The sequence below is a fragment of the Alosa pseudoharengus genome, unplaced genomic scaffold (assembly GCF_046254945.1).
Source record: "Alosa pseudoharengus isolate Yale_2024_CS ecotype anadromous, Long Island Sound unplaced genomic scaffold, YU_APseudo_1.1 YU_APseudo_1.1_scf_22, whole genome shotgun sequence".
Taxonomy (NCBI): domain Eukaryota; kingdom Metazoa; phylum Chordata; class Actinopteri; order Clupeiformes; family Clupeidae; genus Alosa; species Alosa pseudoharengus.
In genome coordinates, this window is record NW_027468680.1 from 31,275,170 (window position 1) to 31,347,258 (window position 72,089).

At 44.1% G+C, this 72,089-nt stretch overlaps 3 protein-coding genes across 3 annotated transcripts in view; 2 read left to right on the forward strand and 1 right to left on the reverse strand.

The window, feature by feature from the left end:
* ppp1r14d (protein phosphatase 1 regulatory inhibitor subunit 14D) overlaps window positions 1-6,345 on the reverse strand; it is a 7,795-nt gene extending 1,450 nt beyond the window's left edge. The window contains exons 1-2 of the mRNA XM_076300042.1: window positions 5,987-6,345; window positions 458-538 (exon numbers count right to left, since the gene is read on the reverse strand). Of these exons, the coding sequence (XP_076156157.1) occupies window positions 458-538; window positions 5,987-6,160 (255 nt within the window). The 5' untranslated portion in view covers window positions 6,161-6,345. The remainder of the gene's footprint in view (window positions 1-457; window positions 539-5,986) is intronic.
* Window positions 6,346-10,417: 4,072 nt separating this feature from the next.
* spint1a (serine peptidase inhibitor, Kunitz type 1 a) lies at window positions 10,418-45,137 on the forward strand. Its single transcript, XM_076299717.1, has 11 exons — window positions 10,418-10,600; window positions 10,923-11,374; window positions 12,042-12,202; window positions 12,651-12,792; window positions 30,916-31,086; window positions 32,578-32,643; window positions 33,284-33,415; window positions 33,811-33,861; window positions 43,083-43,253; window positions 43,713-43,772; window positions 44,278-45,137. Exons 2-11 carry the CDS (start codon window positions 10,969-10,971, stop codon window positions 44,463-44,465), a joined length of 1,548 nt encoding a protein of 515 aa, XP_076155832.1. The 5' UTR covers window positions 10,418-10,600; window positions 10,923-10,968; the 3' UTR covers window positions 44,466-45,137.
* Window positions 45,138-47,561: 2,424 nt separating this feature from the next.
* The window catches only part of LOC143139129 (pleckstrin homology domain-containing family G member 3-like), a 54,709-nt gene continuing 30,181 nt past the window's right edge, over window positions 47,562-72,089 (forward strand). The window contains exons 1-2 of the mRNA XM_076299718.1: window positions 47,562-47,741; window positions 60,816-60,886. Coding sequence (XP_076155833.1) covers window positions 60,838-60,886 — 49 coding nt within the window. The 5' untranslated portion in view covers window positions 47,562-47,741; window positions 60,816-60,837. The remainder of the gene's footprint in view (window positions 47,742-60,815; window positions 60,887-72,089) is intronic.

Below are 72,089 nucleotides of genomic sequence, written 5' to 3' on the forward strand. Positions count from 1 at the left end.
AATATGATGTGCAAGATCTTAAGCTTTAACGTTGGTGGATCAATTCAATCCTCCCACAGCCAATGCAATAGCTTTAAGTCCTGCATGAGACATGAGTATTGTTGTTACATTATGACAAGGACACAATAACATGACGTGTGACCAGACAGGGATGTAGAAAAAAAGATTCAAGGAAGAGGTGAATCTGTGAGGGTGTGTTTGGGGGGAATCTCTCAGGAAGACTGAATGGCAGTGGCACTTTTTTGCAGTAGGAGCACTCAAATATCGATTACTGCTGTCAGTGTGATGCATCGCTCCCCAGCACTTCACTCGATTGGTCGGGTGGCCTTGCCATGATTCATTCATCGTGTCGCACATCCATAGAGGCAGCTCTCTCTCTCACACACACAAACAAACACACACACACACACACTAGAGTGTGTGGTGGTGACGGGATACGAGTATCAAGGTGACTCACCTGTAGCCGTGATCTCTGCTCTGCATCAGGAAGCTCGAGGAGCTCATCAATGTCGATTTCCAGTTCAGGAATCTCCTCTTCCTACACACACACACACACACACACACACACACACACACACACACACACACACACACACACACACACACACATACACAGCAACAAGGGGGATCAACTCAACATGCCCACTCCATACTAAACAGACATTTTTGATATTTGTCTACCTGTCATATTTCTTTTGCTCAATTTAGGTTTAGCTCAAACTGCAGTTCATGCCAATACTAATATGTAATATGCAAAAAGGTGTGCCAAAGCTAGAAAATCAAATGAACAATAAGGGGAAACATAGTTGAATAGTATCAACTTCCTCATCACTCTCACAATCTGTGTCCATTTTCCTCTCTCTCCATCTCTCTACAATTCATTAGCATTGCTCACATCCATCGCCACTTCCTAATGTTTTACAAAATATACTTCATGTAACATTTGTGTCTGTCTCTGTCTCAAGACATCCATGAAAGTTCTCTGGGTAATCAAGCCTGGCAGGAAAGAGCAACATCTCAGTGATGACTCACCTCATCTGCCTCCCTCTCCCTCATTAAGGAGACAGAGTGAGAGAGTCACACAGCAGCTCCAGCTGCACATTTGGATGTGTTGGCCTCCTGTGGTAATGATAGTGATCGTTTTTCTGTGATAGAAATCTCTGGATGGATTTAACTAGAGTATGTGTCATCTCATCTGTCCACTCTTTCTTGCCCTGATATGATTTGTATACTTCATGGGGCAATTTGTGTGTGCAACCTCTTAAGGGGTTAGTAGAGCAAAATGAAATGTCAAACTTGGCCTTGCGTGACCTCCAAGTGAATGACTAAACGGCTTCTATATTCACCTACCATCTGATCACCTGGGAACGCTGCAAAACTGTGTTAAGAAAATCCAATGCAAAGCCAGCCCTTCAAGGCGTTAATGAGTAACCATCTACAACTAGCAATAATAACAGTCCTCTAGCAAATCAGTGCTGCACTCCTCTCCTCAGCTCCTCAGCAGAGCTGCTATGCACAGAGACTGATGTGGCCGATGGAGGAGAAATATCCTGGCTGTGGTTTTAGTGAGATTTTAATGGTTGATTTCCTCCTTGCTGAGGGCTGCAGGCTGCAGTGCAAGTGTTGATGAGCAGTGTCACTGTCAGCACAGGGCTATTTTTAGCCAACTCATTTTGGGAGAGTGTTTTTTTCCCACTCGGTGGGTTTTTAATGCTGGCTGGAGAAAAAAAAAGAATCTGTCAGGCCCAGACATACATCAGTGTCTCTTTTGTCCTCCTTTAGTGGCAGAGGTGACAGGAGTCTAATCAGCTACGCTGACAACTGACAGGGAGTATGCACAGATGTGTTTCTCTCTCTCTCTCCTGCTTTCTCTAGTTTTCTCTCTCTCTCTTTCATCTTCACTCTGTTTCTCTCTCTCTCTCTCTCTCTCTCTGTCTGTCTCTGTCTCTCAGCGGTGTTGGGTCTCTGAGCCCCTTCACTGATGAGTGATCATTTGTGGCGCAGTGGCCTGCATCTCTCGCCCGCTGAGACTAAGAGATTTATCTCTGGGGGAGGAAACAGTCGCTGATGCACCAAATCCACCCTCTTACGTCCACATCTCCTCCCCAAACAAGTAGCACACTATTAGAGCTGTCCATCCACCTGTGTGTTTGTCTCAGTCTCCCTCACCCACGCCCTCTCTCTCCCTCTATCTACTGTATCTATCTATCTATCTATCTATCTATCTATCTATATATATATATGTATGAAGGAAGAGAAAACTATATACTACTACTATGATATTTAAAGTGATAGATGATATGCATAACCCAATTCAAAAACATGTACTCAAATGAGGACATTTTTTTCCAAGTATTTTTTCCAACTTGACTTTGAAATAAGATATCCCCCACTGCATGAATATCTGAGCAACACGGGGAGCAAAATAATGTTTCAGATCTACACTGCTGCAAGAATATTTCAAGAATGCTGTAAGAACAGCCCAACCCCATTATGGAAAATAATACTGGGAATGTAGTTTCCTCAAAGCAATATATATTCATTTTTTATCACTCTAGAGTGATATTCTGGTGTAGAGTCTATAGGTTATAACTTGAAAAATCACTGAATGGTGTGAGGAAGATGATTGTTCTTTGTCTTCTATATTGTACTAGTGGGCCTGTGGGTCAGGCAGACAGTATTATTGTTTGATGGGGAGCAGGGATGTGTGGTCAGGACAGGATCCCTGCTCAGTGTCAGCACAGAGAACGTGGGAAGTCGGACAAAGGCCGCTCGCTCACTCACTCACTCGTGTGTGTCCACCACTAATCAGATTTCCCTCTCCTCGCTTCCTGCACTGCGCTGCTGAAGCGCCTACTCATCCAATCGTAACAAGGCAAGAGGTGACAGGCCGACCTCCCTAATGTTGTTCTAACCCCATGGATGTGTAGGAATGTGCGTGCTTATGGCTAAGCGTTCACACTGTGTACGTGCTCTGAGCCCTTCACAGACCCTGGAGGGCCTTTGGATCTACCTCATCCACATCTCCCCATGGATGTCTATGCAGAGATGGACTCCCACATCTCAGAAGCTTTGACCAAGGCACATAAGTACTTTCATATTTCTGTGCTCAGTAATATGTGAATCGGTTGGTATAGTATTATAGACCTGTGCCTCATACACTGATATTGTTAACAATGAAGAGGAAGGTGAGATGTCAGGTTTTGGGGATAGAGGGAACTCATTCCGACCCAGCATCAGCATGGCCCTGCTGCATACATATGAATTAGAAATGGAGCTAAATTATTAAGCACTTGACACAGGGGGCTGGCTGCACCTGCTTCCACACGGAAGAGTCAGGATACCCACAGCGTAACCTTTCCTGCGCCGCCTATGCAACATTTATGGCCTTTGCCCAACACGTGGTGGTGGTGCTGCTGCTGAGTCCTGGTCCACTCCTACAGTAAGTAGGCATTTGCCCCCGCACCCCAACACACAGGACAACTCCTGTTAGTTTGATTTTCATAATTTGGGCTCTCTTAATGGACATGGTGGTTTTGATATCCCCAGATAATGAGAAATATTTCATTTGCAAGCATGTTAACTCATATGTATGGATCTGCACTTCTGTACAATTAAGCCTAATATATTTCCTCTTTATCATTATGTCTACAGTATGTCCATTAAAATGCAATCAGCCTTAGTCTAGATGTGTGGCTGATTGACCAGCATCAGTATGTGGTCAGCTTGTGTGCATACACTCAAGGAGAAACTCAACAAAGACTCTGTTGTACCCCCAGCAAACAAGACACAGTTTGTCTGAAACAAAGGCTTTTCTAAATCAGTGTCCTGGCTTACATGCCATTTTATTTAAGTTTCAAATAGAAGAATAAATTATCAAATAAATAAATAAATAAGTGTTTAAATAAATATCCTGTTGTTTTGCTGTTGCTCACATTATCATACCACAACCTCGGTACAAGTCTTCAAAAGTCACCTTACATAATATTTTTTTCTTATTATTAAACATATTAAGTAAGTAACAAAAGTAAGATGTGTGCTGTTCTGAATTGGGTGCCCCATTCCCTTGCTGGGTGTGGAAAACAAGGGCTTTCACAGCAATCAAGTAATCTGATAGCTGAGTATCATAAAGTCATCACAAGATCATATATTACCTCATATTCCACGACTGTCATTGGCCAGTCCTGTGGGGAATCTTGTCAAGACTAACCCAAGAATTCAATTTGCTGTTGTACCAATGTAACAGTCTAATTTGAACTAATTTAAACAAATCTATTTCTCTTTATGTCTTGACACAGTGCATATAATTGTGGTATACTAAAGACTGTAGGTCTAACTGTAAGTCTACCAAACGGCCAACCAAGAAAAGTAAATCACTAGAGAGTCCAATTAGAGCTGACCATGAACTGACCTCAGCCCACACTTCCCCACTACAGTCATCTTTGATTCAAAACCAGTTCATGTCACACTTGACTTGTCCATGATATGGCCAGGCTCAGAGGGGAGAAGGTCATCTCTCTCCAGGTCTGTGTCATCGGGTTCTTGCTGTTTGAACACATGCCTTTTATTCCTGCTCTGGAATCCTGTTGCCATGACATCCCCAGAGATGGCTCAGTGCATCAATAGAGCTCATACACCTCACCCCCCACCCCCACCCAAGTCACCAACACACACACACACACACACACACACACACACACACACACACACACACACACACACACACACACACACACACACACACACACACACACACACACACACACACACACACACACACACACACACACACACACACACACACACACACACACACATAACCCTTCCTGATATAATTGGATTTCCCATGGTCGGATAAGAACACAGGGACAACACAAGCGAGGCGCTTGCCAGCTAAACCTCGTGGTCATCCCTTAAGTCGCCCGGCGTCCAAAATCAATCAGTTGGCCTTAGAAGTCAGAGGGTGCAGCCCTGGCTGGAGGCAATCACTCAGACAGCCACCCTGCGGGGCCCCTAAACCTCTCAAGTTCTTAGATGTGCTCAGACAACAAACTGTAGGGAGAGCAAAGATTTACGATCTGTCTGAACACCCCCCCCCGCCCTCTCACAGCAGGAGATATATTTACATCTTTTGCATAAAGAGGCTTTCTGAGGTTGCTTGTTTGGGGTGGGGTGGTGGGGTTCTCTGTGAATTGCAATTGAGGGAATCCACTCCTCCATGTGGTCCTGATAAGGCACAGAGAGAGTAGTGTTGTGAACAGTGCCTTCTGCATACAGGACATGCTGTCATTGTTTTCTGGCTACTTTCTTATGCAAGATTCAATTAACAATCCTACACTGAAAACGTCCCATTCAAATACCAGCCCCTCTCATATGGGAATTATTAATGTTGGGAAAGTCCTTTCATTTCAAATAATGATCAATAATCTGGACCACAGATTCCCGGCAGTTTCTTATCTTATCGCCCACGAGGTCCCAACGACGCCCCAGAGCAAAATACAGCGCAGATACCGTGACCAGGGCTGAGCAGTACAAACACCCCTGAGAAACAGAGACGGGCGTGAGACGCTCCATAAAAAACAAGAGCTGCACAAGGCAGTTAAACACAGAGCAAGCCCAGACGTGCGGCTGCTCTCCCACCCCTCTACCCATGAACAGCTCTCTCTAGTCTGCTCTGCTGCTTTCCCCCTCGCGTGTGAAGCATGCACTCGGCACACACTAGAGACACACACACTAGAGAACAGCGAAGAGACACACGCACTAGAGAACAGCGAAGAGACAGATGTTGTTATCCACCTGCTGTGAGCCCACACCGTTACATGTGTGTACATGTATGTGTGTGTGTCAGTGTGTGTGTGTGTGTGAGTCTGTGTGTGTGCATATGTGTGTGTGTGTGTGTGTGTGTGCATGTATGTGTGTGTGTGTGTGCACATGAGAAGGAGAGGAGACAGAGAGGGAGAGATGATGCGTGCATGTCTCCGCTTACCTCACAGTCGAACAGCAGGTGCAGCTGGCCGTCAATCCACTCCTCAATGTCCAGCCTGCGCTGTAGGTCCTTGCGGTTGTATTTGACCGTCAGCTTTCCCAGTTTACGGTGAGGGGGCTCTTCCTCTTTGGTCTGGAACATCACCCTGGTCTGGGTGCCGGCCTCCGACGCCATGCCTGCCACGGCCGCGGTGAAGCACTGGAGCAATCCCGGATGGCCGTGTCTCTCCGTCTCACGCTCGCTCTCTCTCTGTTTGTCTCCCTCCCTCTCTCTCTTTCTCTCTCTCTCTATCTCCGTGGTAAGTCTGTTCCTCCCTCCCTCCCTGTCTGAGTATCTCTGTCTCCCTCCCTCTGCCTCTATCAGCTGCTGTTCCAGTCTGAAGGTCCCTCTCTATCTCTCTCTCTCTCTTTTGCTTGCTCCCTCCCCCTCTCTCTCTCTCTTTTTTTCTCTCTCTCTCTCCTCCCCCTCTATCTCTCTCCTGTTCACTCCCTCCTCTGTGGTAGCTTGCTCACTACCAGCATTCTGGGAAGGATTGCAATAAAAATTGCTTTTTTGTTGTGTGCGTGAGTGTTTGAGCGGATTTCTTTGATCAGTCTAAAGCAAAACAAACACATTGTTTACCCATTGCTTTTCCCTGTAATCTGTCCTGAAAAAAAATAAATAAATCAAATCAACCAGGTATGCACTGTAAGTATAAAAAAAACTATGGGATTAGGATTTTATTTATCGGATCACAAGACACTGAGGAGCTAGTTTCAACATAGTCGAGCACCTTTTCCTTCCTAATGGAGTTTTCTGTTGTACGTTGTATCCCATGCCAGGAAACAGCTGAGAGTAATGGATGGTATCGACCCCAGATTCTCTAATTAAGAGTGAGACTAGAGTAATAGCATATATGCTGAGGATTGGAACCAGGCATATTAATTTGATATGCTGACTTTGCCAAACATTGCCTCAGATTGAAGCTCTGTTGTTGCCAAAGTATTTATTATGCTGTTGTCATTATTCTCCCTGCTCAGATAATCCTGCTCTAAGAACAGTGCTATACTTCTCTGTAGTAGTCTGAATGAGGGGATTAGTACTTATAGAACAGATGATTAATCTGAACTGCTGAGAAGAAGAGCCTGATGCTTGTTGGTGAGGTGACTAGGAGAAAGGTGTGGTTTTGATTTCATGTCTACAAACTGGCCCAGGCTCATTCCAGTCTGAACAGCCAATTAAACCAGAAACCAGAATTGTCTGTCTTTGTGATGCAGGAAGCCTTTGCATAGACATGTTGGCTTCCTGCAGAAACCTGAAAGCCACCACACATTGGGGAACCCTCTGATACTTGTAGTATTGATCTGCTGCATCTGCTTTGACTCTCTGATTAGTCATCATCCATCACGATGTACTTCGCCGTGAGTACATGAGACACCAAGCGTGTCCTTTATAAGCCGCCATTATCAGGTGTGCGTTTAATAAGCCTTGAAGCTAAATTGGCAGCCTGGGTTACATGTCAATAAAAGATGGATGAGAAAAGGTGCACAACCAGTTACTGCTATTAACACTCAGGGGGTGAAAAACATGACAAAGACTTCAGATAGGACAAATGAATGGTACCGTTTCACCCAAACATCACTACGAGCAACATAAAATACAATAATGTCCAAAGCGTGTGGCAAACTATTACTAGCCAGAAGAGTGTCTTACAAGGGTAAGCCATGGAGTTTCCAGGGATCCAGTTACTGATCATAACAATGGCTTCCCTTCTCTTTTTGTGTGTGTTTTGGCAGAGTGTGTCAATCACCTACAGCCCTGTCCGCTGGGTAGCTGATGCACCGTCTGTTAGCAGTGCTGAATTATTAAGCACCTTGGCAGCTCACCTTTCTCAGACAACAAATTCATTCTGCCCGGCCCCTTACGATCAGTTCTACTCCATCTGTTTCCGTGAATGGGCCCAGTTTGTGTATATCCATCATTATGTTCATTTACATAATTATGCAAATTAGGATAGAGTGGAAATTCTCCTGTAGATGCACTGGCAGAGCAAGGTAACAGGTCATCGGCTCATGTGTCTCGATCAGCATATCGGCTCTAACTTAAATGTGCCATGCTGTTGTTTTTTTGGAAATTGTTGGTGAGTAATATGAAGGTAGGCCTGGAATTGGAATAGGAGTGTGTCCTGTCAGGATTTCTAATTCACTTCTCCAGTACTGTGTATTGATGAAATATACAGTTAGTTGTTTTTAGAATTGCACATTGCAAACTTTGAGTCAAGGGTAACCCCATGCTTTACAGATACAGACACATTTAGCATACTTATGGATGTGCTACTTTTTTCACTTTAACAGTGTGAAGATAGAAATCTTGAATGAAGTGAACTGCCTCAGTGCATGGGTGCAGCAACAAACATGACTGTGTCACAGAATATTCTTCTTCTGCAGTGATGAAGATGTATAGGCCTATGTTTATGTTTATGATATTTAGCAGACACTTTTGTCCAAAGCGACTTACAAAATATAACAATTCAATAGTAACAATACAAAATGAACAAAACACAGTTTTAAAAATTAGACTACATTAAGTAAAATAATAATAATAATAACAATAATTTCAATGCAATATGATAATGATCTCTGATATGTTTGCTTGTCTAAAAAACATAGAGCTATATATACCAATCCACTCATATATGCTGCAACCTTTTTGTATTGTACAACACATGTTTTTTTAAATTAATTTAGTCTAGTCTTTATGTAGGTCATTTTGTCTTGTTCTCCACCTTCTCAATTAAGTATAGTAACCTTGGGTGAATTAATTGCACATATCAAAATATAATCAAACATGAATAGAATAAAAGTTAAAATTGTCTACATTGGCTACATTTACTTTTAATGATTTAGAAATACAATATGGAACAAGGTTTTCAGGAGCAGGCCTAATACTCTTTTGGTTTAATTGGTTATTATTGAGCTCCAGTAACCGCTGTATCCTACTGAAATAGACAAGAGGTTCAAAGTCTCCATTTCTTAAAACTGTGTAGTTCACTCAAACATCATACCTTCATTAATTACATACATGAGAGGGTGTGTAGTGTATAGTCAAACTAGTCTTTGCAAACATTTGGTTGTCTGGAGCACGGGAAATTCAAGGGAAATTCAGCCCTTAAACTATCCACAGGCAACTCTCAATTTATGCCCCCCTCTACTGTGAACGACAGTGCCATCTTGTGGTTGATATTAAATCAAAAAGCACATTGCTGCTTGAGGTTTATTTTTGAATGAATAAAGAATGTTGGGTCTTGGGTCATAGACTCCCTTACAAAAAAGAACTATAGTAATACTATAAGATCTATAGTAGTCCTATAGTAGTGATGCTTCTATTTTGTAATACCTTGAATACCTTGAATCTTGAATTTCCCCTGGGGATCAATAAAGTATCTATCTATCTATCTATCTATCTGTCTATCTATCTATCTGCGTCCCAAAATACATTATATATACAGTGCTGTACATAGGTTAAGACACCCATGCTAAAGTTGACTAAAAAGAGGAATAAAAAATATTTTGGAAATGGATCTGGAGCAGCCGGTTAGCCTACTGGTTAGAGTTTTGGACTTAGTGTGTGCTTCACCTCACTGTGTGTTCACTGTGCTCAGTGTGTTTCACTAATTCACAGATTGGGATAAATGCAGAGACCAAATTTCCCTCACGGGATCAAAAGAGTATATATACTTATACTTATACTTAATGTCTTAATTAAAAGGAAAAATCCAACCTATTTTCTTGCCATGGTTTTATTTCAGCCTTATAGCTGGTTTGATTTGCATTGAGAGATGATCTTATGGAAAGTACCCCATGCCAATCTCTAGGTATGGTGAAGGGTATGTGATGATGTGGGGCTATTTTTTTTATTTATTTTATGATTCATTCAAAAAGAAAATTGGTTCGAAAATTGGTTTATTCCTCTTTTTAGTCAACTTTAGTGTGGGTGTCTTAATTTATGAACACCACTGTATATACAGTACTAGTACACACACACACATTTTATTGGAATATATATATATATTCCAATAAAATGTTTTTTCATAAGTCTGCAAATCAGGTAGTTCCATTAGATGAGTGTTGGTTGTTTAACTGGTATAATAGAAATGACTGTGTTACTTTACCCATCAACTATGTGTGGATATATTTGTGGATGTCTTTCTCTGAGAGGCTTAATCTGGGTTGCTCTGTTCCCTTTTAAAAACAAGGTAGGCTAGGCTTATCAATGTAGTAGGCATATGGCATAGTAGGCCTATGGCACATTTGTTGTAGTGATTCCATATTTTCCTTTTTTTTCATAAGCCAAAGATGGCAAAGATAAGAAAAAATTCCATAGAAACTACGTCCCAAGTGCAACAGCCATGGTCGTATATCACAGTGGGCGTGGTCGAATAGAATTTCACTTCCTGGATATCACAGGTATCCGGACACACCTGTACCTATACACAAGAGCGTAGTAGTCGCAATCAGTCGTTTTACCTTGGTTTACCTTTTATTTCGAATTCGGGCAATTTTGGTGGATTTCATACACATTTAGCAGATGCGAATCCCCAGAACGCGTGAGACTTGAACAAGTTTGATTTAAATGGTAAGAGTGAAATGTCTTTTCTTTCGTCTCTGGCAATCGGTAGCCTATCCCATTTTCACACTCAGCGCCATAGTGCTGCGGAAATAGATCTAGACGGCTACTTCACATCCTCATTTAGGCTACACTTTATTTTAAGCAGATTGACTTTCAGGAATTATTATTAGGCTAGGCCTATGTTATTATTATGCCCTATAAGGGAAATAGCTAGGCGTAGGCCTACTGAAAAGTATGGATAACAGACAATCGATACAGATTAATGTTGATATTGAATGTCCACTCACTCATTTAGCTTTATAAAGTTGCGTGTGTTCGGTTTTCACAGGTCCTCATCTGAGAAGTATTTGATCAAAGAACTGTCTATAAGAAGGATGACACTTTCCCGGATAGAACTCTTGTTCAACACCGTGGTGTTGCTTCAGGTATTTACGGGGAGCACAAAGGCCCAATCATCCGGTGAACAATGTCTGACGACGTTCAAGCAAGGGAAGAAAGATTTTGTCCTGGACACCGAGGAATCTCTGAAAGATGGCGCGACATTCATCTCATCTCCGCCTGTGACGATCGTTAATGACTGCATAGTGTCCTGCTGCAAACACCGATACTGCAACCTGGCTTTGGTGGAGAACGGCGACACAGAAGGATCAATCAAGACATGTTATCTGTTCAATTGTTTGTACAAACAGAAGAAGGTTTGTCGATTTTGGAGGAAGGAAGGATTCAATAATTATGTTTTAACCTCAGTCTTCGGGAATTACCTGGATGATCCAAATCCAGGTAAGAGCACAACACTATTGTATCTTGCAAATAGCCTGTTTGTGTGTGTTAGTGTTAGTGTGTCTGTGTCTGAGCATGTGTTTAACAGACAGTCAAATTCAGCATACATTCAAATAGGCAAACACTGATAGTTGAGTAGCCTATAGCCTGATGATTTGTCTCCCTGTTTGGTTTGTCTCTCTAATTTGTCTCCCTGTTTAATGTTTGGAGTTCTCAGAGGCCTGCATAGTGGCCTTGGTAAGGCTTCACAACAAAACATTATCAGACATGTCCTCACACGAACAACCTCCTCAAGTAACCCCTTCGCATATAAGGTTTCGTTTGTAGGCTACTTCAGTTTTCCCACTTTGAGTTCCTTACGGGACTTTGACCACTGCAGTGCCCATTTTTTCCAGCGATTGAAGTGTCCTCCTCAACAGTGTCTATTGAGCATGATCTATTCTTAACAAATCTGAGCCATGCTTTTTCCGTATTAGTGTTGATCTGCTTTGTGGTGAAGGTGAAGTATGTCACTAGAAATCTGGCAGTTCTCATAAGATGAGTGTTGGCTTGGTATCACAAAAAATGATGCAACTTTCCCTATCAGCAATGAATCTCTGAACATATTTGTATCGGTGCCATATTTCCTGTCACACAACTGAGATCACATTATTTTATCACACCTCAGAAGATGAGGATGACCACCCCCCGATTGCCAACGGTGGCCAGGACCGAGTCATCCAGCCTCAAGAAACAGTGACCCTCGATGGCTTTCAGAGCAAAGACGACAAAAAAATTGTCAGTTACCAGTGGCGTATGGTATCAGGACAACCATCTGCTGTTATAGAGGTGCGTGAGTTCATTAAGAAGACCTGGGTAAACCCCTAAACACAGTCACAGATTTGGTCTTTTCCACATCCATTATACTTTTGTGTTTTGTGTGATGATGAACTTTATCAAAAATCTTTGGTATTACAAAAGGATGGAGGGGTTTGTTAGTGTGTTTAGGGACCATCGAACCTAGTGACACTTTCACTGTATTTGAATAGGAAATTCCATTGAGAGATAATCCAATGTTTTGCACAGGTTACATGAAATTTAAAAAAATAAATAAAAATAAAGGAAAAATAGATTGTAGATGTCAAACGTTAACATTTAGCGTTATTGTTTAATCTTCTGAATCAAATATTGGTTTATTTAAAGCAGTGACCGTACTGAGAAATCTGTGTAAACCTTAGTTAATGTGGTGGTCAAAAAAATTGAAGTGAGGCATAATCCACTTTTCATATCTCCACAGAAAACAAACTTTGAGGATCAAGTGAGTGTGTCCAACCTGTCCTCTGGTGTGTACAAGTTCCAGCTGACGGTCACAGATTCTATCGGCCAGTCCGACTCTACTCAAGTCACCGTCCTAGTGCTTACCCTTGAACAGTCCAACCGTAAGTCCACTGTGCTCGCAATTGCTTTAAAGAAATGCATTTGTACATTTGCTACATAATGAGACACTGCACTTAATATAAACAATGCTTTGACAGTAACTACCATCAAAAGGGGGAAACAATCCCAAAATGAAAAGGAAAATGTCAAATGAAATCACTATATTTACCTATAGCATGGAATGTTTTGCATGTTTATTACTGTGCATGAAAATGCACTGTACTGTTCTTCCTAGGCTTCTTTTTCTTATTATTCTGCTGACCACTTTTCCCGTAAGCTACACCCTAGCAACCATCTTAATTATTGTAGCAACAACCTAGTATCACCACTATAATGTCATCCTAGCAACTACCATAGCAACCAACATGACTACCCTAACAACCATCATAGCAATCACTTTATTTAACATAGCAACCGCCATGTCTACCTAGCAACACCATAGTAACCATCTCTGCATACTTTATGGTATTTTACACTACCGTTTTTGCATTTTCATGGCAATGGTAATTCCCTTGGAATTTCATCTCTAGTTTAAAAAAGTCTAGTTAAATAGGTGGACTACAAGGACTTACTACCCAAAAGCCTAAGTTAGGTTAGAAGTTGTTAAAGGGACTGTGATTTCCAGTCAACTGGTCTGTGAGTCTGGTCCTGTAAGTGCTGATGACAACAGACCAACTGTTTCCTTCTCCATTTATGGAAGTAATGTTACTTCAGAAGACTTTTTGGTTTTGCTTAACATTGATACTGCCATACAATAGTGTGATTTCATTTTTTATAAACATAGTTTAAACATGCTAAAAACGTAGTTGCAAATGTGTTTTCTTTTGAAAAATGCTGTCCACTTTCCGTTTTGGCTTTGATCATCCTGTCCAAATAACTTGTTTGGGCTGGACTTCTGTTCTCTAGATAAAATCTGCTTACCATATTCTAGCAATGTTCTCAAGACTGTGTTGTTAGAACGTCCTTATTTCTGACGTCAATTCATGCATGATTTTTAAATCTGGGATGCAGACAGCCTATTATTGCCACAATATATTTCACTTCTTGTAGGTGTGAATATGAATGGACTTAGTTGTTATTAACAATTGCTTTGTCGTTGTAATTACAATTACTTTGTCGTGTGTATTCAAACACACGCAGGGATTAAGATGTCTCTGTGAATAAGTAAGAAGACCATTTTCGGTAGAACTCCTTCACCCCTCCCCTCCCGTCTCAGAACTGGTTTGGTGAGTTTGTAGGCAGTTTCACATACAAGGTAAACCACTGATACCCTTGATGGGTAACATTGTCGTCACTCACTAGGTCATGAAACCCTCTCTGGTTGGCCTTTTTGTGTACACGTCTTCACAGACATGCACATTGCTCAGGCCTACCTCATTTCCTCAATGCCAAAATTCATGTGAAGGTTTTTCAGCTATCTCTGTGCTATAACACAACCACAAAGAAAGAAACAGCTGTCTGGTTTAGTCAGTTAATCTTCTCCTGTGGTATTGGTGGGAATGTATTGCAGTGCCAAGGCACGCTCCCATAACGCCAGACAGAAAAGCGTGTTCTTAATACCAATGAAGCTCTGTGTAAACGGAACGGCACTTTCAACAGTTTAAGGCGGACTGGTTAGACAGAGGATGTTCGTTATTTTAAAACAGTCACAGTGCCTTGGAAAAGTATTCACCCCATGCTAAATCATCTTTTTGGAAATTGATCTAATTAAAAAAAATGAGAAAATCCAACCTTTAAGGACACCAATTTTATTTGCATATGAATAATGTATAGTAAATAAATCAATGTTCTTCGTTAAAATGCAGGGTGCAGTATTCACCCCCTATGTTGAATTCCTATAAAGGCAAGCAGATTTTTATTTTTAAAGGCCGGTTATTTAATGGATCCAGGATACTATGCATCCTGATAAAGTTCCCTTGGCCTTTGGAATTAAAATAGCCCTACATCATCACATACCCTTCACCATACCTAGAGATTGGCATGGTGTTATTTCAGTTAGCCTATTAGCTGGTTTGATTTGCATTAAGCTCAAGCCTAACATGCAGCCGCCCTACTGCATAGACCCTATTCCTACCAGCCTACTCCAAGACCGCTCCCACCATCACACCAGCAATCACACGTGTAATTAACACTTCTCTGGCTTCTAGTACATTCCCAACTGCTTTTAAACTGGTTCAGGTAACTCCTTTGCTTAAAAACTATCGTCCTGTCTCACTCCTACCTTTTCTCTCTGAGGCTATAGAAAGGGCAGCCTCCAAACAAATCACAGAATGTCGCTCACAGAACAACCTCCTTGATCCCAACCAGTCTGGGTTAAAAAGTGGCCAATCCACTGAAATGGCTCTGTTGTCTGTGACTGAAGCCTTAAAATCTGCCAGAGCAGCTACTCAGTCCTCAGTCTTCATCTTGCTTGACCTATCAGCTGCTTTTGAGACAGTCAACCACCGCATCCTATCCATACTCTCAAACATGGGAATTACAGGCAAAGTGCTCTCCTGGTTTGAATCCTACTTCACCGGGCGTTCGTTCAATGTGTCATGGCTAGGAGACAAGTCTGCATCTCATAGCCTTGCCATAGGAGTGCCCCAAGGCTCAGTGCTGGGGACCCTACCTCATTGGGCCCAATCATCCACTCACATGCCTTCTCATATCACTGCTACGCAGATGATGCATAACTTTATCCTTCCCATCTGATGCCACAGTATCGGCACGGATCTCGAACTGTTTCTCTGGTGTATCTGCTTGGATGAAACATCACTTCCAGCTAAACCTGTCTAAGACTGAACTACTGGTCTTCCCAGCCAAACAAACTATACATCACATCAACATCAAAACTGACACCCTCTCTCTTGCACCTACCAAGGCGACAAGAAACTTAGGGGTCATGATGGACCAACTAACCTTAGTCTGGACCAAACATTGAAAAAAGGCCTCAGAAAAGAGGCAGTAGGCATTTTTGAGGAAAAGTTGTTGGATGAAGTGTAACAGATGCGTAATGAAGCATCAATTGCATTTTTGAGGAAAAATTGTTATACAGCATTTTTAGACAGTTCAAAGAGTCCTAAATACAAATCCACCATATAAAAAAATTTTTAGGTCACAAGTTTCTCAGAATTTTCCTTCAAAAATGGATGCCTTGCTCTCAGGCGAGAAAATACTGGTAGATAGGGTAAAAATGTAAACCTTGATGGATCACCACAAAACTTTCCCAGTTTGTCACGTACATTAAGACAAGTATTACAAGTTTTCTGTAATGTAATGTTTTAAATATGCAAATGAGGCTTAATCTACTGAAATATGCGCTAATATGCACAAATTTCCAAACTTGATACACATTGGGTGAAGCATCAATTGCATTTTTGAGGAAAAATTGTTATACAGCATTTTTAGTTCAAAGGGTCCTAAATACAAATCCACCGTATAACATTTTTTTTAGGTCCCCAGTTTCTCGGAATTTTCATTTAAAAATGGATGCCTTGCTCTCAGACGAGAAAATACTGGTAGATAGGGAAAAAAATGTAACTTCTATGTATCACCACAAAACTTTCCCAGTTGGTGTCTTACATTAAGATAAGTATTTTTTGTGTTACAAGTTTTCTGAAATGTAATGTTTAAATTACACATTTCCAAACTTAGGCTAGGGGTACTACTATGATCACATCAAAATGGCTAGTTTTAAAATACTAAGGCGGCTTGACACAACTTGACACTTTGCTTGTACTATTATCAGGCTTCCTACATATGAACTCGAGCATTGATAACATTGTTTGTTGCAAAGAGTTTTGCTTTAAAGACGTTTTTGTTAGCACAGGACCTACATCGCCTTGTCTTCCGGTTGTTGCCATAGATAAGGTCCAGTGTTGTTATTTTAAGGAAACTTCTTCTAGGCTACACAAACAATATTCCCAATGCTCGAGTTTATGTGTAGAGACCCTGGTGATACTACGAGCAAAGTTTCATGTTGTGTCGAGCCTTCTTAGTGTTTTAAAAATAGCTATTTTGATGCTATTATAGCAGTGCCCCTAGCGCTCCCATTCAATCCCATTCTCTTTCAGGGACAAACTTAAAGGAACACGCCACCCAAAATCAGTAGTGATATATGTTCTTACCGTAACTTTCACGAGTTGAGTCGTACCTATCCCGCGTCGGTAGGTGCACTCAAACGCTCTGTCGCGCGGCGCGAATGTGTTAGCATGTTGCTATGCTAGCGGGCTCTGCCGTGGCCGTAGAGAGAGGCACATAGCAGTATTCAAACACCTCCACGTTTTACCTACTTAAATACAGTTGCAGGAGTAGTTGATGAAAAATGTTAGGGCACACAACATGAAACGTGACGATTTTCCAAGCGAATAAACATGAGAACTACAATGTGTGGCGCAATAGCACTTGGGAGTACTTCGACCTAGCGTGGTAATATTATTAACACCTAATTGTAGATCCTATCCACCACAGAGTTTAGAATCCATGCTGGATCGACCCTCAGCCTCTCCCTCCCCTCTGAGCGAGAGAGGCACACACACTAGAGGTGGTGGCTGGTTGTTTTAATGTAGGCTATATGGGTGATGCAGCGCTGCTGACGTGAGGCTAGAAAGCCCTTGCCTGTTCTAGAAAGACTGATCTAATGCAGCAAATATATTAAAAGGCAAAAGTCGTACATTGGCTAGGCCTATCCCCAGAATATCAGCAGCAAACTCAGTCTCTGTCTACGTTCTGAACATCTCGCACTGCCATCGCCCGATGTCATTTCTTAGTCATATCACTCTCTGTCTCTCTTTTAAATGCCTATTCCCTGAATGGTAGGCTACAATTATGTGTTTTATATATAGGCTAATATCTAAACAAAATAACCCAGGCAGTCTCATCTAGGATATAACACAGGTTGAAGTTGGTTCTATTTAGGGAGGTGAACATCTGTAGATGACTCAGAAATGACATCGGAAGACAAGGAGTGAATATGGCAAGAGGCAAGCCGAAGTCTGCTGACAAGGGCCCGACGGTAATTGTAAAGCAATTTACAAAAGATTCACTGAACAAAAATGCTGATGTGGTACATGAAAATGTAGCTAAAAATGTGGAGAATGCAATGCAATCAAGCATTTTGGACGATATATTGTCACAAGCTGGCAGAATAGGCAACAGGCCGATGTGCGTTTTATTTGGAGACTGTTTTGCGCGACAGAGACTGAGTTTGCTGCTGATATTCTGGGGATAGGCCTAGCCAATGTACGACTTTTGCCTTTTAATATATTTGCTGCATTAGATCAGTCTTTCTAGAACAGGCAAGGGCTTTCTAGCCTCACGTCAGCAGCGCTGCATCACCCATATAGCCTACATTAAAACAACCAGCCACCACCTCTAGTGTGTGTGCCTCTCTCGCTCAGAGGGGAGGGAGAGGCTGAGAGTCGATCCAGCATGGATTCTAAACTCTGTGGTGGATAGGATCTACAATTAGGTGTTAATAATATTACCACGCTAGGTCGAAGTACTCCCAAGTGCTATTGCGCCACACATCGTAGTTCTCATGTTTATTCGCTTGGAAAATCGTCACGTTTCATGTTGTGTGCCCTAACATTTTTCATCAACTACTTGTGCAACTGTATTTAAGTAGGTAAAACGTGGAGGTGTTTGAATACTGCTATGTGCCTCTCTCTACGGCCACGGCAGAGCCCGCTAGCATAGCAACATGCTAACACATTCGCGCCACGCGACAGAGCGTTTGAGTGCACCTACCGACGCGGGAGAGGTACGACTCAACTCGTGAAAGTTACGGTAAGAACATATATCACTACTGATTTTGGGTGGCATGTTCCTTTAAAAAGAACAATTATTTAGCGTTTGCGTCTTTGTTTGAAGTTAAGAAGTCAGATCCAAAAACTGGAAAGGTGAAAACTGTCAAGGCAGACCGAAACATTCTGCAATGCCTCATTGCTGCATATGATGCAGGGCGCCCAGTCAATCTTGACAGCATTATGATGCATGAACTATTTGTTGTGCCCTTGTCTCTGGCAGATGTAAATGGACAGCTTCGTTCAGGTTCAAAGGCAGTGTTTACTAAGATTCTAGCTGCTGGCATTCCATGTCCCAACCACCTTGATAACAGAGACCTTTGGGATGAACCAATAGACCATCATTGATGGTCAAGCTCTGGACATTGCCATTGGAAATCCACAAGCAGCAAAGAGTTTTGGGGACCTTGCTGACGTTTTTGTGGAATCTGTTCTCAGAAGTGGAGCACAATTCCAGCGAATTGATGTTTTGTTTGATCACTACCACACACATTCTATCAAAAGTGGAACACGAAAGCGCCGTGGAAGAGGCTTGGTGGCAATCAGAAGACCAATTGAGAGCAGAGATTTGCCTCTTCCTGCAAAGTGGGAGAACTTTATTGCTCATGCAGACAACAAGGCTGATCTTGCACACTTTTTATCCCAACAGCTGATTGTTGGAGCTCCAGCAAATAAGATCATAGTTGCTGCAGGTGGCTTCAGTGATGAATAGAGAGTTGAAGCCTCTAATTCAGTGTTTCTCAAACTTTTTTTCTGGGGACCCACTTTTTTCTTTCATTCCCCACTTTGATCAAGGGGGCATTCTCGAGCCCCACCTGTCCCTCATCGCTCTAAGAAAGTGGTAGGTCAAGCTTAAAATTGTCAAATTTATTGAAATAATGGATAATTCTAAATATATCCTCTTTAACAGAGTTAAAATCAGCTGGTGCTGCAGATGATAAATACATAACACACATATTCATGTGATGTAGGCCTAGTGTTTAATACATGGGATCACAAGAGTGCCTCCCAATCAGATGTTTCAGCGATTTCACTCAGAAATCTCAAAGGTATAATACTGTCGCGATCGAGGCACCTGTCCCATACTCAAGTTTTTTTGGTGAATGCAGTAATCTTATTTGCTAGGTGAGGTAGGTGCTTGTCTTTGCCTTGTAACTGGACATTTAAGCTAAGCATTTAAGCATTAAGACAGCTAAGATATATCAAATATATCGCTAAGATAGGCCAGCTTCGCCAAGAAATGTTCATTAGTGAACGTGCTTGCAGATTCAAACATGCGCTCTTCCTCCAAGAAGAGGCGACTCGGAGCTCAAACACGCGCAACAGCACTTTACCTCGGGAAAGCCACCTTGCCTCGCTGTGAAACAGTACAGCCTTTTGGTCAGCTACCATCTCTTCGCAAAGTGCGGAGAATAGACGCGCTTTTAAGGGCTGGGTTTTGATGAAATTCACCACTCTCACAACAACGTTCAAAATCTCATGTAGGTCGGGACTAACTAAGCTGCCTTGACACGAGCGCTTCCCTGTGAATAACAGTGCGTCCATTGCGCATCGGGTGCTACCTGGGCCCAGGCTACAGATAAAAAAATAAATTAAAAAAACTACTGTTTTGCAAGTCAGTTCGCGCCCCACCGGGCATGTCTCCGCGACCCAGTAGTGGGTCGCGACCCACAGTTTGAGAAATGCTGCTCTAATTCAACCTTTAACACTGACTGCTTGGAAGCCAAGCATGAAGAAGCAGACATAAGAATTGTTCTTCACTGCATTAGAAGCAACGCATCAAACATTGTTGTCTCAGCGAGAGGCACCGACATCTTGGTACTGCCGATTGCCCATTTCCACATGATGTCATGCCAAAAGATCTGGATGAAGGCACGTACAGCAAAGGACAGAAAGTACATTCCACTTCATGCCATAGTGGAACATTTGCAGATGAAACCACAGGTCCTCGATCTGCTTCCAGGTTTTCATGCGCTGACTGGAAGTGACTCAACTTCGTACATTGCTGGACGCACAAAAAAGTCATGTTGGGATGTATTTGTACAGCATAATCATCTGTTAAAGGGGCTTGGTGAAGGTCCTGATCTTAGTGAACTCACCATTCAGAATGTAGAACGTTTTTTCTGCAAACTGTATGGAGCAATGAATATTGACAACATCAGTGATGTTCGAGTAAGCATGTTTGTGAAGGGCATGACAATAGAAAAACTGCCACCCACCAGAGATTCTCTCTACTTCCACATTCAGCGTTCTCACTTCCAGGGTTTGGTCTGGCAGCAGGCCCACATGCAGCAGCCAATTCTGCCACCCCCTGAGACCATGGGATGGAAAATGGAGGAAAGTTCACTTGTTCCTCAACTCATGTCACTACCTCCGGTTCCGGATGCTTGTGAGGAGTTTATCTCCTGTGGTTGCACCAAAGACTGCAAGTCAGCTAGATGCAGTTGTAAGCCTAACCCATGTACTGCTGCTTGCAAACGCAGAATGTCATGTGATACTTGTATGAATCAATAATAAGTAAAAATAACATTTCAGAAAACTGAGTTTTATGGTGATATCTATGTTTTTTTTTCCCCCATTCATACGGTGGTGTTTTGAAAGTGTCTGAGACGCATATTGTTTCAGTACAAAATATTAAGAACTGGTACCCTAATGAATATGTTATATAGTGGATTTATATTCAGGAGACATTGAACCTTCAAAATATCATGTATAACAACTTTTCCCCTCAAATGGCTTCATCCAATGTGTACGTGTCAAATTTGGAAATTTGTGCATATTAGCGCATATTTCAGTAGATTAAGCCTCATTTGCATATTTAAACATTACATTTCAGAAAACTTGTAATACAAAATATACTTGTCTTAATGTAAGTGAGAAACTGGGAAAGTTTTGTGGTGATACATAAAAGTTTAAAATTTTACCCTATCTACCAGCATTTTTCTCACCTGAGTGCAAGGCATCTATTTTTGAATGAAAATTCCGAGAAACTGTGGACCTAAAAAAACATGTTATATGGTGGATTTGTATTAAGGACAATTTGAACTATCTAAAAATGCTGTATAACAACTTTTCCTCAAAAATGCCTACATGGTTACAGAATCCTGAAATCGTTAGGTTACTTAACGTAACCCAGGGGGCGTATTACAGAAACTTCCTAACTCGAAAATCCTATCTTATCTGTTTGGTAACTACGGTAACAAGGGTTAGGATCGGATTTAGGAAAAAAAGTCATTACAGAACGGCCGATCCTAAAGTCAGTTTCTTATCTTAACTCCAGATAGGAAATGTGTATTACAGAAATATCCTAAGTTACCAAAATCCTAAATAAACTGTCCTAACTTTAGGATGACCCATCAGCTCTCCTAACTGTCAAATTACTGTTACAAATAAGCGAGATGGCAGCTCTTTTGTTACATGTAGCGCAGGTACTGTCTGTATAAATCGTCTTGTAAATAAACTAGCAGGGCTTTTTCAAAGTTCACAATGTCTCGTTTTAAATGTCAAGGCCCTCGGAAGTCTAACAATGAAGTATGGAGCTACTTTGAGACTCGTAAATGGTGTAAAACAGTGATTTATTTGCATGGCTAGGCGGATAACTAGCGCCCGACTTATGAGTGCAGGGGACAAGCCGAGATGAGCTAGACATACGTTCACACTCGGTATCATGTTTCAACACACTTTAGGTCAATACCACACCGGAATTCTCCTTTAACAGAGGTGGCAAAAGCCATTGGTGGATTAGCGCGAAGTTAGATCAAGTTTCCAACGGGTAATGAACTCCACATTGAATTATTATTATGATAGCTGCTAGTTGTGAAGTGAGGTGATCCAACAACAAGTTTCATCTGTTGCTAAGTAACAGACATAAAAGCTGAACGTCGATGCTAGATCGCCTACTTAGGATATCTTAACTTGAGATAAGATAGGATATGTTTCTGTAATACCAAATTGAGAAAAATCCTATCTTACACTTCTCCTATCTTAACTTAGGACTTAAGATAGGAAGTTTCTGTAATACGGCCCCTGGTTCTTTGATAACAGAGTGAGGTGTTTCACTATGGGAATCGCTTCGGTCGTGACCATCTACGGAAGCTCCAATGACATCACGTCTGTCAGTGACAGACAGGTCGACCTAAAACTGGGCTCCGCCCCTCTGCCCTTAAATACTGGTCGGCCTCCCTGCTCAGGCGTTCAGAACGGTTTCTTCCCGTCCTTCTGCAAGGAGGGGAGTGTTGGTGAAACACCTCACTCTGTTATCAAAGAACCAGGGTTACGTTAAGTAACCTAACGTTCTTTTTCTAACTTCGTTTCGGTGTTTCACTATGGGAGATATAGCCAACTCCCGGATTGCACAGTCACCTACCAATGACTTAGGCCCAGGCCCCTACATCGAGACCGAGTCTCCTGTTCCCAGCACAGAGTGAGCTAGGGATGGACCCGACACATCCAGCCTGCACAACCGCACAAAAGTGTTCCCTGAGGCCCAACTGGCCGCTGCACAGAGGTCCTGTACCGAAACACCTCTAAACAGGGCCCAGGATGTAGCCATGCCTCTAGTAGAGTGAGCTCTCAAGCCCTCCGGCGGCTGCGAGCCCTTGCTCCTGTAAGCCACTGCAATAGCTTCTATAATCCAGCGAGAAAGCCTCTGTCGAGCAAAAGATTTCCCTCTGTGAGAGGTAGCCCATGACACAAAAAGTTGGTCATGTCTCCTAAACTCTGCAGTCCTCTGTATATAGTGATGAAGTGCTCTGACAGGGCACAAACAGTTCAACCTTTGGTCCTCCACTGAGGAAAAAGGTGGGGGGTGGAAGGCCGTCAGTTCTATAGTTTGACACCTATAGGCCGCGTCCACCACCTTAGGTACAAACGCCGGGTTGGGGCGTAGGCGCACCCTGGTGTAGTCTTGATCGAACTGTAAACACGCAGGGCGGATGGAGAGAGCCTGCAAATCACTCACTCTCTTTGCTGTGGTCAGAGCCAAGGGCAAAGCTGTCTTCAAAGACAGGAACTTTAACCCTATTCCCTCTAATGGTTCAAATGGATGATGACAGAGAGAGTCCAAAACCAAGTCCCAGCGAGGGACCAGAGGCCTGGAGACCGGGCATAGGCGACGAACCCCCTTCATGAACCGACAGACTAGGGGGTGCTGACCTGCAGGTTTGTCCCCAAAACCCACATGACAAGCTGAGATGGCCGCTAAATAGACCTTGATAGTTGAAAACGCCTTGCCTCTATCCAACAGGTCTTGTAGAAAGCAGAGGAGTTCTATCACTGAGCATTGAAAGGAAATTATGTTCTTTCCAGCACACCACTCTTCAAAAACGCGCCATTTATGACCATATAATACACGCATAGAGCCGGCTCGGGCACTCTGAATCGTGTCAATGACTGTCTGGGGTAGGCCTGCAGCATTTAAATTCCACCGCTCACAGGCCAGGCCCAGAGAGCCATCCTGTCTGGGTGGGGATGGTAGATTTCCCCTCTCGCCTGTGACAACAGGTCCCTCCGTATTGGGAGGGGCCACGGCTGGCCCTTCAGCAGCTGCACTATTTCTGCCACCCAATGTTTGGATGGCCAAAGTGGAGCAATTAGGATCAGTGACAGGCCCTGTTCCCTCACCCTGGCTAGAGTGGGGGAGATTAAGCTTAGGGTGGGAATGCGTATAGTAGGGCGCTTGGCCACGGGTGGGCTAATGCATCCACACCCAGCGGTGCATTTACGTCTGTTAGGGAGAAGTAAAGAGGACACTGAGCGTTTTCCTGCGAGGCGAAGAGATCTACGGTGGCTCTCCCGTACCTCCGCCACAACTGAGCCACTACTTGTGGATGGAGTTTCCAATCCCCGTATAGGGGATTTCCCCGTGACATGAGATCTGCCCCCTTGTTCAAGACCCCCGGTACGTGTGTCGCGCGGACTGAGAGAAACTGGGGGCTGCACCACAGGAGTAGTCTCCTTGCCAGCTTGTGTAGTTTCAAGGAGCGGGTGCCGCCTTGGCGATTGATATAGGCCACGACTGTGGAGTTGTCTGTTTTCACTAACACATGCTGGCCCTTTAGAATTCCGTTGAAGTGTCTCAGAGCTAAGAACACTGCAAGGAGTTCTAAATAATTTATGTGTTCCTTTTTCAGCTGGGGGGACCAAACGCCATTTACAGCTCTGCCCCCCAGCGTCGCACCCCAGCCTAGTAGAGAGGCGTCTGTCGCTAACGTCATTCTCGTGGACACGCCCCCCAGAGGAATCCCCGTCCTCAAAACTGAGGGATTTCTCCTGTAGCGGAGGGCTATTATGCGCGCCGCTGGCACTCTCACCAATCGTTTGAGGTGCCGCGAGCATAAGCGGAGAGACGAGACCCATCGTTGAAAGTCCCTCATCATTAAAAGTCCCCATTTCACTACTGAGATTGCAGACGCCATGAGGCCTAACAAACTCAGGCACAGTCTGAATGAGACCGTCCGTTGTGGTTTGAAGTGGTTCAAACACTGGGTGAAAGACGCGATTCTCGCGTCCGAGAGTCTGATTCGATAGTATAGGGAGTCTATGTGTAGCCCCAGGTAATCTGTGCATTGTGAGGGCTCTAATCGACTCTTTTTCCAGTTGATATTGAGACCTAAATTCCTCAGGTGATCTAACACTATTTTGGAATCTATGAGGGCTTGGTCTCTCGAGTGGGCGCAAAGCAGAAAATCGTCTAAATAAGAGAGAATTCTGATGCCCTTGTTCCTTAACGGGGCTAGCGCAGCTTCCATACATTTGCTGAAACAGCGGGGCGCTAATGCTAACCCAAGTCCCAGTTAGGAACTCGTAGGCTTTGCCCTCGAAGGCGAACCTCAGAAATGTTCTGTGTGCGGGGAACACATCGATATGATAGAACGCGTCCGCCGCGTCTATCGTCACGAACCAATCGTGGGGGCTGATTGATTGACATAACACTTTGTGTGATAGCATCCTGAACATGTATTTTCGTAGGTGCTTGTTTAACACACGGAGATCCAAGATGGGCCGGAGAGCCGAGCTCCCTTTCTTTGGAATGACGAAGTACCGGGAGTAAAAACCCTGCTTGCTCTCCTCCTCCGGTACAGCTCTGATTGCTCGTTTGTTTAGAAGAGATACGATCTCTCCCTTAAAACACGAGCTGAATCCCCTTTGGCCACTGAAACTAATACTCCGTGGAACCTGGGAGGTCTCATGGCAAATTGTAGCCTGTAACCTCGAGTTATCATGGCTAAAACCCACTGGCTTGTTGTGTTGTTGTGCCACTGTTCTGCTCTGGCCGAGAACGAGCCTCTCGTGATGCATATTGATGACGTCACGTCCACCGCGTGAAATTCTACGTGAAGGGGGTTCACCGCGGTGTTCATTGCCTGAGAGGGAGCGTGAGCTCCCTCTGGTGGCTGAGGGCAGGGAAAACACTGGTTTGAGTGTGTTTTGAGACCAACAGAGAAAATTGCCCTTGGCCCAAGGCCTGGCTGCGATTGGGGAAACTTTATTTTTGAAACAAGTGTTTGGTGACACTGACATTCTTGAGACAAAGGCCCCAACATCTCCTCTCTGGGAACTAAAGGGAGAGAGAGGGTGGCTACTCTGAGCGAACAGGCGGGGCTTTGTGACTCCCCCAGCTTTCTCCTCTTTCTGGAGAGCGGGGGGAGTTGGGGAGGGGCAGCTGAGGTCAGGCTGACCGCTTCTTTTTGTTCTCAGTGGGTTGTGGTGGACGGTTTTTGGCCGCCACCGCCGCGAAGGAAGGCTTTCCCCACGAACCAGTGTTGGCCCTAGGCCGCTGGTTCGACTGCTGAGCTGGAGGGGCTGGTCGTTGTGGTCTGGCACCTCCCTGTTTAGCTCTCGCCACCGCTGCTGAGAAGCCAGGCTGAGTCGCCTGGGGGGGGCGTGGCGTCGGTTTTCGAGGCAGGCAGAGGTTGAATGCCTCGTCCTCCTGTTTCCTGAGGGAGCTTGTCTCCCTCATTCTCTCCAGCGCCGGACCAAACAGACCCTTGGTGGGGTCATAGGCCGCATCCATGATCTCCGACTTCTGGGCATCGCTGAGGCCTGAGAGGTTCAGCCACAGGGCTCTTTCACCCGTCACTGCGAGGCCCATCACCCAGCTGCAGCCCTGAACGGCACCGCGAGAGGAGCGGAGGAGTAAGTCGTTTACGACGCAGATCTCATCCCAGAGTGCTGGGTTTGGGGACTCTGAGTCGATCTGGCCCCCCATCTCCTCCAGGATCTCAGCCTGGTAGGCTGACAGGAGTGTGACAGCATTCAGTGCGCAGACCGATTGGGCTGCGTATCTGTACATGCGCTGGAAGGTGGACGCTGTCAGGCGGTCCATCCTGCTGGGCAAAGGGATGTTGGAGGAGGCGGAAATAGAGCGGCGATTAGGGTGGAGGTGGTAGGCCACCGAGGATTCAACTGCTGGGGGTCCGGACAACCCCAGTTCCCTCATCCCTTGTATCTCAAGCCTTGCGTAGCCCTTGGTCAGGAGCTTGCTCTTGAAGGGACTAGCCCAAAACCGCGACATCTCCTTCATGCAGGCCGGGACCGCGGGCAGGAGCTGCCACGCTGGGGCTAGGGCAGGGGGGAGTCTTTTACCGTCGTAAAGGTCCCTCTCCATGCCCTCCGGATCTTGGGCAGCTGGCCAGGGGATGGAGAGCTTGGCCGCTGCGCGTCTGCAGACATCATACAGGTTAGAGTCGGCCTGACCTGCCGAGTCAGTGACCGAGGTGGGTCTAGGCTGATGTGGGGGGAGCATGGAGTCCTCCTCATCATCCTCATCGCCCATGTTGAGGAGGTCATCGCCCTCCGTCTCCTGCTCCTCCGGTTCCTCCACCATCGGTGCGGGGAGATACTCGAACAGCGGAGGCAGGACCTGGGAGTCTTCGTCTATCATGTCCGCCCAGCTCTTTGAAGCTCGCGGTTGCATGGTGACCGGATTAGCGGTAGCCTCGGAGATGCAGGGGTCCTGCTCGTTGGCTACCGCCACTCTCATCCTCCTTTCCCTTATCTTCTGCGGCATCGTGGCGCAGTGGGCACAGGTCTGTGGGTCCACCAGGGCCGCTTGTGCATGTTTGACACCCATACACATGATGCATAGAGGATGGGGGTCCCTCCCCGACACCGTAGCCCCACATGACGCTGGGCATGGGCGGGAAGAGGTCTCCCCGGAGTCTGGGTCCTTCCCTTTGGCGGGGGTAGTCGCCGAAGACATCGTAACTGGGAGGAGAGGGGAGAGAACAGAGTTACTAACTTAAAGTTTAGGCTCGTCACAACCCGTTAGTCTTAGATACAAAGTTAGTGTAGTAGCCTAGCTAAACTTTTAGCCGTGGCTAAACCGCCGTGAGGCTACTGCGGCTGTAGGTGGGCTGAAGCACCTCAGGTGCTCAAAGTACCCGTATTCAGAGCGAGAACAGCACGCCTCAACACGAACGCTGTCCTCGTAATATCAGTTGACTAAACAACCGGTGTGCTACAAGCCTAGCAACTAAAAGCTAGGTAGAAGCACACTGTAGTGAAAAAACGCTAGTTTAAGCAACCGAATGCTAAAACTAACGCTAGAACTACACGGGTCGCTACTCGCTAATGACTAGCGAGTTTGTCAGAGAAAAGTTTGCCTTGACGCGGACACTCTCCTCGACAGCTATGAACTGAATTAACAGTAAAATAAGCACTTCTTGATGAAGACTTGTTCAGCACTGTGTGGATATTACTGTAGTCGCGTTCAGCGGCGGGTTCCTTGACGGTCCACCTATGAACAGTTAAGCGAGCACAGCCTTACCTGTAGTGCTGAAGGAGCTTGTAGTCTTCACGGGAAGAAAGCGTGAATGCCTGAGCAGGGAGGCCGACCAGTATTTAAGGGCAGAGGGGCGGAGCCCAGTTTTAGGTCGACCTGTCTGTCACTGACAGACGTGATGTCATTGGAGCTTCCGTAGATGGTCACGACCGAAGCAATTCCCATAGTGAAACACCGAAACGAAGTTAGAAAAAGAACTGGTCCTGACTACCTTCTCTGACCATGTCGCCTCTGTTGCCCGGTTGTGTCGGTTCACACTATTCAATATAATGACAGTCAGACTGTGCCTAACCCAACACACAACTCCGCTCTTAGTACAGACCATGGTTCTGTCACGCCTTGACTACTGCAACGCCCTCTTCACAGGCCTTCCAACTGTGTGGTAAAAGCACTACAAATGATCCAGAACGCTATGGCCCAGAACGCTATGGCCCATCTGGTTTTCAATCAACCAAAAGGGGCACATGTCATCCCGCTGGTCATTGAGCTCCACTGGCTTCCCTTAGCCGCCCACATCAAATTCAAGTCACTAATGCTTGCATACAAAGTGATTGCTGAGTCTGCACCCACTTATTTAAGTGCTCTCATAAAAGCGTATGTTACCCCTCAGCCGCTGCGCTCCTCCAAGGAACATCGTCTGGCACTGCGGCCCCCACTCCCACGGGAATCCAGACTTTTTTCATCTGTGGTACCCTGATAGGGGACCAATCTGCCAAGCTCCACCAGAGCAGGGGCATCCCTCTCTGAAAATTTTTTGAAGACCCAACTCTTCCAAGAATACCTCCTCTCCTAGCACTTCTGACAACCTCACATCTAATGCGTACTTACCACACTCTTCCCCCTCTTCCCTCCTCCCACTCCACTAGTACTTAATATGTAGCCACTGCTATCCTCTAGTACTAGTATTGATAGATACAGCGATACCTCACTAGCTATATTCTCCTCTGCACTGTAGTTATTCTGCTGTAGCTGAAGCCCAGTAGTTTAAAAGTTTAAATGTTAAAATGCTTATATGTTAAAGGCACCTTTAACAAGATTTGCTCTCAGGGTCCCCCTCTGGTTCGGAAGTGCAATTATAAACAAACAAAATATATATTTTTTGCAACAAAGTATGAACATGACCGATATAAGTATAAGTATATACTCTTTTGATCCCGTGAGGGAAATTTGGTCTCTGCATTTATCCCAATCCGTGAATTAGTGAAACACACACAGTGAACACACAGTGAGGTGAAGCACACACTAATCCCGGCGCAGTATGCTGCCTGCAACAACAGCGGCGCTCGGGGAGCAGTGAGGGGTTAGGTGCCTTGCTCAAGGGCACTTCAGCTGTGTTTACTGGTCGGGGTTCGAACCGGCAACCCTCCGGTTACAAGTCCGAAGCGCTATAACCAGTAGGCCACGGCTGCCCCCAAAGGTGAAGCACACACTAATCCCGGCGCAGTGAGCTTCCTGCAACAACAGCGGCGCTCGGGGAGTAGTGAGGGGTTAGGTGCCTTGCTCAAGGGCACTTCAGCCGTATAGAGGGAATGCACTGACACCAGTGGGTCATTCCAAGTGAAAACAGCCAAAATCGGGGTATCATGTACATGGTACCTCTTAGATTTTGCTGAAAAGTGGTGAAAATATGCCTTATGTTACCAAACGAGGGAAATCTGAAGTTTCAGGTCAATATCTCAAACGGTTTGCCCGTGGCGTCCAGTTGAATTTCGGGTGCCATGGCCGTAATTGACACATTGGAATTTCACATTTCATCTTTTGCCATTTTTGGAAGCCCATAACGTCTGTTCTAATAGTGGTAGAAGGCTGGAAACTGGTGTGGTAGTTCATTGTAGCCTGTACTACACAATGAAGGCATAATCAACATTCCTTACTGTTTGGGTGAGAGGTGGGTCACCAAAGTCCTAAAAAATGTTGACGGCATGTGTGATTTTTCACTTTTTGGGTGGCCTTAGCACCACAAGGAATGATCATATTTATTCTAAACAGGATTATTTGTTATATGTGGGAACCTTGCTCTTGCCAAAATGAATTTGAAGGGTATGGTACCACTGGCGGGGGTTTTATGGGGGTCCAAAAACCCTCTCCGGCAGAGGTGACTTTTAGAACCCCATATTTGGACCCTCAAATGACCATGTGGGCACTTGATGATCCTAATGGGATTTCATACCAGATAAAGATACATATTTGTTCTTTCTTTTAATGAAATAACATTTTTGACTATGAAGCTCCATAATATGAATTTTATTCTTCATAATGCACCATTTTGGACATTGTTTCCAGAAGTCTGGAATGTAGATCAGGGAGAATTTAGTGATGATAAAGCATGAAAATAGTAGAAAATAGAAAATAGGATACAGCATCAATGCTAAGAGATAAATGCTTCACAATAACACATTCATACACAGACATCAGAGGCAGCCATGCAAGATGCCGACCTACACATTGGGCCCCCCAATGACCCCCCCCCCCCCCACACACACACACACACACACACACACACACACACACACACAACATACAACATACATTCATTTACAATCCTTTTCTTGCAGACCACTGCCTAGTGCCCAAGAAGGTGGGCCCCTGTCGAGGCTCATTCCCCCGCTGGCACTACAACGCTGTCACAGAGAAGTGTGAGGAGTTCCGCTTCGGAGGATGCAAGGAGAACCGCAACAACTACCTGTCCGACGCTGAGTGTCAGGCCGCATGCGATGGAGTATCAGGTATGAAGAAGAGGGACAGGGGCAACACAAGACATATCAGTACCGTAAATACTCAAATTATGGCTGGGATTCTATTTATAGCCGGGCCTCGGAAAATAGACAGGGGCGTGGTCGATTCAGACAAATAAATGTCGGTCCCCAAATGCAAGCCGGGGTAATAATTGCCTACCAGTATCAGTCCAATAATTGCCTACCAGGGCTATTAGTCCTCGAGCACTAGAAGGCATTGTTTCGATTTAAAGGTGCTCTAAGCAATGCCACACGTTTTTTAGGCTAAAACATTTTATGTCACTTACTGCAAACATCACCCAACCAACCGCTAGCTATCTGTGTCCTGAATACACTATAAAAAACGTGATCTCTGTGGACAGCCCAGGCTCCAAGAACAGCAACAAAAACAACCTGGGCAAACCTAGCCCATTAAAACATAACAAACTGTTCTAGCAAATCACAGACGAGATGCGCGTTTAGGAGAGTTTCAATTGCACGGGAGCAGCACGGGAGGGAGGGGGAGGAAGTAGCGAGCTAGCTCTCTGTTTTGTTTGAAAGTCAACAGAAGTGTCGTTGCCCAGCATCACTTAGGGCACCTTTAACTCGGTGAAATAAAAGAGTTTTTCTTAATATTTTATTTTGTTGGTTGGTTTAATAGCCAATGAAAAGTCGTTGTCCTACACCATGGTCTCCAACACGTCGCTCTCAAGCTACCCGTCGCTAGCCGCCCCCTTTTGAGCTTGCCAGAGGCTGAAGTAGTACTACATTTAAATACAATTGTTGCCGCGAGGCATTCTAGCCTATGAATTTAATAAAAAGTAGTTAATTAAAAAATAACTCAATTTAGGCTACTTGGCTTCGCAATAAGGTTTCCATTAGCACAGCGCACGTTCATGAGTGAATGAAAGCGGCTGCCTTGTCTCGCAATAAACAACGGGCACTGACACTCTTTCAACTACATGAAACTTATTAGTGAACCATCAAATACCCCCCAGATTTCAGTGCCCATCAGTCCCAACATTTAGCAATATAATCAAACAGTCCAAGAGTAAATTAAATCCCAAACCAAACCGAAAGTCTGCTTTTGATAGCCTACAGGTATGCCGCTCCAAACAAAACACATGTCTCATAATAAAATGCCCAATGTAAGAAATAAAGGCCTGCCTCGAATACAAGCCTGCCCCAAATAAAGGTCTGTGCTTTGTGCAGCCTAAGTAAATAAAAGACCCCCATAATTTGAGAATTTACGATATTAGCCTTTCGCAGTACAGCATGATGTGGACTTTCAGAATTGTGGTGATTTGGCAACACAAGGCAAAATCAGTCCTGTTGCTTTGTCTAATATCTATATTTGACTTGGTGTTGTGAAGCACTAAGCAGTCTTATTCCCAATATAGATTATACAGATAACAGTAGTATTAGCCTTTCGCAGTACAGCATGATGTGTAGACTTTTGCGATATCAGAATTGTGATGATTTGTTTTGTTTTCTGTTGTGCAGTTATGCCAAGTGGGACAGGGAAAGGAACATCAACAGGAAGAAGAGTGCCTGCTCCAGTCCCTGCAGGTAAGCAGTGAGAGGGTTCTGCATTTGAAATGGTGAAGGCTACTGTTTGTGTGCCTGAAGAAAAAAATAGTTTTTATAAAAAAAAGACCTGTGCTTCTCTAATTATACCAACTACTAGTTCTCAGTTTTGGTTGTGTGGATATAGGGCAATGTCTGCCAGGGGTGCAGGAGATATTTTCAAAGTGAGGGGGACTAAATTGTCAGCAAAAACCCAGATAGTGAACTCAGGCTTCCAGATATTATTTGGCGTGTAAGGCTTTTTTTCCTTATCAAAGGTGAGAGGGATGATTGCTTTCGCTTAAAAAACTGTGCCGCCGGTGTGCCTGCTAAAGGCAAATGGGCGGGCATGTCTGACCTTTATATAGGGCAATGTCTGCTATAGGCAAATGAGCAGGTGTCAGGTCAGAATTTCAGACTATTTGATCAAAATCCTAAAGGAAATGACGACTAAGATATATAGGTTCATTTCAATTGTTTACTGCACTTTTTCATGGTTCACACTCACGTTTCAATTGACGTGATTGCGTGATTGCTGTGCTTACACTGTACGTTTGACTGCTCACATTGTATACATTACACATGCCACCCTTTCACCGTTGTTTGTGTGTTTGTGTGTGTGTATGCACGTGCATGTGTTCAGTGGAGATGTGTGGGCAATCCTGCTATTCTGATCAGTTCACATGCGCTAATGGCTGCTGCCTGCACCCGGGGCTGGAGTGTGATGGAGAAAAACAGTGCAGCGATGGCTCAGATGAGAACTCTTGCGCAGAATGTGAGTACTCTCTACTCTCTCTCTCTCTCTCTCTCTCTCTCTCTCTCTCACACTCTCACTCTCACTCTCTCTCTCTCTCTCTCTCTCTCTCTCTCTCTCTCTCTCTCTCTCTCTCTCTCTCTCTCTCTCTCTCTCTCTCTGTGTGTGTGTGCGGTTTGTTGCCTCTATTTCTGTAATTGTTGATCTTCCTATCTGTCTCTTAATGTCTGAGTGTATATTTGTGTATCTGTCTTAGTTCCGAAAATACATATCCGCTTGCATATATTATTATATTATTATTACTATTAGATAAACATTCATTTTACAGTATGCCTAGCTGTGCAGAGTAAAAGTTTGATGGCTATCCATTCAGAGGATAAGTTTCCTCTCCTTGTTTCTTTTGTTTTTCTCATCAGTGAAGGATCACCTCACAAGGCTTCTCGACATCAAAGTGAATGAGGGGAAAGGTAGTATATGTAGTTTTTTCCCTTAATCTTTCATTCATCCTTTCTCTAGTTACCGACCCTCCTGAGCCTTGCCTACATTAATTATTGTTTTATTTTCAAATTCTGTAATTAAGGTTATACTGTTTAAGGTTACACTGTAAAAGTTAATGATTAAATATTTCAAATTGAAAAGTAGCTGGAGATATTGTAATTAAATTATATATAAGCCTATTCTTCTTCATTTGACATTGATCCAAAACATATTTGACGGGGTCATTGCCCGATTATGGGTAACACTAAACTATTCGGTTGTTACGTCCGACGTCTAGGGCCCAGCAGCTTTTTTTTAACCAAAAAAAACATTTACTAGCGCAGCCAGCTGGTTTTCACAACTTGTAAACCTTGTCACCATAACCTCCGTTTAAGTGAGGGTAAAACTAGATCACTTAACTTTAACAGAGTAATCAGTGTAGCTGTGCAGCCGATAGCCGATGCAGATGATATAATTAAGGGTAACGTCCAGGCTTCCGCGTAACATAGGATTTTATTAGGTTGAGGCAACAAGTGAGTAGTAGGATGACCATTTTCTGAATAGCTTTAGTTTAATAATAGTTTATTTTACTGTCTATGGAGATTCACAAGTATGGAACCTGAACATGATCCCCTGCCTGTCTGTGTGCTGTGTTAACCTGTGTTAACCTGTGCTCTAGTTCTTCACTCTCTCTGTGTGCTGTGTTAACCTGTGCTCTAGTTCTTCACTCTGTGTGCTGTGTTAACCTGTGCTCTAGTTCTTCACTCTCTCTGTGTGCTGTGTTAACCTGTGCTCTAGTTCTTCACTCTCTCTGTGTGCTGTGTTAACCTGTGCTCTAGTTCTTCATTCTCTCTGGGGTCATTCCACGTCAATTCAACCAGGGCCCACGCACTTAGGTCTCAAAAAATTCTGAAAAAATTACCAGGTGTACCTATGTTATCCAGGAGACACACTGTAAAATGTTTATGTAAGATCAATACTTTCCAAGATACAGCCAGTTTTACAGGGGGAGAGGGGTGTCGATTTTGTTCAGCCTCTTTTTTTTGTCAAAGTTCACAAGCCCATAGCACAAGAACTAAACCATGTAGGAGGCTCAAATTTTGCATGCTGGTACATAAATAGGAATAGTAGGTATCAAAACCATCACATTGATGATCCTGCATGGTCATAACTGTCCCTCAAAGTTGATCAAAATGTTATTGGAGTTTTTGGCTGGGCTCTGTTTAGGCCTTCAGAAGACATATTTGTACTCAACATAGGGTCTTGATTTATTTTCCCTATTGAGATAAGTAGAAACACTCTCACAAAAAGCAAAGAACAGAACATACATTCCTTCAGGGTATGAACAGCAGACCTCACAAGTTCACAATGAAAAATAATTTTGGATCTCATTTTCAGAGCGCCTTAATACCTTGTGGGAATATACAAAGATTTTTTTATATTGTTTCCTTCACTCCATGATCCCTTCTTTTTAAAAACACCAATTTGACTTGTCTTATGCAAATCTTTCTTTTTTATTTTCCACCCTGAACATGGGCAAAATGCACCATTGAGATCAATATGTTTTGTGTAGAGTTACCACAGTGCCACCTGTGGTTGTATAGAGTAGGCTAACCTGTGGTAACTGTATACAAAACAGGTGCATTTTGCCCATGTTCAGGGTGGAAAATAGAAAAGAAATATTTGCACAAGACAAGTCAAATTGGTGTTTTTAAAAAGAAGGGATCATGGAGAAAAAAAGAAAAAAAATCTTTAAAAAATCTTTGTATATTCCCACAAGGTGTTTGGGTGCTCTGAAAATGAGAACCAAAATTATTTTTCAGACTTGTGAGGTCTGCTGTTCAGACCCTGAAGGGATTTCTTTTCTGTTCATTGCTTTTTGTGAGAGTGTTTCTACTTATCTCAGTAAGGGAAATAAACCAAGAGCCTATGTTGAGTACAAATATGTCTTCTGAAGGCCTAAACAGAGCCCAGCCAAAAACTCCAATAACATTTTCATCAACTTTGAGGGACAGCTATTAGTCCATGAGCCAGGGGGGTTGATCGGTATCATCGGGGGGACAAATGCTATCATTGTTTTTTGGCAAGGTATACACCCCTAGTACTAGAAAAATCACGATAGCAGTGCAGGGGTGGTAGCGAAATCACTTTTTTCAGCTCATGAATTTACTAACCCCCTAAGATAAATTCTGTTTTTTAAATCTGGTGTATATCTTGTTTATGCTCATGGTAGGGATATTGTCAATATTCTATAATATGGTGCTTGGTATCATTGGAAACGGGACCTTTTAGGCTTTCATTTAAGCCCAGTGCTGAATCTGTCTGACAAACACAGACGTCACATGACTTCTTTAAACCAGAAATAACACACATTTTCTGCCTACATTTCCGCCTAAACTGTATGCTTTCTTTTATCCCTGTGGCTTGAAAGAACACCAGGGACACAAAACTCAACAACTTCAATACTCAAGGCACTCTGATGATTCAGAAAATGTACAATATATACAATATAGCCATACTATTTATTTGTGAGAGCCTTAAATTAGACTTGTGTGGCCAGCACAAGTCTTCAAAATAGAATGGAGCCAATAGAATGGACAAATAGAATACCCTATTAGTCCAGGGCCAAATGGCCTAGTTTTTGAGATACCTCCACCCAATCATGTTTTTTTTATATCTTTGATATGTCTAGTTTATGAAATGGATTGTTGTATAAAAATATTTGACTGCACAACTAGTTTTTTGGATGGTATTTGAATCCTCCCCAAAACCGGCTCTTGTGAAAATTTTGGATTCTGCAAGAAGGACATTATTTGCTTTGTCACATATATCTTTGGAAGTAATGATCAGAAACTCACCAAATTTGGACTGTATGTTCCCAGGTAGTTGGCCTATACAATGAAGTGATAAATTAACCATTTTTATTTAACACACACACACACACACACACACACACACACACACACAAATCACAAAGGGGGTCTGATCAGATTTAGAATCGTAGAGGCCTCAGATTTGGTGGCCATTTATAAAAAAAATATCTGACAAATATGGGTTTGACAGAAACTAACAACTATACAGTTAAATATTATACCATAAATCAATGTCATTTTTCACACACTCATGAACATAGCCCTTACATATATAAATAATTTAAAAATATATATAAATTTTGGCTCCTGCAATACCAAATTGTATCATATGCAAGGTCATTAGTGTGACATTTTTATCCAAAGTGACAAAAAAGGGAACAATAAAGGTACAGTGCGACTACTTAGTGCAGCAATAAGAATTACTCGCATAGAATGGGATGACCGTTCAAGCAAAGTTAAGTCAAGGAAAGGAGAAGAGACATAGTCTAGTGGTAAGTGCTAAATTAAGCATGCCCAATTGTTTGTAGTGCTAGCAGAGGAGGTACCCTCGAAAGAGTTGGGTCTTCAGGAGGTTATTGAAGATAGTGCAGCACCCACCTAGGTGATGCACGGCAGCCATTATGCCAGAACGCTCACCACACACCAGCTTGAGGTGGAGAGTGAGGGAGTGTATGAGCCAATTACAGTGGGGGGTGATTAGGGGGCCAGATTGAATGAGCCAGGTTGGTAATTTAGCCAGGACACCCGGGAATCCCCTACTCTGCGATAAGTGCCACTGGATCTTTAATGACCACAGTGAGTCAGGACCTCGGTTTAACGTCTCATCCGAAGGACCGCATCTCTAACTGTACAGTGTCCCCGTCACTGCACTGGGGCGTTGGGATTGATCTTTTTGGCCAGAGGGAAGAGTGCCACCTACTGACCACCCACCAACACCACTTCCAGCAGCAACCTAGTTTTCCAAGGAGGTCTCCCATCCAAGTACTAACCAGGCCCACACCTGCTTAGCTTCAGTAATATCAGCTAAGACAAGGTATCCGTTGGTCTGGCTGCGGGAACATTTAACAAATGTCCTGTGAGGTAGGATTCAAACCAGTAAAGTGTTGAGCCAGAGCTGCCCATGTTTGAGAGTATGGAGAGAAGGAATACAGTGGCTAACCGTACCATAGGCTTCTGATAAGTCAAGCAGGATGAGGACTGAGCACTGATCTGTTGCTCTGGCTTCTTTTAAGGCTTCTGTCACAGAATACACAATGGCTAGCAGAACTAAGGGCTGAACACAGCCACCTCCCTGAAGACCCAGTGACCATCAAAGTGCATGAAGAACTGGACAGCACCTGGACTAGACATGGTCCATAGCTACTAGAGAGTAACCTCCCTACATGAGCGTCTGGCCACACATATGAACCAAATACTGAGTGATAGAACCCACCCTGGATGGCTGACTGAAGGGTAAACAGTCCTGATCCTGAATGACCCCCAGAAGTGGGCAACCCCATCCAACTACATACCAATAACATGCCTCTGTACAATGTGGAGGCTCCTCTCAGGCATCATAGTGGATGTGTGGTAGACTACCCGAGTGGTGAAGGAGAAATCAGGCAGAGACATCAGGTTAAAGGTCTCTTATGGCTAGGCTACATACCAGTATATAAAGCAGACCTGACCGCAGGACTCACACCAGCCCCTTACCGTGCGTCACAAAACTTTGAACCCTGCATAGAGAAAAGCCGGCGTTCAAATGGCCAATTAACGAATTACTTCCGCCGACACCTGTGAAGTCTAAACACCCACACCGCCCCTACCTGGCGGACATCTAAAGCAAACGTCATGACATTAAAAATTACCATAGCACACCCCCAAAAACACACATGATCAAATATTAAAGCAACACCAAATCATTTTTGTATCTTAAAATAATGTTTCCAAAGTTGTTTCCGTGGTTCATCAACTCGTAACAGGGTGAACGGCACTTCTGCATTCGCTTCGCGGCCCTCTATCTGCTATAAGCGCACTATGTAAGTTTGCCAGATCGGGTAGCGGATCTGTAGTTCGATGGAATGAGACATAAGAAACTATAAATTTGACTTGCATGATGTTCCAATACATCGTAATTTCATAAAATCATGCAACATATTCTACCTTGTCTATGGACATCGTTATTTGCAAAGCAGTTGCTGGATAAACAAATAGCGTGCGTGCAACAGAGGAAAAGTTCTTTGGTGTTGCTTTAAGCAATGCTCCTCGCGCGCAAAGGAACGCACCCAACACATTGAACACGCACAAATAATAAATTCATGAAATTGACATAACATACATCATTAATTAAATAATAATGAAAGAACCATAGTGCGATGTGCTGCTGAGGCGGCACATCATCACAGGATATGATGAGTGGGCACATCAGACAATACATGAGTAGAGCACAGAAAGGGATTGGCAATAACACCATAGGAGCCAAGCAACAGCTACTGGTGGATAAAGCGGTCTCCAGAGACTGCCAGGGTAGACAGACCAACCTGTGCACTGCCTGGATTGACTACAAGAAAGCCTGACTCAATACCGCACACATGGATCCTGGAATGCTTGGAACTCTACAACATCAAAATGACAAGAGCCTTAATCAAGAACTCCATGGTGCTGTGGAAGACAACCCAAGGCCAACTCTTGAGTCCATTGCAAGGTCACCATCAAGTGTGATATATACCAAGGGGATGCTCTGTCACCACTACTATTCTGCATAGGCCTAAACCCCCTGAGCCAGATCATTGACAAGAGTGGCTATGGCTACAAACTGCAGAATGGAACCACAGGATCTACAGTAGTGACATCAGAATGACATTCAGGCTAGACAAGTGTGGCAGGATGGTAACAAAGAGAGGTGGTCAGAACAGAGGGGATAACACTACCAGAGGGCAACCTAGCAAATGTGGGGGACAGCTACAAATACCTTGGAATGCCACAGGCCAATGGGAACCAAGTGGACTTAGCAAGGAAAGGTGCTTCTGCCAAGTATGTACAGAGGGTGAGATAGGTCCTGAATAGCCAGCTGAATGGGAAGAACAAGATGCAGGCCATCAACAGAAACACCTTACCTGTCATCAGGTACCCTGCAGGCATAATAACCTGGCCAAAGGAAGAGATAGATGCCATTGACATCACAACAAGAAAGCTCTTCACAATGCATGGAGGGTTTCACCCCAAGTCCAGCGTCCTGAGGCTGTACACTAAGAGGACTAATGGGGCCCGAGGACTAGTGAGTGTCCAGGATGAAACAACTAAGATACACCAATACATCCAGAAGATGGCCCCATGTGATTGGATACTTAGTGAATACTTCAGGCAACAAACACCTGAAAAAGAGGAGTGTGAGGAGGAACCATCATGCAAAGACTCAACCCTGTATGGTATGTACCACCAACAGATGGTAGGTAACTGACATTGAGAAATCCTACCAGTGGCTCCATACCGCTGGACTGACAGACAGCAAAGAGGCACTGATCATGGCAGCGCAAGAGCATGCCCTGAGTACAAGATAAATAGAGGCTGGGGTCTACCATGCAAGGCAAGATCAAAGGTGCACACTGTGTAAGGAAGCCCCTGAGACAGTCCAACACATAACAGCATGATGCAAGATGCTGGCAGGCAAGGCATACATGGAGCGCCATAATCAGATGGCTGGGATAGTATATAGGAACATCTGGTTTAAGTATGGGCTGCAGTCAAAATGGGATACACCTCCAAAGGTGGTCAAGAATGACCAAGCCAAGATACTGTGGGACTTGAAGATATTACCTTGAATTTCCCCTTGGGGATCAATAAAGTATCTATCTATCCATCTATCCATCTATCCATCCATCCATCCATCCATCCATCCATCCACTACCTTTGAATGAAATCTATAGTATCTCCTTCCCATTTTGAATTTGCACTTTTTTTATCCTGTTCTGCATTGTCTTGTGTATTCTGTCATTGTTCTTCAATGTTACATTAGAAATGAACAAGCTGTTTTATTGCTCAATTTTGTTTTGTTTTGAAAGCAATTTAAAATAAACATGGTTATGTCATATTTCGTATTACCTTTTCAATGTCCGCCTACATTCCATGTATGTTGAAGGGTATGTTTTTGCTACATACTCATAAAAAATAGTTAATTTATCACTTCATTTTATGGGCCAACTACCTGGGAACATGCAGTCCAAATTTGGTGAGTTTCTGATCATTACTTCCAAAGATATATGTGACAAAGCAAATAATGCCCTTCTTGCAGAATCCGAAATTTTATCAAGATCCGGTTTTGGGGAGGATTCAAATACCATCCAAAAAACTAGTTGTGCAGTAAAATATTTTTATACAACAATCCATTTCATAAACTAGACATATCAAAGATATAAAAAAACATGATTGGGTGGAGGTATCTCAAAAACTAGGCCATTTGGCCCTGGACTAATAGGGTATTCTATTTGTCCATTCTATTGGCTCCATTCTATTTTGAAGACTTGTGCTGGCCACACAAGTCTAATTTAAGGCTCTCACAAATAAATAGTATGGCTATATTGTATATATTGTACATTTTCTGAATCATCAGAGTGCCTTGAGTATTGAAGTTGTTGAGTTTTGTGTCCCTGGTGTTCTTTCAAGCCACAGGGATAAAAGCATACAGTTTAGGCGGAAATTGTCAGAAAATGTGTGTTATTTCTGGTTTAAAGAGGTCATGTGACGTCTGTGTTTGTCAGACAGATTCAGCACTGGGCTTAAATGAAAGCCTAAAAGGTCCCGTTTCCAATGATACCAAGCACCATATTATAGAATATTGACAATATCCCTACCATGAGCATAAACAAGATATACACCACATTTAAAAAAACAGAATTTATCTTAGGTTAGTAACTTCATGAGCTGAAAAAAGTGATTTTGCTACCACCCCTGCACTGCTATCGTGATTTTTCTAGTACTAGGGGTGTATACCTTGCCAAAAATCACTATGAGACTTAGTCCCCCCAGATGATACTGATGGCCCAAATTTGGGGCCCTGGCTCATGGACTATATGACCATGCAGGATCATCCAGTCCAAATGTGACAATTTTGCTACAAACTATTCCTATTGATGTACCAGCATGCAAAATTTGAGCCTCCTACATGGTTTAGTTCTTGTGCTTTGGGCTTGTGAACTTTGACAAAAAAAGAGGCCTAACAAAATCGACTCCCCCCTCCCCCTGTAAAACTGGCTGTATCTTGGAAAGTATTGATCTTACATAAAAGTAATTTTACAGTGTCTCTCCTGGGTAACATAGGTACACCTGGTAATTTTTTCAGAATTATTTGAGACCTAAGTGCGTGGGTCCTGGTTGAATTGACTTGGAATGACCCTCTGTCTCCTCTCCCTCCTTTCCTCTTTTACTTTTTCCCTCTCTCTGGCCCCCCTCTCACATTGCTAATGTCTCTCTCTCTCTTTCTCTCTCTCTCTCTCTCTCTCTCTCTCTCTGTCTCTCTCTCTCTCTTTCTCTTTCTCTCTGCCTCTTTCTCTCTCTCAATTACATTTTTCAATTCAATTCAAAAAAGCTTTATTGGCATGAACGTTTTAGGAACATTATTGCCAAATCTCAATTACATGTACATGTAAGAGGTTAAAAAAATCAATAAATATACAGTAAGAGGACATAAAAGTAGACATAGAAGACAAAAAAGTAAAATGACAATTCTGATAATAAAAACAAATATACAACATTGTTGGTGGTTGTGGCCTCACCGGCTGTCCCTCAGGTTGTGGCAAGCTGCTACAAATTTTGCAGCCAGAATGGCCACATCCTCATTCTCTCTGAGGATGTAAGGCAATTTTGCCTTATTTGTCCAGGTTTGAAACTCAGGCAGGGTTGAATTTAATTTATTGAATGATATAATATCTGTATCCATATAATATCCGGGGTTACTCATTTTAATGTGTCGCTAGAATGTAAGGGCTCTTTTTCGAATGTTGATAATAAGGGGGTATTGGCCTAATTCTGCCCTGCATGCATTGTGCATCTGCATCTACATCTACATCTACATCTACATCCACATCCACATCCACATCCACATCCACATACACATACACATACACATACACATACACATACACATACACATACACATACACATACACATACACATACACATACACATACACATACACATACACATACACATACACATACACATACACATACACACACACACAGTACATAATGCAGTCTGTTGTTCCTTTTCTGTACATAATACAGTCTGTTGTTCCTTTTCGGTAATGCAGTCTGTTGTTCCTTTTCTGTACATAATACAGTCTGTTGTTCCTTTTCTCCAGCGCGTTGCACTGAGCCCCCGGTCACTGGACCCTGTAGGGCAAGCTTCAGCAAGTGGTTCTACGACCCTTATAGCCAGTCCTGCTCTCGCTTCAACTACGGTGGCTGTAGTGGAAACGACAACCAGTTTGAAAAAGAGGAGGTCTGCATGAAAGCCTGTCAAGGAGTAACTGGTGAGAGTAACTAGCGTTTCATGATTATAAGATAACACGGTTTTAGCAGTAGGCCTATGCTACAATTCTCCCCCTTTTGCTATCATTGTAAAATTTATTTTGATGGTATATGGACACATGAAAGACAAGATGACAAGATACCGGCTATTCCCACTAGCTATCCTGATGTCCTACATGTATATGTCTGTGAGTCTCAGAATGGACCACAGTGTAAAAACATTAGTAAAACGTTCTCTACAGGCTTTCGCCATCCATATTGCCAAAAGACACCAATTTGTATGACATTTGTCCCCATTGTGCTGTTGGTAGTGTGTGTAGGGTTTTAGTTGCTTTTAGACCACAGCTCTCTCTACTGCTACATACTTCACACGAGACTCCAGAGACAGAATCTAGTCACCATGGAAAAGAGGTTGCATTTGCTAAATGGCATTTTTGTCTGTTTTGTTCTAACCTGAACAGACAGGGATGTGTTTGAACGAAAGGGGCAATTCCAACCCCTGGAAGGTGACAGTGATAAAGGTATTTTTTTTCTCTATCTTGCACCACTTTTCCTTATTTTATGGCATGTTATGTCATATTAGTACCATAAGAAAAAAGGAAGAAAGCGCTCGCTCTGTTTCTAGATGCAGTACACATTTTGCCAATGTTTTGGCTGTGCTCCCCAAGCGCCGCTGTTGTTGCAGGCAGCTCACTGCGCCGGGATTAGTGTGTGCTTCACCTCACTGTGTGTCCACTGTGTGCTGAGTGTGTTTCACTAATTCACGGATTGGGATAAATGCAGAGACCAAATTTCCCTCACAGTATCAAAAGAGTATATATACTTACTTTTGCCATGCCATATTAAAGCACGTCATACTAAATATTAGCATTGTTGCTACAACAAACTATACCATGCCATACCTTACATTATTACTGGTGCTCCATGTCATTATATAACAAAACATACCAAACTACACCATTTAGAAGCGCCCCATTCCACCCCATGCCATCGTAGTACCTAACTGCTGTTGTGGTCTCTACTCAGGCCCCATGATTATTGCTGTCCTGCTGGGTGTGGCCATCCTGGTCCTGCTGATCGTGTTGGGCTACTGCTTCCTGAAGGGCAAGAAAAAGGACCAGTCACACCACCAGCGAGTGGGGGTCAACGGTACACATGGCACCGCGGAGTACACCGAGAAGCTTGTCTACAACAGCACCACCAAGCCCATCTGATGGGGTTGGTCAACATCAGCACCACTACCTGATGACCTACCTGATGCCACCACTGCCTTTCAATTTCCCTCTCTTACGTGTGTGGACATTAGGAAGGCTAGGAGGTAGCTTTCTGTACACAAACTCTAGCTATATATATGTAAGTGTTTTTTAACACAGGTTTGTCCACAGTGTGTCCCGGTGCTTTGGATGGGTGGTGAAGGGACAGTGGGTGCAACCGAAACTGTGAGGCTTTTTTTTTTCTTTTTTTTTAGAAGAGCAGCACTGTGGTCTGATTTGTTATGCTATAACAAATGTGCTATGTGAATATTTTTAGGGTTAACATGAACTTTATTTCCTACCAAATGTAAGCATACCGGTAATTATTTTAAGTGAAGAGAGCAATCTTAAGAAGCTTCATGATTCCTTATTTTCACAAGAAATGTTTTTAATCGTCATGTCTGTATGTTTAATCAGGTTGTTGTACAGCAACTCTGTTCTCAGGGTACCAGTGGTCTGTGGTTAAACGATATACATGGCTATGGTGTTACTTTTAAAGCCCCTTCACACCTATAAAAAATATTCACCACTGTATCGACAGCTGTCTAGTTCTTGCATAACAAATGTATCTCTTTCTGACAGAAGAGATTTTTGTACATAAATACAAATGTTGTGTAGTACAGTAATGCTATAGTATTAATTTCTATGATTTGCTCAATGTAAGAACAACATACATGTCTGGAACATATATTTTATTTCTCAGTCGTATGTGTATAGAAGGAATATGTTACTTCCCTTCCCTTCTCCCACCTGAGCCTCTTTCTGCATTTGTACATAGTTTTAAAATATCCTAGAAGTGACTTCCTGACAAGAACTGTTGCATCACCTTACTTCAAGAACTGAAATAAAATCTGAATGATAAAAAATGACTGTGTGGAGTTTGTATAGATGAGGTAAACCATCTTGGTGATGGTTCACCTCATGCAGCTCGGTGATGGTTCACCTCATTCATCTTTTGCGTGCCTGGACTTATTTTGATCTAGTTGAGGTTTGGTGGACATAGCGAAAGATGGGAGATGACTCAACTCATCTTTCATCACATCTTCAAGGTCAATGCTTTTAGAAAATATATTGTGCAATTGGTTAAATCAATTTTCCCTCCATGAGATGCAAAAAATAAGTCATACACTCGATTTTACCTACACCATCTTATGCATGTGCAACAAAGTAAATAGGAGGATGAAACTTATCTCAAGACATGTTAAATATGCTTTCAGAAATAACGTTTAGGTGGTTAAATCAGCTTTAGCTAAATGAAAGGATATTAGCCATACACCCAATTTACCTATATCCAATGTGTTATGCATGGGCAGCAAAGGCATGAGGAGGGTGGGAAATGCATCTTAGTTCAAATCCTGGGGCTGGGGGTATATGCTTTTAGACTATATGTGGTTTAGGTGGTTTAATTAGTTTTCCCCTCATGGTACAGTCCAAAATCTGTCAGCCATACACTTGATTTACTAATACCCAATGTGTAATGCATGGGCAGCATACTAATGAGGAGGGTCATGTCAGTGAGATTACATCCTGAGGGTATAAGCTTTCAGAAAAAAATAGGGTTTATATGTTTAAATTGGTTTTCCCTTCATGAAACAGACCAAAATATATTAGGTGTACACTTTTTTTCACCTAAATCCATAAAATCCCATTCATGTCAATGGGAAATTTACTTAAGAGGGTGTAGAAATCTTCAGCTGTGAGTTTAGAAAGGCTATCACACATTTTTGTCATGTGGGGGCATAGATAAACAAATTAAAACAGGTTTAGTGCCCTCTCATGGCACCAATTTCTCCTGTCTCATAGACTAAAAGGGCAGCCTAAGGCTGAAATTCTTTGTAATACTGTACACTACAGGGAACGTTTAATGTAAGACTACATTTCATAACTTGCAGAGTGCATCATAATTATGTTTTTTAATAAGACTGACATTGGATTTAAACCTGTTTTGTTTGGAGAATTTTCTATGGCCTTCTGGTTTTCCTGTGAGGTAAATTATGCCCAGAATTCACCAGCAGAGGGCAGCCTTATTTCAAGTTTTACAGCACAAGTTTCTGTCCAAGCCGTAGTAGTTTCACTGTCTATGGTTGTAGTCTAGTTCACAAACCATGGTCAGAATGTTGCCTGTTTACAAACCCATACTTGAATAATTAAACACACTTTTTGTAGTGGCGTTCATGGACATAATTAGTTGATATTTGAAAGGCATGTTCACAGGTATCAGAGGTTAGCAAAGGTAATGTGGGTCCATGACATTTCATTTTCACATGAATCATTTTCAATAGGCTTATGGGCATTTTTAAATGGTAAGAACTGAGTCAGAATTTTCAGCTAACTGGCTGGAGGTAAAGTAGTGCTTCTGAACAGCATGTGTCACTATGACTTCACCAAGTCTGTAGCCTAATGATCAATCCATGATTAATGTGTAGCTTTCCACTTCTAAATGTATTTAGGAAAGCTATTTTTCCTTTAGGAGTTATTTACGTTATATTTATTACAGCGGCCACATGTGGTACAAAATGGCATAGCAAGAGAGCCGGCCCAGCGGTATAGGTTTGCATGTTGTCTTTTAACATGAGCCTTTTAACTAAGCATATACCTGGTTGATCAAATATGAAAATGTGTCACTTGCAGGGTTGATATCATTATGCATTCTTTCAAGATGTGTTGTCTTTGTGTAGTCTGATCACAGACCAAATTTAAAATTCTGCTTCAATGGAATTTTGGACATACCATGCAAATATGTTCATATACCAAAACAAATGAAAGAGGAAACCAGATTAGATCAAATATTGTTGCTCCTTTGCTTTCCATCAACCCTTTCACATTGTGGAGAGAAGCTTCTACAAATATAGTAATATTGAAGTGGGTTGAGATGGAGAGAAATTGTTGACTTCAATCCATGTAGGTGACACACTTCAAGTTTCGACAACTTTCAAATAAATGGCATAAGCAGAAACATTATGAGAAGGTGCGCTCAAGGTGAAGCAAGCAACTCTGTTGTTATGCCAGTGACGTAATGGATGTGGGCGGGGTGGTTATCGCGCTGTAATTACAGCAAAGTGGAGTCAAGTCGCGTTTTGAGCAAGATGAGAGCGGGACATAACTTGAATAGGATGGTGCAATGATTTCAAGGGAACGGTGTGATGACCAAGTCCTTGCGAATGTGAATACATTATCGTATCGCTCATTTTTTTGTTTGGGGACCTAACGCGCAAGAGCCAGATCTAAAGTAAACTGGTAAGTGCAATTTGGCAACTGTTGACCAGGCGAAATAGAAGCGCCCTCCTCATTAGTGGCTTGCACAATATAGCTTAGTTTGGGAATATAACGCCAACGGCAGATGTTAGGGTATCTGACAGTTGCATTTATCTTAAACATTTTGCAGTTTGTGAGTTAGGTGTGGTGTGAGACTGTCAAACTTCACCGTAAGTTGATTGCGAGAGGGCATAATGTTGCTGTAGTGGTGGTGGTGAAGACAAGACTGTCTTGCACACTGAATTCCTCAACCGGACGTATTGCGTTTACCTGGAAGTTTTGTGCCCGTAAATCATGAAAAAGACGTATTTTTGCTAAATGAAATTCTTTGAAAGGACGTTTTGGAAGTCTTTCCGACTCTCAGTGATCTGCATGTTGAACATCTAGATGGCTATTAGTCTGCCACTTTGTGTTTCGTTACTGTTATTGTAGCTTATCAAATGTTTTTTTGTGTTTCCTTTCATTATAGATATTTACATATGTTTTGTCAGTGCATTTATGTTGTCATGCCTTTTGAGGGTCAGGCTGCCATACTTGTCCCTTTTCAGATCTGTTTATTGTTAAATACCTTTATTGATACCCTGAAGGATAAAATGCATTTTTACCTTAGCCAAATACTCTGACGATATGGTGACCTACATCTATACTGCTCTCACTCACTCACACACACACACACACTCTCTCTCTCACACACACACACACACACACACACACACACACACACACACACACACACGCCACAATGACGACCCAGAGCCCTGGCAAGGGTAAAAGTTTCGGGGCAGATAAGGGCTGTTTGTTTTATAAAAGAAAACATTACCATTAGCAGCTGAGCTGAACTTTGCTCAGCCCATCAGCACGGTGTGCTCTGAAAGTGAGGGTTGACCCTGGAAAGATTTTTATCCACCTCCTCCCCCTCTGCTACCTCCACCTCCTCCACCCATCCCCAGAAAATATCTACACCCTCTACTCTGTTTCAGTGAGGAAGGACTGCAGAGTGGTTCCTCGCTATCTGATCGTGCATCTTGTTGTGTCTGGGGGGACACATTCACTGCAGCTGGGAGGGGAGGAACACAGACGGGGAGAGTTTGTGGCTTCTGCTGTGCTGTCAGAAGAAGGGGAAGAGTGTTATCTATGACCCAGACATTTTGGAGAAGGGGAAAAAAATAAATGTTTTTGCATTTCAGAAAACTAACCATAAAGGAACTCCACCTCATACCCCAGACGTAACTACATAACTACATGACTCTGTGTCCCAGAGGACACACACACACACACACACACACACACACACACACACTTGCAGCCTGCCTGCTCCAGCACATATAGCATTGTTAATGAGAGGATATGTTTTAAAAACTAAAGAGCCATAGTTAAGTCTAGTGCAGTTCTCATATGGGAGGTGGGGTTGTGGAGCAGTGTGCTGTAGTGTGTCCCATTGTTTGTGGAGCAGGCTGCAGAGCTCAGCAAGGGCCTGTGGCGTGCCTCACCCCAGGGTGTTGAAGCGTCGTCTGCTTCCTGATCTCGGCACAGATAGGTGCTGCCAAGGGAGTGGAGCTCTTCCGCCTCACACTGCGCTCACTTCCCCTTATCGCCGAGCACAAAGCCAAGCGCCTCACACAGTCATCACCCCATCTGATCTGATGGTGAAAACCGACTGCTGGCTGCCATAATGCTGACAAAGGCCCATGTGATAAATGGTGATGCTCAAAAATGCTGTGCAGGGTGTGGAGTATGTTTGTATGTTAATACTGGATGGTTTTTAGTATAGAGATACTAAAAACCATCCAGTATTAACACACAAACATGGAAATTAGAGTCTTGTCATGTGTCTGGTTCTATTTCATACAGTCGATGTCTATGCCGAGGATTCTCTTTTAGGACCAAATTTGATACCATTTGTGGAATTTAAAGGAACTGTATGTAAGATTGTGTTAAAAACTGGTACTGCAATCACTTTCAAAATACTGTAGAGCGGTGTATCCCCTCCCCCTCCCCCCTGACTGGCAGAGCTGGCAACCCGGATGCCGAAACACTGACTTTGTGATTACCGTATTTTCCGGACTATAAGTCGCACTTTTTTTCATAGTTTGGCTGGTCCTGCGACTTATAGTCAGGTGCGACTTATATATGAAAAAAATTATATAATTGAACATGTTTTTAAATGTTAATTTATATTAACTGACATGAACCCTACATGAAACATTATCGTCTACAGCCTTGAGAGAGCGCTCTCAAATGCACAAGTCGTGAAACACACGTGCATACTTAAAGGAGAATTCCGGTGTGATTTTGACCTAAAGTGTTTTGAAACATGATACCGAGTGTGAACGTATGTCTCATAGCCCATCTCGGCTTGTCCCCTGCACTCTGAAATCTGGCGCTAGTTAGCCGATGCTACCAACAAGGCGGTCAATGGTTGTGCCTCGGCATCGGCATAGCCATGCAAATAAATCACTGTTTTACACCATTTACGAGGCTCAATGTATCTCCACACTTCATTGGCAGACTTCCAAGGGCCCTGACATTTAAAACGAGACATTGAGAACTTTGAAAAAGCACTGGTAGTTTACTTACAAGACGATATATACAGACAGTATCTTCTCGAAGTTTAGCGTTTGCAGCCATCTTGAATTTAGTCACGATAAGTCGAGCGACGAGTAAGAATGAACAGGTATGATAAGGGATCAGATTCCAAAAATAATTCCGTGGAAATGCATGGATTCCAGTTGCTGCTACTGGAAGAAACTGTAATCCATGCATTTCCACAGAATTATTTTTGGAATCTGATCCCTTATCATACCTGTTCATTCTTACTCGTCGCTCGACTTATCGTGACTAAATTCAAGATGGCTGCAAACGCTAAACTTCGAGAAGATACTGTCTGTATAAATCGTCTTGTAAGTAAACTACCAGTGCTTTTTCAAAGTTCTCAATGTCTCGTTTTAAATCTCAGGGCCCTTGGAAGTCTACCAATGAAGTGTGGAGATACATTGAGCCTCGTAAATGGTGTAAAACAGTGATTTATTTGCATGGCTATGCCGATGCCGAGGCACAACCATTGACCGCCTTGTTGGTAGCATCGGCTAACTAGCGCCAGATTTCGGAGTGCAGGGGACAAGCCGAGATGGGCTATGAGACATACGTTCACACTCGGTATCATGTTTCAAAACACTTTAGGTCAAAATCACACCGGAATTCTCCTTTAAATCCTCAAATTACTGCCGGGATTCTAATTATAGCTGGGCCTCAGATTCGGACAAATAAAAGCCAGTATAATTTTGTTTCAATTTAACTCATAAAATAGCTCTTCTTAATAATTTATATTGTTGGTTGGTTTAATATTGTTGCCAACGAAGTCATTGTCCTACACCATGAGTTTTGCCCAGCCATAAATTCAGGATTCACGATAGTCTGTCCCCTAAACATTCCTCACCCGTTATCTGGACATGCATGAAAACATTTGAAAACAAAACTCACTGCCATGTAATATTTGATCGCTGTTTTGCTACTAATTATCTTTCACGTTAATACGCACAGAAAGTGAAAGTAGGCCTACTATGCTCTCCGTGTCTGTAGCTGTATGTTCACGTCCGCAATCGATTATAACGTTCCTCAAATGGAGAACACATCCATGTTCTCTCGCGTTATATTATAGGCTGTCATGTGTTTGCGGTTCCTGATCGCTAAACGTTTGTTTTACTTTCCTGTCGATAGCGGTTGATGTAGAAGCACGCAATAGGCTATAATAATTTGACTTTAGCGGTGACAAATCCTGCTTCAATTGAATCCGGGTTCAATTGAAGTCAGAGTTGGTCCGTTTTCAGGCCGCCCCATTATTAGATTAATGTCAGACAGCGCTGTAAAATGTGTGGGAATTTCTCGCATTATGATGGCTAGCGTTGCGGGACTATTAGTATGCTCAATACTTAGTAATAATTTATGCGCAATCCCGCGCTGAAATTTAGGCCCTGGTTTCAAATGCGCATCTTTTTTTCTCTCGCTCTCTCGGCGAGCATTTGTTCTGCTGCCAGCTTGTGCCAATACGCTATATCGTCCAAAATGCTTGATTGCATTGCATTCTCCACATTTTTAGCTAAAATTTCATGTACCACATCAGCATTTTTGTTCAGTGAATCTTTTGTAAATTGCTTTACAATAGCGTCGGGCACTTGTCAGCAGCCTTCGGCTTGCCTCTTGCCACTATTCACTCCTTCGTCTTCAAGATTCCCTGTAGAATTCTCAATATTTTTGGCCTCAATGTGTTCAGTTACATAGTCTGTCTGTTCTTAGTCTTGGATTTTGTGAAATAAATTTCTAAATATCACCTGCTTGCTGCAGCTTCGGTCTGCACGTCCTTTTAAAACCGCATATTTTTCTCTCTCGAGCATTTAATCTGCTGCCGGCTTGTCTCTCCACATCGTCCAAAATGCTTGATTGCATTGAATTCTCCACATTTTTAGCTAAATTTTCATGTACCATATAAGCATTTTTGTTCAGTGAATCTTTTGTAAATTGCTTTACAATTACCGTCGGGCCTATATGCCTATTGCCTGGTTTGCCTCAGCTTCGGTCACGTCCTTTTAAAACCGTCTTTTTCTCTATCGTGAGCATTTAATCTGCTGCCAGCTTGTGACTCCACGTCGCCCAAAATGCTTGATTGCATTGCATTCTCCACATTTTTAGCAAAATTGTCATGTATCATATCATCATTTTTGTTCAGTGAATCTTTTGTAAATTGCTTTCCAATTACCGTCGGGCCTATAGGCCTATCTCCTGGCTTGCTTCAGTCACGTCTAAAACCGCATCTTTTTTTCTCTCTTGTGAGCATTTAATCTGCTGCCAGCCTGTGACTCTACATGACTTGATTGCATTGTATTCTCCACATTTTAGATACATTTTGGTGTACCACATGGTATTTTCTTTCAGTGAATCTTTTGCTTTGCAATGACCTTCCTGCCCTCCTCTTGGCTGCCTTCACTCCTTCGTCTTCATTAACATTAATCTTTTTGGCCTCAATAATCCAGTTACATAGTCTCTGTTTTTGGTTTTGGATTTTGTGAAATACATTTCTAAATAAATGCGACTTATAGTCCGGTGCGACTTATATATGTTTTTTTCCTGTTCATGACGCATTTTTTGACTAATGCGACTTATACTCAGGAGCGACCGGAAAATACGGTAGTAGATAGGTGGAGGGTGGCGCATCAGGCCAAAACACAACATGACAACATCAACATCAGTTGAGGGCTGCAACTTCACTTTTTAAATGGCAACAATATCCTGTCCGGACTACTGTTGTCAGTGATATAAGTATTTAAAATGAACATGATTTATTAATGTCTAGTGACATATCAGGGCCATTTTATGATTAATTTAAATACATTTCTTACATACGTAAATTTAGATGTTTTACTCATAATCTGGTGTGGAATGGTTATTTATAGAACATGGCTGGCACTCTTGGGCTGACATCCTTATAAAAAAAAGAACCTATGAGGAACCACTCTACCAAGAGAGTCCAGAAACTGATGAAAAGGGTTCCACGGTGCATTGATCACAGTGTGTGATTTCTTTTTTATTCTGTGGGAGTAGGAGTTCCTTTATAAGAAGAAACGGAATATTTTCCTGAAAGAATCCTTTGTAGAAGTATAGTTTGGAAAAGTCCTTTTTGTATTAAAATAAGTTGTTTCCTTCCCCTCATTCGGTAAGGTTCAGTGAAATTGATACTGGGTCTGTACCACCAGAGCCCCAAATTATAACAGAAGTTGAAACAGACTCGGTAACTGTCACTTTGCTTTGGAAGATTTTTGGCTGTCTGAGACAGAATGACTTACATCTGTGTGGAGCAAAGTGAGATCATCAAATAGGTTTCTAGTGTTTCGACTGTAGAGCCTTTCTAAAAGATGCCAAATGGAGCCATTTAAATCCAGGCAGCTGGAAATTGGGTAGCAACCCCTCTGGCATTTATCCAAACAAAGGGGACTGAGTTGCCAGAAATGAGTCTGGACGTTCCAGGTTTTGACTATTTTATAAGGACTTAGTGGTGGATTACATGGACAAGATAAGAAACCCTGGGAAGGTCTGATTGAGGCTGAACGAGGATTAGTCTTAAAACATACATTCGCTGCTGTCGTGTACAAGCCCCATTTCCCAGGCCGCCCTCAAGGACTAACCACTCAAGGCAAGATAAACAAGGTGACTTAATGACCACTTTCTAAAAAGGTTGTGTTCACGGTCAAGTCTTTTCCATGACCTGATTTGTGCTCTACGACATTTCCTTTTTTAGAAGTCCAATTCACTTGAATATTAGGTTTCCTCATGTCACCCCATTGTGGGAATTGGGTCTTTTGAGATCTTTATTACTCAGAAAGAGCTTCTCATTGAAGGTGAAGAGGTTCTGTTAATTATTAGCACTTGAAGCTGAAGGGTCAGTTAATGGTCCTGGCTGCCCAATATCTAGTGTCGTATTATTGAAATGGTGAGTTGTGCTCAAAAGTCTGCAAGTATTATTACTGAGTAGTGGTAGAGGAAGAGTGTGTGCGTGTGTGTGTGTGTGTGATCATAATGAAATAATATGTGTGCTGTATGTACACACTACATATCCTGAGAGAGAGAGAGAGAGACTGTGGTTTATCATTATCCTCCTGTGGTTGGCCAAACGGCGAGCTGTTGACCTGTGCCATAAACGCAGAGTGGTGGTGGTGTGGTGTGGTGGTGTGGTGTGGTGTGGGAGAGGCATTGCTCCCCCAGCATTGTGTGAGCCGTGTGAGATTTCCTTGAGTGGGGGGCAGGGTGGTTGGGAAAGGGTAAGAATGGGGTCAGGCTGCATAAACAAAACCATACCGCTGAAATAATAAAGACTGTTTCGGTCCAGAAGTCTCAGCCACAGTTAGTTTGTCAGTTGGGATTTTGTTCTTTGGGAGGTGGGGGAAGGGCATTAAACCCTCTTCTCCCACCCCGTTCCTCTCTCTCCTCGTCATGTAAACGTTATGACGGCATTTTTCAGGAAGCTTTCTCATTGCCTTGCAAGCAAGTCTCAAGGGGCCCCAGTGATGCCCTCACAGACCCTGGAGCCGGCTAGGATGGCTGATGTTAAGAGCAGAGGCTATTTGTGGTCTTTCAGATGAGGCTTTCTGACAGGGTGGAGTCAATTCCCCAAGTAATGTCTTTGTGTGGAAGTTTGTATTTTAAGTATTGTGATGAACTGCGTCCGGGAAGCACACACTAAAAAAGTGTCCAAAGTGATACTTTTCTGGAATATGTCAGTTTTGTTGTTTGACATTCTGATATCATCATGAAAATTGATGTTCTGGGAAAAAATGCTGTGGGACTGTCTTGGGCTCTGCTATGAGCGACTAAAATGGCTTCACTCTGGCTGTTTGACAATCAGGAAACTTTAAGGAGAGGGCCATCTTTGCCTGTGTGCACAGTGCACATTGGGGGTATAGATGTATTCCTATGCACGGCAAATCAGGTGGACGTTAGTAGGAAATGCTGACATCACTTACAGTGTGCAATTAAAGTTGCCCAGAGTGAGTGTTTGTCCTCTATGCCCTAATGAACCTCACTTGTGTGAGTGCATGATCACTCACTTGCATATTAGTTGAGCTGACCTTGAATTTGGCTTAACATAGACACATAGCCACCTCTTTTTATCTCTGGTAACACTTTGTTGTGAAATTAAATCATATTCAGCAGCATGTCATATGATTCACTTCCTTTCTCCATCTCGGTGACCTCTCTGACCCCATGCAGAGAATGTGAGAAGGGCGTACTCACCTTAAGGGCTAACTTTGGCTCAGCTTGCAGTTTATTGGTCCCTTTGGGCAGGTTAACCATAGGTATCCCAATATCCCAGTATCCCAGGCCTATACTCACAGGAAGGGCTTCTTGGAAGTTTCTCAATGAGGAGCAGGAGAAATCGTAAAAGATTGTTTACAGTTCCTGTGTTCAAGAGATTATTTATGAGATGCACGTTGCACGTTTTTAACAGTATAGGGACTGTGTGTGAGTTTTGTAATGACTTTTTATATCGCACACACACATATTTATACACAGACACACACTCACACACACACACACACATCCCTCCTCACATGCCCAATGAACAAACTTATGTAGCACATTGCCATTATTGCCACACATTAAACACATACACACACACACACAACCAGGACTTCTGCTATTGGGAAGACTACTCTGATAGCATTGTTTGCATTATATCTATAAGTGTGCGTCTGGTCCATTCTTCGCTCTCCTCAAGGGCTTGACATAAGCTGCTGTTTGAGCTCGGGCTCAGGCTCTGTGCTGAGGGGGAGGAACATGTGGAGATTAGAGGGCCCCTAGATAGCGGCTGGAACAGCGCCCGATCAGGGCCAGGAAGATTCTAGAATCATCTTCTGTCAGACATGTTATCAGTTACCAGGAGAGAGAGAAAGAGAGGTAGATAGAAAGGATTTAGAGAGGGAGAGGGGTCGATTTTCAGGAGAGTGGTGTCATGAGAGAGAGAGAGAGAGAGAGAGAGAGAGAGACTGAGAGAGAGACAGGGACAATTGAGTGGGAGAACATGGTGGGTAGGGGGAGAGATTGTGAGTCAGAGAGAAAGAAAGATGGACAGGTAGAGAAAAAGAGAAGCAAGGAGGATGGGGTAGCACACGAGAGAGGGGGCGGGGCTGGAGGGTGAGAGGGAAGGTGGATGGAAGGGGTATGAGTGGGACAGCAAGTAAGACAGAGAGAAAGAGAGGGAGGAAGGGAGAGAGAGGGCGGGAGGGAGGGCTTGATGAAGTGTGTGAGAGAACAGGGCATGAGGGAGAGTGAACAAGGGAGAGAAAAAAGAGAGGGAGTGAGAGAGAGATGGGAGTGTGGGGAGGAGGCCCTCCATTTCCACTCCTTAAGCCCATGTTCATATGATCCCCCTCAACCCCCACCTCCTCTCCACCTCCCTCCCTCCCTCCACATCTGTGTCCAATTAGGAAACAAGCTCCAGGCCTCCGTTTGGGTGGTTCGCCCCTCGGTTAACACACTTATCAGCTGTGGGAACAAATGCTCTCCATTTGTGTGTGTGTGTGTGTGTGTGCCATTCGGGTGTCTGGCCTCGACCCAGGTGAGCAATTACAACGCCACATCGGCCTGCGAGGGGTTTATACAGTGGAGATTATGAAAACAATAACAGCTGTCGTACAGAGCTAAAGGTTTTGGAAGTTTTGTAATTGATTTGTAACACTTGTTTCAACCACAATGTTTTTGTGTCTTTGTTGTATGTTTTTTCTTCCCTTCCCTTTTAAAAGCTTCCTTTTTGTTTAGGGTTCTCGTTGGTCATTGAATAAAACGAGAGCCCCAGTAAGCCTGAGTTTTGTTGTCAAGCTTGCGTTCTCTTTTTTGTCTTTGGCATGGTTTTCCATGTTCCATGGCTGTGTTGAATTTTTAAATGTCAAAAAAGCCACGCACATCCAGGCAAACCTTTATCCATTGGTGCTACAAATGAAAAAGTATAGTCTGCATACTAGATACTGCTCCCTAATTAACTTCATGTTTTTAAACCACCATGCATGACTTTTCAGGCTCTTTTAGGAAGGGCTTGTGTTGAATTTCAGTCATTTTCCATGAACTGGGTTATTGGCCTTATCCATGTCCGGCCAGATGACCAATTGGGTCTCCTATTTTCGAGGGGAATTCTACTCAGGCTTTTTGAAGTGGGCATTGTTGGCTGTGTAAACTTAGCAAACATTCCTGAGTATAGAAGGACCTCAAAGACTGATATGTGTGCTTTTGTGTTCTGGCAAAGCAAAGTAATCCTTAATCGCCCTTTTATTAGCAATAAGGGCTGAGATGAATGAATGGGGCTTGTAAGCCAACAGAACTTAAAATCAATGAACATCCCCCTTTTTCCAAACTTCTTACAAACTTCTTTTCCTCCCATTCACTGTCGAGCTCTTTCTTGCTCCCTCACAAACACTCACTCACTCACTCACTCACTCACTCACTCACTCACTTACTCTTTGACGGTCACCTCACTAAACTGAGTGTATGCAGTGGATATTGAGCTAAGATGTTGAGGGAAGAATTTGAGTTTTGAACGTCTATCTACACTGTTGTAATTCACTTCATCCTTTTTACTGTGTGTACAATAGAGCATTGGCTAGATAATGATGTGGATGTGGATGTGGCTCTCCACAGCGCTAATGCCGTGCCCTGTCAGTGAGGGAGCCTTCCTCTGCTTACTCACTCATGCTGACCCTCCCGTGACATGAAAGCTTTGGTCTCCCTTCAGCAGTAGCCGGCCGTCGTTTCGGACCAATGATGAGCCCACTCTCCGGAACAATGTCTGTCCATCCTAATCCCTGAAGAATTTCAGCCCGGCTCTGATCTAGCTTGCGCCAAAGTATGCAGCCCTTTCAAATGCCCCCGACGGCTGTGATGATAGCTCACCAGGAATCACAGTCTGGGCCCTCAGAGGTGAAGTCTTGTGGATTAATTTAATTCGATTTCATTTGGGAATGGAGATTTAACCCAGCCTCCCCCCACCTCCCCAAATACACACACACACACACACACACACACACATACACCATCTCCTCTGCAGGCCTGTGCGATGGGTTCAGTGATGTGGGAAACAGAGTCATTTGGCGCTTTGACACGCCTCATCCACATGAGAGAACTAGCCGGGGGATTAACAGAGGAAGACTTTTTTGAACTTCTGCTGCAGCTGTAACTTCTTCCCCTTTTGGGCTGATGTAATGAGAGGTGATGCTTCTGCCTGGACTGTTGGCCAAAGCACCTCAACCTCCTGGCCCTTTCAACTTGGCCTCTGTCCAAATCTTGCCACACAGACCAGAACCTGCTGAAAAGTTCAAGTTTACTGTAGCCCACAGAAACTGTGCGTCATAAGGATTTTTCATTTTGACAGAGGTCCTGAAAAGCTTAACATTCTTTAGGTGGCCATCTGGACTTCTTCAGTCCATAGTGGCCGTGATTTAGTTGGTCTCTTGGTCCACTTAATGGACATACACTGTACAGGTATTATCTGCAGATGTGCATGAAGAGGAGAAGAAAAAGGGGAAACCCTAAAGGGCTTCTCAGGGTGAACCCCGGGGTAAAACACCGCTATCATTTAAACAGAGGTGTCAGGGCGCCTGCAAAGCATACCTTTTATTAGATGCTGTAAAAATTTAATTTAGCTTTGAATTGGACATGGGAAAAAGTACTTAGTACTTAAACACGCTGCGCAAAAGAATAAAATGCTAATTAAAAAGAAATCTCAGTCCCACAGGTGAAAGAAAAGTGAGATTTAGTAAAAAACAAAAAAACAAAACAACAGTGAACATACACCAACAGCTGAATTAAAATAAAAATGGATTATAAAGACTTGAAAGAACCTTAAGAAGGAACAGAAAAGAGAGTGAAGATGTCAGTGGGAACACGACCCATATGCCGCTCATGTCATGAGTCCTGTAGTGTGTCCATGCCGCTCATGAGTCCTATAGTGTGTCCATGCTGGTCGTGTCATGAGTCCTGTAGTGTGTCCCAGAGCCGGTCATGAGTCCTGTAGTGTGTCCATGCCGGTCATGAGTCCTGTAGTGTGTCCATGCTGGTCATGTCATGAGTCCTGTAGTGTGTCCCAGAGCCGGTCATGAGTCCTGTAGTGTGTCCCAGAGCCGGTCATGAGTCCTGTAGTGTGTCCATGCTGGTCATGAGTCCTGTAGTGTGTCCCAGTGCCGGTCATGTCATGAGTCTTGTAGTGTGTCCATGCCGGTCATGAGTCCTGTAGTGTGTCCATGCTGGTCATGTCATGAGTCCTGTAGTGTGTCCCAGAGCCGGTCATGAGTCCTGTAGTGTGTCCATGCCGGTCATGAGTCCTGTAGTGTGTCCATGCTGGTCATGTCATGAGTCCTGTAGTGTGTCCCAGAGCCGGTCATGAGTCCTGTAGTGTGTCCCAGAGCCGGTCATGAGTCCTGTAGTGTGTCCATGCTGGTCATGAGTCCTGTAGTGTGTCCCAGTGCCGGTCATGTCATGAGTCTTGTAGTGTGTCCATGCCGGTCATGTCATGAGTCCTGTAGTGTGTCCATGCTGGTAATGAGTCCTGTAGTGTGTCCATGCTGGTCATGAGTCCTGTAGTGTGTCCCAGAGCCGGTCATGAGTCCTGTAGTGTGTCCATGCCGGTCATGAGTCCTGTAGTGTGTCCCAGAGCTGGCAGAATGAGCTTGACGTTGGCGAGCATCTGGCACAGAGGAGCACAGAACACTGAATGACTCTGTCTGCTGGAATGACCGGAATTCTCCCCCCTCTGAACGGAGAGATAAGACCCATGGAAACACCACTGTGTGTCCACACAGAACACAGACACACACACACATATCATATACACACAGACCATACACACAGAGACCACAAGTAGTTCACACACACGCATGTCTGCGTCTGTGATCCACGATCACGCAAGCCCTATAAAAACATGACAGTATAGCGTGTATATCATTAGCACAGTGCTTAGACTGACAGGGTTCCATAAATAAGAGAGTGCTGAATGACGGCTGGAAGCCCCCTTGTTTTTTTTACAGACGTAATGGCTGGAAAGGCCCTTTTTTGTCAGCAGTTTTGAGACACGCAGGTGGATAGTTTTTGTTGGTGTGTTTGGAGGGCAGGTATTTTTTTTCCCGGTGTGAGACCTTGACATGGCCTTTGGTGATAGAGGAGTTATTCACTACTAGAAGGAATGATTAGAAATAAATATTTAATTTTATTTCCTTGTAGTTTGTTGTCTTTGCACACTTGCTTTAGTAAGCAAACATTGTCTTTAGTGCTCTGGCTAATACTTCATAACTGAATTAATGAAATGATTATTGTGCACTCCATTGATGTAGGTCACGGTAGATAAAAGCCATACCATACTGTATCTTGTACCTTATCTTGTTGTGCTGTGTGTATTCTACCTGCTTGTGAATTCTCCATGGTTGTGTATTCCCTTTGATGTAAATCTCTTTCTCTCTCTCTTTCTCTTTCTCTCTCCCACCCTCTCCCTCTCCCTCCATACTCCCCACTCCCTTTCTTCCCCAGCAGGCTCTGTGAAGGGAGTGACATGCCCGAGGGGTCCCAGTGGACTCTCCACAGCAGCCCAATGGGAGAAGGTAAGGCCCACCCCAGACAGTGCACTCCTGCTTTTACTCCACAGCAGAGCTCATGGCTGCTCTCACTCCATAAATAATCGATGTGTTCATCTCTTTCTTTCTTTCTTTCTTTCTCTCTATATCTGGAGATGTTATTCATATTCCTCCTTTCTGAGAATGCAGCTGGATAACGAAACTGGTATGAATTTAATATGTACCACTACCAGGTTAAAATACACAATGTGTATTATTTTTTTTCTTTTTCATCTTAATCTTCTTTTTTCTTACATCCTCTCATTCATTCATTTTCAGTGCAGGTCACACACTCTAATATTTTGTTGGATCGCCTTTAGCTTTGATTACGGCTCGCATTCGCACGGCTCGTTTCCACAAGCCTCTGCAATGTCACAACATTTATTTCCATCCAGCATTGCATTAATTTTTCGCCAAGATCTTGTATTGATGACGGAAGATTCGAACCACAGTCTTCTCCAGCTCATTCCATAGATTCTCAATGGGGTTAAGGTCTGGACTCTTTGGTGGCCAATATATGTGTGTTAATAATGTCTCACGTTCCCTGAACCACATTGTCATCTTGGAATATGCCCGTGCCATCAGGAAAGAGAAAATCCATTGATGGAATAACCTGGTCATTCAGTATATTCAGATAGTCAGCTGACCTCATTCTTTGGGCACATAGCGTTGCTGACCCTAGAACTGACCAACTGCAGCAACCCCAGACCATAGCACTGCCCCCACAGGGAGGCTCTAACCTATTTGCTTAGTTAAATCCAGGTGGTGACCTTTATTTTGGCCTGGCAGTGGACATTCATATAATACTGTATATCCTCAAAATGTTTCTGAGTGGACGAGAGGCGGAGGTGATAACATTCACAAGCTTCACTTGAATGTTATGTTGCCACAGCAACCGTGACCAGTTTTGTGCTCGATCTGGTCTAAACCTGATTTTTATCGAGGTTTGAGTTTTTTCCCACTCTCAAATAGACTAATGGCCCATCACCTCTAAACACAGGATGTGATTGTCTAATGCCATCATGCAGTTAATATCTCTAGACTAACACTCATGTAAAGTTGTAGCTATTGACCCAGTGCCAAGAATAGCCTTGTGTGTCGGTGCTCGAGCTCACATTGGCTGGACCCCTGCTCTTTGCGAGGACCAAACAAGTGCAGGAATGTCTGTGAATCATGCCCAATTAATATGATTAGGCTCTGGCAGGTATGGCCAAAACCCTGGCACTCGGACCCCAATAGCACCATTCAGTGTTTCCATGGCAACAATTCCAGGAGCAGGGCCAAAGTCAGGGCTGTGGGTTATATGTATGTGCTGGACTGTTGTGTTTGGACTCGGGAGCTCAGGATTTATAGGACGTTATGCACCAGGGCAGTTTGGAGGGGGTGGGGGGGCATCCTCCAGTGCCAGAGGCGTCGTTGTTGCCCATGTGCCGTCCCTCTGCCCCTCCTCTCCAGCTGGCGAGGGCAGTTGGCGTGGAGCTGCCACCCTGGCTGAAGAATGCCCTTCGTGTCAAAGACTTCCTTCTCTCCCGTCCCTTCCCTTTCCCAGGCTGTGCCTCCCCAACGCCAAAAAAGGGGCCCGGGACTGGGGCTTGGCCGGTGTGTGTGTGTGTGGGTGTGTGTGTGTGTCTGTGTGTGTGTGTGTGTGCATGCACCACCCTCTCTCTCTGTCTCTCTCTTTCTGTTCCTCTGTTCTGAGAGGCTCCAGCGTCCACTCCGCTGCGCTCCACTCTGGGGGACTCTGCGCTGCTCCTAATCTCTGTTCCGTGTCTGGGCACAGGCCCCAGATCTGGGATTTTTATCAATCTGCCGCTCACGAACCACTTCCTATTTATAGCACCAGTGTATCTGCGTTTGTGGGTCTTTTTTCCCCCCTTCACGTTTTTTTTGCGTGGGTGGATGTTTGTAACCTGGTATGCATGGGGCCAGACGTCTGCTGAAAGCCTCGTTCTTGGGGAGAGACTGCTGGACAAGCCCTGCTTGTGATCTGCGTGGGGGACGGTCCTGGCGAGGACGGCACATCTGTGAATCTGCATGGCCATCTGCATGGCCAGTCTGTCGGAGTGAAGTGAGAGAGACAGAGCGAGCGCTGGAGGGAGGGAAAGAATGCGAGTGCTGAAAGGAGGGGTGCAGGGCTCTCTGCTCCGCGTCAAGGTAAACAAACAAACAAAGAGACACACTGAGAACAACACCAGCGGTGTGTAAAAGAAGGCCAGTGTTAAAGTGACACCCGCACTTGAGTTCACTGCTGGGGTGTCCCACAGGTGTGTAAAGATTTGTACAGTTGGACTGGAGAGTTTGAGTGTTTTGGTTGCAACAAAGCCAACAGCTGAGTCCACATTAGTTCCAGTCCACATTTGGCTCTGGTCTGTCTCAGATCGGGCCCAGATCTACTCGTCATCTGGCACAGATGTCTCCCTGACTCTGATGCTGTCTGCTGCTCATTACTTTGTGTGGTTTGGCTGTTTTTAATATTAAAGGTCATCTAACAATTGACTTTATGTTGAACGTCAGAGGTGGGTGGGTGTTGTGAGGGGCGGTTTCCACATAGGCACTGCATTGGAAAACATGATTTTGCCACTGGGATTTAAGTACAAAGTTAATAAGTTTTCAACAGCAATCCTCTTAGGAGCTTCTTCTTAATTCACCACTTGGAGCATGTGATGTGGTCAGGCCCTTGGATGCCGTTCAGTATGACATTAGTCAGAAACGTGCTCCGACCCTCTCTCCCTCTCTCTGTCTCTGTGCGTGTGTGTGTGTGTGTGTGTGTGTGTCTGTGGTGATTACAACAATTGAACAAAGACGCCACTCTGTTTTCACACACCCTGCAGTCCCTCTTGTCTCCTGCTTATGATCAATGTCCCAGACTGAGGCGGACCCTAAAGAAAACATTCCCCCTGACCCCAGTGGAATTCAGCTGGGCCTGTACAACCCAGTGGCTTGGAAGTGGCGGAGATCCACAGACTGATCCCAGGAGATTTTCCAGGCCACTGGATCACTGACCTTGGCTCCGGGAGTGTCCAGCTCCCTAGGTCAGCGAATGACCAGACAGTAAACACACACACACACACACACACACACACACACACACACACACACACACACACACACACACACACACACACACACACACACACCACTTCTTTAGGCCAGTCTTCGCTGCTAATCCATAAATATGCCCCTGCGTTGGACTTTGCAGGACGTTTGCTGCTGGAATTATGGCAGGCCCCACACCAGAGCATCTGCTTAGTAAATATTCAAATTATTTGGGTGCAACACATGGGAGCATTTCTGCCCCCATCCCCATCCCCACCCCACGTTTCTATCTTGGGGTAGAGTTTTGTACCCGGAGACAGTGGGGGTGGTGAGTGGGCCGTTCTGGCCCCCTGTGGAATTTCAACAGCCCAAGATTTACTGTCCTTTTACCGCATTGTCCCCTATACCGTGGTCTTTCTCTCATTACTCCCACTGGGGATGATTTTACTGCGTCCAACAATGACTTTCTCTTCCAGTGAATTAGACCGATTCTCCACAGTCCTTCAGCTGCGAAGGAGCCCTATTCGCTTGTGGCACTGCCAAAATGCTATTGATAACCAACCACCCTCTGCTAAAAAAAGATGCCATACTGCACATTGTTAACATCCATTTAATGAGGTCCTGCAGGTTGCCATAGAGATGTCTCGTGGCCCCCTTGGTGCTATGCACTGACCTCGTCATGCGGGAATGCATTGCCTCATTCTGAAGAAAGAGTTGTGGCAAAGCCCCCCGCCACCCCCCTCTCACACACCCTGAAAAAATACAGTCCTCTTTCTCCCATGCACCCCCAAAATCTCGCCTACTGAACAAACCCCTTACCCTCCTTTCTTCCCAGATCCACTCCTGAACACACACACACACACACACATACACACACACACACACACTCTTCCTTTCGTCCAACTTCCAATGCAGCCATGGATTGATTCCACAAGGAAGTGCTAACAGGGTCACTGTTTTTTTCTGTGGATTTTCAGGCCAGTGGTAAAGTTTACAATGGACTCACACCTTTCACATCCAGCTGCACAGATGGCTTGTGTCGGCGACCACAGGAAGTGGGGATTTGTGCGGCCCAGGCTCCAGAGAACAGAAGGGGGGCTCTTGAGGGTCAGGGCCTCAGTAATAGCGCTCAGGCTAATTGGATCTGGTGCTTTTGCCTTTATTCTCCAGCATGGCTTTGCTAACATCAATGGTGACCCCCGCGGAAAATCATTGAGAGTTTAGCTTGGGGTCTGATTTGATCTCTCACTCTTTTTCCTCCATCTCCCAGCCCTCTCTCCGTGGTTAAATAAAGACTTCTCTTGCAGTCAGTCCACATGCCCATGGAGTGAACACTTCCTCGTGGTCCTCTTTGATCATACACGAGATTCTCTTTCTGAGCTTGCTGAGCTCTTGAGGTATTTTCACACAGGAACTGTCCACTGTACGAGAGGACATCAGCACTGACCGCTGTATTTTCATGACCTTTTTTATTTGGGTGTCACAAATGAGAGAAAACACTCTGGCTCCTGAGTGGCTGCCACATTTCGTAATCCTGGAAAATCCTTCCTCATCTTGTTTTTTTTTTTCTTTTCTTTCCCCACCTCGGCGCTCCTGACATCTGACGGTTACCTGAAGAAAAGGCTTCGCTCTGTTCTCAGAAGCCTCTTGATTGCCTCAAATTACTGGGTAGACCTGTAAGAATCCACCAGCGTCTTTAAAACGCTGCTGGAAATTGAAGGGGGTTCTGGACGATTATAAAGAAGAAGGTGACACAGGTAGCTCTTACACGTGCGTTACGAGATACCTTACTCTAAAAATAACTGAAGGCATAATTTGGATCATTTGTAAGAGCAAGTGGGGGATAGACTGAGCACCGCCAGTCAGTATTTGAGCGTCTGAATGGTGTAATTAAGATGTCATTGCCTGCAGCTCCGTGGAGCATATGGCAACCAAATGGGGAGTCTTCAGAAGTGCCTGTTAAAAGTATCAACACACGAGTGTCTTGAGCACCTGTTTTTTTTTTTCTCCTTTTGGGTTTTTTCCCCTTCTTTTTCTGCATCTCTGTGATGAATGCGTTGGAACTGACCTGAACTTAAACCAACAACGTCCCGACCTTGACAGCCGCGATGGAATGCTGGACCAGAATTTCCCCCCGCTGGTCAGCGCTGCCACTCTTAACCTGTTTACCAGCCGTTGAGCTAATTATTAACAATTTCCCCGGTCCACTTTGATAGGGGGTGGCTGCTGCTGCCCTGGTGGTGTGTGAAGGGGGGGGGGGGACGACACAGCAGGGATTCCTAAGCCAGTCAGAGTTTGAGAAAGGCCCCTAACAAGCTTTTCCTTTTGCCAGCGTTTGTCAGACATCAAATGGACTCAAGCTGCGACAGCAAAGCTGCAGTGCTAATAAGAGGGCAGCGCTCTGGTGACTTTAGCTCTGTGGCTCGTAATGGAATTTGCCGCTGGTGGCCTCTTCTGACTCCATGTTACCCATAGAGCTCAGTGGCTAAGCCCTCCATGGCCACAGTCACGTCTTAAAAGCTACCTCCTCCTCCTCCTCCACCTCCTCCTCCTCCTTTTCCTTCTCCTCTTTCTACCTCCACTCCACACTGCATGCCCAGTGGGGCTGTCTTTTGCCACTGCTGCTGTGGAGAGGGAGGAGACTTTCCCAAGGGGGATAAAGGCAAAACCGCATGCCCCCTTGTGTCTTCCATTACCCCTGCATTGGCCTCTTGGGAACCCCTGGTGTGGTTTTTGTGGTGCATGTGGGATGCATGTAGGGCCACTGAAGGCCTTGTTTGGATGTAAAGCGGAGTACCCATTGTGGTCTTTGTGGTGCGGTGAGAGGGGTGACTCGTGAATGTTAAGAACTTGGGGGTGGGGGGCTGATTGACTCTCAATGGTTAAATTTAACTGATTAATGAAAGCTGGAGGCACCATCGGGAGATTCTGGCCGCAGCTGAATGACGACCCACAAAAAGCCCTAATCAACAAATTAGAGGGATGGATTCTCTCGGACGTGCTCTCCGTCTTTGTGTGGGAAGAGAGGGCCATCCCACTCAGAGCACTGGGCTTGTCTTTCAGCACGGAGCATGGAGAGAAAAAGAAAGAAAGACAGAAAGAGAAAGAGTGAATGAAAGAGGGAGAGAAGGCAAGAGAAGCAAAAAGGAAAAGAAGTGTTTCACAAAGACTCAATCTTTCTGTTTTTGTCCTTTCTTTTGCAGCAAGTATAAGTTGGCTAAAGGGGGAATGGCTGCTATCATTAAGGTTTTGAGCAAAGTCAAGTGCAATTCCTCTCTCTGACAGGAGGAGGGGACATTCGGGACAGACACATAATTATGAGGGTATGATAAATGAAGCTTCAGATGTGTTGCTTCAGAGTGGAAAAAAACAGTGTGACAAAAGCATTTGTCAAGACATTTGTCCTCTAGAATGCAACATTCCCACTAGATGAGTTCCTTAGAAAGCGTCCAAAAAGCGTACATTTACATGGATTGGCAATTTGTATCGTTTACATCCTGCTGTGTCTGGTGTTGCTCACAGAGGCCTGCGACTGTAGCCCCTCCTCCATAGTTCTTCTGTTTTCTTCATTTTGAAAGAGGGGAAAGAAAGAGAGTTTGGACAGGAAGGAAGCCCATGATGCAAGACATCTTTCAGCACGGGCCCAGATCGGGTGATGTCATGGTAAACTAGGGTAAACACTCCACAGGCCAGATGCAGCAGTAAGCCCTGTGTGTTTTCTTTCTCTCTGCTTCACTGGTGTCATAATCGAGGAGTGAGAGTGGGGGAGCATTTGCATGAGCTCAGTCAGCTGTTCCTTCAGCCAGGCCCTAGATTTGGTTATGAACTACCAGTCATATAGCTGCTCTGAACCTGCTGCCAAAGCACTGGTGATAAGACTGCTCATGTTTGGGGACTCATCGGGCCGAGGGTTACATCACAGCCCAAGGCATGGAGATGGGAGTTGTTACGCAACCCATACCTCTGTGCTAATCGGAGTCAGCTCGCAATGGTTGTCGAAAAAATACAACAGAGCACTCTTTTGTTTAAAATATAAAAGACCACGCCAAAGTGAACTCCATCTTTGAGGTGCCTTTTAATCTTATTAGTGTCATGTGATCTCCCACTGCCTTTGTTATTGAGTCATAAAAAAGGTGTGTGTGTGTGTGTGTGTGTGTGCATCCTAGAAGGGGGAGAGTGAAGCCTTAGAAGGATGTTTCGTTATATGTGGGAGTGGCATATGATTCATCCCAGCTCTGTCTGAATGAGCAAGGAAGATCCAAACATCTCCAAACGTGAAGAGAGAGTGAGATAGAGAGAAAGAGAAAGTCTGTGTGTATGTGAGAGAGAGAGAGAGCGAGAGAAAGAGAGAGACAAAAGTGTGTGTGTGTGTGTGAGAGAGAGAGCGAGAGAGGGAGAGGAGGAGAGGCTATTCTTGATGGGGATGTGAATAAGTAGTCTGCTGACGGTCAGGACCTGCTATATCTCACTCTTGCGCTCCGACTGACAGGAATGTCTCACCTTGCGCTGTAGCTGTAGCACACACCTGTGGCACTGATCAAGGCTTTCGTTACCATGTCAAGGGGAAGGTATGTGAAGACGTTTCAAATGATGCCTTTCTGTTGCTTTCAGCTTTCATGGGCATATTGTTTTTCTCTCTGACATGTTTCAAGACTGATTTTGTTTCCTGGTTGATAGCTGTCATGTCATATGTTTTGATATGATACTGTATGTTGTGTTTTGCTGTGTTGATCATTTGTGTGACCATTAGTGTACTCTGGAGTTATCTATGTAGAACATATTCTAATTTGAATAAAAAAATTGAACTATTTAAAAGTAATATTTTGAATATTGCTGTAAAATAATTCAAATGTAACCATGGGCTTAGTACTTATTTAGCTGAAGTGCAAACATGAGCATAATACTTATTTACCTAAAATGATATGCATGATGCATTACATTATGCACTCATGTTGAAATAACAAAGGATGTTCTGAAGTTTTGAATATACTTAGCACTGTCTAGCTGAGGTGATAAGTTCTGTCGAACACAGCGTTGGCCATGTGTGTAATATGGCTGCATGTCCCCTGGTACAGAGGGCTCCATCATGGCTGATTTGACTGGCAGGGAAATTTCAATGCTGGAAAGAAACAGGTCTGTGTTGCCCAGGCCCTAAATTTGCATTAGGTGCTCACACACCACACCCAAGTGTCTGCGTATGGATGGGCAATGATCAGCATTAGTAATCCAAGATAAACCTTTAGACATAGTAACCAGTTATGGAGAAGTCCCAGCTCAGGACAGTGAAACCATATAGAGGCTGTTTTAAAATGAAACTGTTGTTGCATTAACACAGGCTTCCTGTAATGTGTTTGGGTTTAAACCGTAGTTAATTATGCAGTCTTTTGTACTACTTATTGGTGTAACTTGTTTTATCACCCACAAAATGACCACTCTGGTCAAAGAGTTAAGTTATGTTAAGTTATAACTTTGTTCTCTGTATTTTGCCCTTCTGGGGGTAGTGTGCACATATACATACACACACTTGGAGCAGTGAGCTCAGAGCACACATACAGTACACACCCAGAGCAGTGGGCAGCCGGGGAGCAGTTGTGGATTAGGTGCCTTGCTCAAGGGGAGCAGTTGTGGGTTGGGTGCCTTGCTCAAGGGCACTTCATCCGTGGATGTGGATATAGGAGAGCGCTGTTCGATCACTCCCCCCACCCACATTTTTCCTGCCAGTCAGGGATCGAATCGGCCACCGTAACAAGTCCGATTCCCTAACCAGTAGGCCACAGATGCCTCCAATCAGTTTGCGTCTTCCATAAGAATCAGTTCTACTCAAGGGTGGGACTGGAATACCTACCATGCTGGTTAGTGCCTTCAAAATAAGATATGCCATGTCAATCAAACTGCTTTTAGGCAAATGCTAAATGCCAGTGCCATGGCTGAGCTGCTGACTAAATGTCTAGCTCTGCCCAGGCCTCCTATGTCTGAGTGCCACAACACACACACACACACACACACACACACACACACACACACAGTGCAGATTGGGATCGGATGCCTTTGCATAGATTCCCTTTGCGGAAGCAGCACGGTCAGGCTCTGTATGGAGGCCTTTGTTTGCCTGTCCTGGAGGACGGATGGAATATGTTTTTGCAGTCTCGGCAGGAGGAAAAACATGAACTAACAGCGTCGGTGACATTTTACTCTCCATGGCACAGCCTGTGCTTGCAGCCACAGGCAACAGGTTATGGGGGGAATGCAGAGCGAGAACGAGAGAGAACCGGGAAAGAGGTGTCGATTGATGGAAGCTCTTGGATTTTTGAACCACTAGCTAATACCTTTTGTTATGATTTATGGCCATTGCACTTGAAGTGTGCACGTTATGTACGGAATTCCTCATTATATTGACTTCCTTTTCCAGGCGATAAATCTTCCGAATCCCCTTTCCCCCTAAGAAAAACTAGAATACCTATCTCTCAATCTCTTCCACAACAACTCTATCGTCAAGTTCATCACCTCTGCCGTCGGTTCTGGCAGGTAGCACACATTCATTCTCGTCAGACCTAAAGGTAGACCTCCACCTCCCTCCACCACCCCAGTGTACCCCAGCACCACCCTCAGGGCTTGAGCACAGCATGGCCAGGTGCAAGGTGAGAGGTGAGTGGGGGGCGTGTGTGAATGACATGAGATGGAAATGTCCCATGCTGCAGACAAACCACCCCGTTGGCCATTCCCGTAAAGTTTAACCCACCGGTTAGGAATGGCAGGAATGGCTGGTTGAAACGTTTAGGCAAATCGCTATGTCTGGAATTTTCCCAATCTACTCCCCAACACACACACACACACATACATACACACACACACACACCAGAGTGATGGTGACATGGTGAATTATTTGTTAATCCACCCAGAAGTGACCTAGACCCTCTAAAGTCTTTTTAGTGTATGTTTAACAGATTGCTATTCTATGGCTTTGTCTTGTGTTTGGTTGTTGCACCATGGTTTGAGCTGCTTGTGCAGATTTCTGCCATGTAAGGCTGCGTTTGTACGTAAACTTGTGACTAGATTTGTCACAAAGGAATTCAAATACTACACTAACTCTGTCTTGGGTTCCTTCCTGCCCACAGTATAGCTGCGTGGAAAAAGACAGAGTTTGTTCTGAGCAGGCACTGAGTTAGGCATGAAAGCGAAGTCCCCCCACCCAGACAGGGAATACAGGAGAAGGAGGGACAGAGATGGATTTCCAGAGTGTTGGCACTAGCAGTGTGGCATGCACTGGGCCTGCTCTCATGAATGGGCCCTTTTCTGAAGACTAATATGCTCTAACTGTGTCTGTGCATGTCTCACTTCTACTGTGGGCCAAGGCCATTGCAGCAAAAACATAAAAAAAAGTATTATAAATGTTACTGTGTGTGTGTGTGTGTGTGTGCCCTAAATTGTGTAATATATTATACATGTTGTTGTAGATGTGTTTGTGTGTGTATGTATGTGTGTTTGCATTCATACTGAATAACCTCAGAATTAGTAGCTGTACTTGCGTGTCTCTATGTGTTTATGGTTGACTCCATTAACAGTCATCCTAGTGTATAGTCTGCTTTTACTTGTTTCTCTGTCACATCCCTCCTGTTAGATGAGTCCTCTCCCTCTTCTCTCTCTCATCTTCCCACTCCCCTGTCTCCCTCCCTCTCTATCTCTCTCTCTCTCCCTCTATCTCTCCCTCTCTCTCTCTTTCTCTCTCTCTCTCTCATCTTCCCACTCCCCTGTCTCCCTCCCTCTCTCTCTCTCTCTCCCTCTATCTCTCCCTCTCTCTCTCTCTCTCTCTCTCTCATCTTCCCATTCCCCTGTCTCCCTCCCTCTCTCTCTCTCCCTCTATCTCTCCCTCTCTCTCTCTTTCTCTCTCTCTCTCTCTCATCTTCCCACTCCCCTGTCTCCCTCCCTCTCTCTCCCTGTCATTACCTGTCCTGCACGTGGGCAGCTTGTCAGTCAGCAGTCTAGACAGCGATGACTCTCCCATCACCCCAGTGGCAGCAGCAGCTGTTCTTGGCTTTGAAACGGCATCTGCATCTGTCCAGTTGTCATCCCTTCATCTTCTGAAACCGTTCCTTGAGATTGAGAGAACATCGAGAGCCGTCTCTCCTCAGGTGTCGGGGCCCTTTTGTTTTGCTGT

Bases quoted from the DNA above. Each gene is read 5' to 3' on its own strand.
- spint1a (XM_076299717.1), top strand. From the start codon at position 10,969: ATGACACTTTCCCGGATAGAACTCTTGTTCAACACCGTGGTGTTGCTT. The intron at 11,375-12,041 runs GTAAGAGCACAA...ATCACACCTCAG, and splicing joins CCTGGATGATCCAAATCCAG to AAGATGAGGATGACCACCCC. The intron at 33,862-43,082 runs GTAGTATATGTA...CCTTTTCTCCAG, and splicing joins CAAAGTGAATGAGGGGAAAG to CGCGTTGCACTGAGCCCCCG.